Source organism: Balaenoptera ricei, chromosome 3, assembly GCF_028023285.1.
Source record: "Balaenoptera ricei isolate mBalRic1 chromosome 3, mBalRic1.hap2, whole genome shotgun sequence".
In the NCBI taxonomy this organism is placed as follows: Eukaryota; Metazoa; Chordata; class Mammalia; order Artiodactyla; family Balaenopteridae; genus Balaenoptera; species Balaenoptera ricei.
In genome coordinates this window covers 4,988,708-5,052,764 of record NC_082641.1, presented here as the reverse complement: position 1 = coordinate 5,052,764, position 64,057 = coordinate 4,988,708, and the positions used below count along the sequence as shown (strand labels likewise).

The 64,057-nt window shown below is 46.0% G+C and overlaps 2 protein-coding genes across 3 annotated transcripts; one reads left to right on the top strand and one right to left on the bottom strand.

Moving 5' to 3' along the window:
* Nucleotides 1–4,377: 4,377 nt before the first annotated feature.
* On the bottom strand, nt 4,378–31,470 carry SRD5A1 (steroid 5 alpha-reductase 1). Of its 2 annotated transcripts, none has more exons than XR_009502206.1 (5): nt 30,989–31,470; nt 18,517–18,683; nt 15,112–15,213; nt 12,848–13,062; nt 4,378–6,303 (listed from the first exon to the last, which is right to left on the bottom strand). XR_009502206.1 is itself a non-coding variant. In XM_059916080.1 (5 exons), the coding sequence occupies exons 1-5, from the start codon at nt 31,267–31,269 to the stop codon at nt 6,237–6,239; spliced, it is 768 nt and encodes a 255-aa protein (XP_059772063.1). In that variant the 5' UTR covers nt 31,270–31,469; the 3' UTR covers nt 4,378–6,236. The 2 variants fall into 2 exon arrangements, 1 of the variants encoding a protein (XP_059772063.1); XM_059916080.1 differs by having other exon boundaries at nt 12,912–13,062; nt 30,989–31,469.
* Nucleotides 31,471–31,676: 206 nt separating this feature from the next.
* NSUN2 (NOP2/Sun RNA methyltransferase 2) lies at nt 31,677–60,256 on the top strand. The gene is made up of 19 exons (XM_059916079.1): nt 31,677–32,003; nt 32,106–32,263; nt 33,428–33,532; nt 38,781–38,886; nt 41,175–41,246; nt 42,030–42,114; nt 43,050–43,242; nt 45,344–45,418; nt 46,556–46,686; nt 49,378–49,451; nt 50,019–50,149; nt 50,472–50,568; nt 53,301–53,485; nt 53,800–53,892; nt 54,627–54,762; nt 55,552–55,632; nt 55,939–56,077; nt 57,293–57,332; nt 59,327–60,256. Exons 1-19 carry the CDS (start codon nt 31,878–31,880, stop codon nt 59,547–59,549), a joined length of 2,250 nt encoding a protein of 749 aa, XP_059772062.1. The 5' UTR covers nt 31,677–31,877; the 3' UTR covers nt 59,550–60,256.
* The last annotated feature ends 3,801 nt before the right edge of the window (nt 60,257–64,057 follow it).

Below are 64,057 nucleotides of genomic sequence, written 5' to 3'. Positions count from 1 at the left end.
ATAAGGATCAAAGTAGTGAAGGTCTTGCATTCTTCCTTTCCTTTGCATTATTTCAAAACAGTCATAGCTGGCGTCAGGCCGCCCCGTAATTGGGGTCCGGCAGTCTGGTAATTGCATCCGTTTGCCTCTGGTTTATCGACCCGGTGACCTTGTTTCTGAAATGCAAAACCTATAGGGGGTGATTTGTTACAAGGGGCGTATAGAATGTAAGTGCCCCGGGATGTAACTCACACAGAGTTAGGGGTGATAGGTACCCAGTGTAAATTACATAGTGTCAGGGAGTGAGGTTAGCTTTGTAAAGTACAAATCTAGTTACTCCAAATCAGTGACAGTTAAAGTAAACCAAGGCGTGATTAACTCTTTCAGGCCAGGTTATGTTTCTTCTCTAGCCTGTTCGCTGCCCCTTTGTTTTCCTTGCTCTCAGGGGAGGGAAGACTTCATTTCTATTTTTGCTGAAACACCCTCTTCAAAGACAACCACGATCAAGGACTTCTGTGTATCCAATCCCTGTTTTTATACTTTTACTACATGTGCACGCACATTCTCCACAGATACAGTGTTTTGTTTCCCTCTCAACTCGCAAACACTGTATCATTCTCCAGTGATTGTTCTGCCACTTGCTTCCTTCCTTCACCTGAAGGCCACCCAGGGCTTCCGGTCTAGTCTGAGTCCGCCTTGTTTCACAGGTCACCTTGAAGCCATCCTCAGATTAGCTTATGTGGACAGAGGTTCTTGACATCATCCCAGTTAGGGAAGAATTGGGGAGAAGGCTTTCCTGTTATGCCTATGAGTCAAATGTGGGACCGTCTACATGGTGCTGTGTTTCCTTGTTCTTGGTCTTTTGTTATATTTTCTAGGACAGCCTTGATTTTGCCTTCTACCTCTTCTATCAAATTCTCATTTTCTAAGTTCCTAGATTCATTGTTCTTAGATAATTTCGTTTTCATAGCATCCTATTGTTTTGCAAGTGTAATAACATGATTTTTTTTAAAAAAAGCTTGAGATGTAAGGGACATACAATAAACTGCATATATTTAAAGTGTATAATTTGATGCACACAGCTTCACATAACCAAGATAACAAACATCAACCCCAAAGGTTTCCTCATGCCCTTTCGTAAGACCCCTGCCCCTTGCCCTCATTCCCAGGCAAATGCTTATCTCCACACAAAGCAGCAGGCACTCTTTTTTTATCTGGCTTCTTTCAGCCAGCATAATGATTTTGAGACACATTCATGTTGTTGCTGAGATCCATAGTTTATTCCTTTTTATGCAGGGTAGTATTCCATTGCACGGATACACAACAATATATTTAAGTCATTCCCCCCTTGGTGGACAACTGGATTGTTTCCAGTTTTTGGCTATTATAAATAAAACTGCTATGAACATTCGTGTAAAAGTTTTTGTATAGATATGTGCTTTTATTTCTCTTGGGTAAATACATAGGAGTGAAATGTTTGGGTCATATATTAAATGTATGTTTAAGTTTTTAAGAAACTGTTAAAGTGTTTTCCAAAGTGGTTAGATCATTCCCCATTTCCTCTAGCAGTATGTGAGGGTTCCAGGGTCTCCACATCCTTGCCAAACCTTGGTTGGTCATTCTTTTTAATTTTAGATATTCGAAGAGATGGGCAGTGGTGTCTCGTTGTGGTTTGATGGGTGTTTCCCTAGTGACTCAAGATGGTAAGCACCTTTGCATGCGCTTACTTGCCATTCGAATGTATTCTTTGATGAGTGTCTGTTCAAATCTTCTGCCCATTAAAATATATTTAAAATATCTATTACTGAAGTTTGAGAGGTCTTGACATATTTGGATACAAAATCTCTGTCAGGTGTGGTCTGTAAGCCTCTGTCAGCAGGCCACCCCTTCACATCGCTGGTTCGTATTCCAGCGCACGAAGTCCCACAGCTGTCCACTCGTCTGTGGATGCCGAATCGCCCAGATGTTACAATTTTTAAAAAACATTTCCTTTTTGCTCCTGGAATGATGTTTTCTCCAGAGGCATCTGTTTTAATTTTCACGACAGAGACTTCTCTAAGTATCCGGTGATTCTTGGTCATCAGTTCACATTTTTAAAAAGCACCAGAAGAGCAGAGTAGGAGCTTATCGCGAAGGGGACGATGCCTCCCCACGCTCCCGGGCAGCCCCAGGCAGAAGGTGACCAACTACCACGCTACACTGGAGGGTCCCTAAAGACCAAAACGTGGACACATTTTGTCCTGGGATGCCAACATCTAGTTGCTCGGGCTCTCCCCAGAGAGCTAATTTTTATTCACGGCAGGCCTCCCACCCCTGTTCCCACCACGCTTGTCCCTGCGAATGAGTGTACAGCTGACTTCTGGGCTTTGCGTGCTGTTTGTGGGGAGCAGGAACGGGGTGGGGGAGGGGGCACCGCCGCCTGCTCTGGGCAGTCGGCCCTTATATTAAGGTGCATGTTTCCCTCCCACCCTCCCATCAGCCCTGGCGTCTAGGAAGGACCATCTCGGCAGGCACACTGCGGGCTCCGTGCGTCCTCACGTCACCTCTGCCCAGCTTTACCTGTCTCCACTCCCACACGTGCTGTGGGTACGCTGCCGTGACCCGCTCTCATTCTCCTCATGGGGCCATCCCTCCTTAACCCTTAAATCCTTTCACAGCGATTGTAATGGGGTCAAGGATGGGGAGGAGGAAGTCAAAGCATACGTTCAGCTCATCGTATTTAACTGGGAGCTTCTAAGTGAACTCCTAAAAACATAAAATCATTCCTAAGGTGCTAAAAAAAAAAAAAAAAGGGAATTTTAACAATATAACTAATATGTTTGAACTAACTATAGAACAAACAGCACCAACTTTAAAAATGGTGTTGTTATTTTATAAAAAAGGTTTGAGGCTGCAAAGGAAAACTCAAAATCCACAAAGGAGAAATCTCACAGAAAATGGTCTCTCCTATACCCACACATGTGAAAAGAACAAAAAAGGTTTAAATAAAATCCCCCCAAATGGTTGAAAAGTAAAAAGCACCATTTCAAACAAAAAACTAGTTTCCTAAAAATATTTGGATCAAAGCAAATCTAAGAAGTATAGCTGGGACTATTCAGGATCATAATGATAGGAACTTGGTTAAACTTAAGGAAATGTGGTCAGTGTTACTTAGCAGAAACATAGAGCCTTAATAAAAGCCAAAAATACACATGCTCAGAAGAAAAGAAATGAAGCACTCCTTCTCAGCAGTTACGAACACAATGGAAAAATCTCCCCCAAATTAGAATAGTGAAAATAAGATCAAAGTGAATATTAACAAATGAGGCAATACAGAGGAAATTACCATAAAAAACATAGAGTAAAACAGAAAAAGATAAACTTCGAGAATATCTAATGAATAATCTACAAGATCAGAATGTCCAAGTGAGCCTGTTCTTAGTTTGCCATCTCCTCTACGCCTGCTGGCCAACCCTTGCCTTCATTTCTGATCTGTATGAAGTGCATTTGAAATTCTCAATAAAAAGAAGACTAACAAAAAAAGCAAAGACAAGATCCCAACGGCTAAAACTTAAACAGAACGATAACTCACAAGAAAATGAATGCTCAAAATAATAATTCTAAATTAGGCATTCCTGTTAAAATTATGCAAGAATTCTACCAATCACCTCTATTATTTAGTATTGCTTTTGAATTTTTTGCTAATATAAGCAGCAAACGACAATAGCAACAGCTTCAAATACTGCAAAATAGGAACTACTTATTGAGAATGGTATGACTGTAAAGCTAGAGAACCTAAGAATAACAGCAACAAAAGGCTGGAATTCATAAAATAATCTTAGTAGCATGGCTGGATGTGACAAATATACAAACATCAGTAGGTTTGATTTATCCTGGTTATAAAATGTATTTGGGGACATATTCTCATTCACATATATCTAAAAATAACCTTAAGCTGGGACGAAGTGAGAGAGTGGCATGGACATATATACACTACCAAATGTAAAATAGATAGCTAGTGGGAAGCAGCCGCATGGCACAGGGAGATCAGCTCGGTGCTTTGTGACCACCTAGAGGGGGGGATAGGGAGGGTGGGAGGGAGACGCAAGAGGGAGGGGATATGGGGATATATGTACACGTATAGCTGATTCACTTTGTTATACAGCAGAAACTAACACAATACTGTAAAGCAATTATACTCCAATAAAGATGTTAAAAAAATAAAATAAATAAAAATAAAAATAACCTTAGCAGAAATGCACAAGATTTATACGAAGAATGTCACACAGCTCTACCGAGAGATAGAAGAGAATATTTAGCACTATGAAATATTAATATGGGTGGGAAAGAGATTTCAGGGCTGTCTGAACTTCTAGCGTGAAGAATTGTCCACACAGAAGGGTAACAAAACAACCAAACTTTTACCAGTAATTTTATTAATCTCCTTAATTATTGTTAACTAACACAATAACAAATTGTCATAATTTGCCAGTTACGGTTTTTAGCAAAGGGAAGACAGGCAGACAAGATAGAACAAGATTTTGTGCTGTCAATCATCCACCCAGCACATGACAGTGAAGTAGCACCATGCCTCAAATCCCCACTTAACCCAAACTTTTGGTCACTCAAATAAAAAAGAAGCACCAACAGAAGTAAAAATCACAGTGAGCATCTCTAGCTCTCAGACAGGCATCTTTCTGGCCAGGTACACCTTCCAGAGCCCAGAGGCCCAAATCAGTCAAGACTCGCTCAGATTTTTGAGTTTTCTGGAGGAGATCCTAAATATTTATTGTTTTATGGTTTCAAGTAATTATTCAGTCAGAAAAAGGGCCAAAGCTTATTTGATCATAAAATTTCCCCACAAAAGCATTCAATTTTTAGTTAAAAATGAAGCCCAACCACATCAGGAAAAGTTTTCCGTGTAATTCTAAAACCCTAAGGGACTCTAAAAACCACTAACACCAAGAACACAGTTTCTACATGAAACCTCATGGGGAGGGAGCCCCTGGTTGGGAAGGTGAGCCAGGAGAAGCGGGAGGGAGCCGATGGGGTGCCCAGGGGCCCGGGGTGCAGGGGCAGGAGGGCCTGCTCCCTGCCCAAAGGTGGCAGTCGGTCGGAGAACATACAGGACGCAACGTCAGGCGTGTCCCGGAGGCCTCTGCCACCCAGCATCGTTAGCGAGCATAAGTGCACACGGACTCTCTCCACTTACACCTTGCTCGGTTCCCACCCCTACAAATGTGGGAACAATAGAGGTAGTGCTGTCCCAGGTGAGGAGGGGTCTGTACCATGTGTTCGTTGGATTTTCACAGAGGGACCAAGAGACTCAGTAGGTAGCCTTCCAGTGGGGAGACTTCTTTTACATATCTGGCAATAAGTAGTACATTTTATTACTGTCATTCATCTCCGTGGAGGTTTTGAGTGCATCTAAAATAAGAAATTCTGCTTCAAATTATAGTTTTGCAATATTGAGAGGTACTTAAAAAGAAAAAGTGCCTTTAAAAACTTCTACCTAGAAGGAGGAAGAAAAATCATCCCAAGCCAGAGACTCCTAATGGCTCATGGCGAGTGACCCGAGATGGGAAGGCTGTCCCACAGCACCTTCGTGCTCCCAGCTCAGGGCCTCCAGGAAGTAAGTCCCTTTCATGGGGGACACAGCAGCTTGCTCCTTAAGAATGCCCCCAGTGCCCTGTCCTGCCAGTGAAGTCACCTGGTGGTCCAGGCTGGAGCAGGTGCCAGAGGCCTTTTGCACCGGCCTCCGCTGGGCCTCTCCTCTCCCTACGCCCAACTTCTCCGCCTGCCCAGCACCCAACAGTGAGAGGCTGTGGTGGGTACTCTGTGGGGACCCAGGCCTCTCCGACCTAGGGGGATGAGAGGGACATGAAGACAGAACACGCCTCCATAGGGGGAGGGGACAACATCACCTTTGACCTTAAACCCATTGCTGTAGGGAGTTGTGCAAGGGGTAGAGAATGTTTTGGTCCATAGAGGCAAACAAATCAGAGGAGGGTCAAGCTGCAATTACAGAGTTCCAGATCCGTGACCTGGTATGCAGCGTCATACTTCCACCTGCCATTTCAGTTTGATTAGACTGTGATTAGGTAGCTTACACATTTGCTACTGTTATTAGATAGTTTACTCATTTACACAATCCTAGAGCAAATCTTGAAAAAGGTGAAGTAGCAGAAAAATTACAGAGACATAAATTCATTTATATCATCCTGAGAGAAACATGATCGAAAAGCTTCAAGCTTAAGGTAACCCCATTGACAACAAACTTAAAACAAAAATGGAATCATAATTTTTCTGAATTTTGGATAGTCTTCAAATTTCTCATGGTACCACCTGAAATAAGACAAAAAAATACATTAAAAAAAAGTTAATTTTCTCGTTGAAACATTTAACAGTTGCTAACAAAATGGACAATATTTCTCATCATAAAGGGATACTGAGCTTTTTAAAAGTAGTAATAAAAATTCTGGCATCTCAGACATATAGCTTGACTTGGTCTGTATCATGAATAAACATATCAGACTGTACAGCACGATTCACGAAGATGTGACTCATATAATTCACCTTTATATTGGCAGGGAAAATTACAGGCATGTGATAAACACGCACATCAGGATACTGGGGCGCTATCTTTGCAGATCCTGGGAAGCAGGCTGACTGGGGGAGGGGAGAGGAACCGAGTAGGTGTATCCTGAGTATCTCTTAGTTACCCCAAGAGTTTTCTCTGCTCCAGCCCCAGGGTCTGTGGCAGGGGCACGCAGCTACGTGCCAGGTGACTCTCAAACAAACCTAGGAACACGTGACACGGGTCATTCATAATTCGGCCCTGCACTCAAACAGGTATTTTCAGTTTTGATATAAATTAAATCAACAAAGGCACACTCATTCGTTGTGGGGTAATAGCCCGTTGGGAAGGGTGGCAGCTAAGTGGAAGGAGTAAAAGATTAAAAATAATTTGACAAAATGGAGAAATAGGCAGAAAAAGACTTTCCATAAGTACAAAAGAGTGCTAAACAGACTGAAAACAATGATGGAAAATAATTAGCTATTGTAGAGAACAAACGCATGGACACCAAGGGGGTAAAATGGCGGGGGTGTGGGGGTGGTATGAATTGGCAGATTGGGATCAACATATATACGCTAATATGTATAAAATGGATAACTAATAAGAACCTGCTGTATAAAAAAATAAATAAAATAAAATTCAAAAATTAAAAAAAATAAATTAGCTTATTTGTTAAGATGGCAGAAACATATGAAAACAACCACCTGAAAGTGAGTCCACAAAATCCTGTCGATTTTAGATCAACTCAACACTGCCATCCACAAATACAGAATTACAACCTAGCAGATGCCATGGTGCTCTCATGCGCTGTTCTGTATTCCCCAAAAGACACGTGACGAGAATCACCCACAGAAGCTGGTCACTGGACCTCAGATCAAGCAGCACCTCCCCTGACATGAGGCCACGGTAACAACGGACTTTTCCAGATCAGTGATGTGTGTGGAGACAAGAAGGGCTACAGGCAGCAGAGGCGCCAAGAATGTGCACAGGCCGCATATTTACCCACGTCAGCCTGTGCTATGGTCTGAATGTGACCCCCGCAGAAGTCATGTGAAAGACCTAACGCCCGAGGCGATGATAGTATTAGGAGGTGAGGCCTTTGGGGGGCGATGAGGTCATGAGGGTGGAGCCTCCAGGATGGAATTAGTGCCCTGATTCAAGAGGTCCCCCGGCTCTTTCTGTCCTTGAGGTTACAGCGAGAAAGCAACCCAGAAAAGGGCCTTTCCCAGAACTGCCAGTACTGGCACCCAGGTCTCCGATTTCCAGCCTCCAGAACCATGAGAAATAAACGTTTGTTGTTTATAAGGCCCTGGGTTATGGCATGTTTGTGACAGCAGCCTGAACAGACTAAGACAGCCCGCGCGGGATCCAGGACACGGACCAGCAGCCAGTTCCTAAGAGCCTCCCACGGGGCAGCAGTGTGGACAGCACGCTAGGAGGGCAGGAGGTGAGCCCCCGTCCTGAAACTGCCCGGGGACCCGGGACACCGGCCTCCGATGGGCGACAGCGAAGGCGGCGGCCGGAAGACAGCGAGAACAGGACAGGCGCTCCCGCCCACGCCCTCGGGACGGCTCCAGGCGCTGTGCCACCACCCAGGAAACTTCTCATTTGTGTGATCACTGAGACCACAAACCCACCTCAAGAATATATACTCTAAAGGACTTCCCCGGTGGTCCAGTGGTTAGGACTCTGTGCTTCCACTGCAGGGGGCACGGGTTTGATCCCTGGTCAAGGAACTAATAAGATCCCACATGCCACGCGGCCAAAAAGCAAAAAGTACTTTAAGATTTATAAGTATGTGTGTATGTATAGATACTTTTAAAAGGACAAGCAGCATATTTCTATTACTTTTCTCATTCATTTTTCTACCCCTAGAATCAAAGCTTATGTGACACTGACCAGGGCTGGATACCAATTTTTTGTCTTGATTTTATTACTGTGGAGACTGAACTAACATCTCATTGCCTTTCTGTTGAATGCAAAATAACCCCTAACCGTTTGTGTGTTTCTGGCTCAGAAACAGCTTTGTGTTTGTGAACACAGGGATGGGTCACTGAGAGTTGAGTAAACACTTTCCAAGCATTCACAAATCACGGTTATGCACCCAAGTCTCATGAAATAGGCTGTGACAAGATGGCAGCATGTCATATTCGTGTGGGTCTTTTTAAAAAAATCATTGTGTCATCAACCAGTGCCTTGAAGACACATTGAGTTCATTTTTAAAAATGACATTAAAGTTAACAAATAGATAAGCATGCAATAATTTATTTCCACGGAGTCTGCCCTCAAAGACTGCCCTTGAGGCCGGCCCCAACCTCCAGTGCCCGAGTGTGAACAAGCACACGTCTGAGTTCATTCTCGCACAGCTGTGAAATCATGTGCCGCCACGCTCTGGCTCCATCCAACAAGCATGGCGGCTGGAGGCTGGCAGGGAAGAAAACGGTGAGAAAATGTGCCCCCCTTAACCATTCCTTGAAATTTGGCCCTCAGACCTGAATATCTGTTAGCTACTCGGAACAGGTGACCCTAAGCTTCTGATCTACAGATCTAATTATCAATATAACAATCATTTATGGATTTAAATACTTCACGTCTAGTTGTTACAGAAAGCAGTTCATTGTAATAAAATATTGCTTTAAGAACATTGTCAGTAAGTCAAATATAGTGCAAGGACTAGTCCTAGGGATTGTTTCCCTTTGGAAGCAATTTATCTGATGGTTTCATTAGTTGGGTTGACTGGATTTAAAAAAAAAAAAAAAAAAAAAAAGATAGGCTTTATTTTGTCCTCAGCTTGTAAATCTAACATTTCTGAACATACTTCCACTAAACCGAATTAATTGTTCAGCAATTAAAGTTGCTTTCACACTGACATCAATTTAAACAGCAAATGAATGAAAAAGAGCCCTTTCAACCCGTGAATCTGCAAAGAACACCTTTGGGTTTTCTTTACAGAGACTTTCATTTGGAAAATAGGATTACTGTCTATTTCTATCTGTGTCACACTGCAGAGTTGAGAGGGATTTTCCTGTGCCCTGTTTTCATTTAAGAAAACATCTTTATGACTGACCTAGTGTGCTCTTGTTCAATCTTCCTCTGTTCCACGCTCTTAAAATGTCAGGATTATCTCTTTCGGTTTTATTATTAGAAACCAACCAATATTCACTTTTTAATATCTAATATAACAAATGGACAGGAATAGCATCTCCCCCATGGCCATGAGAAAGTGGTCTTAGGCCCCTGCACTGGGCTGTGTGGGGTAGGTGCTGGTGCTGAGGTGGGGGAGGAGGAGGAGGGGGAGGGGAAGGGGGAAGGGGAGGGGAAGAGGGAGGGGGAGGGGAGGGGAAGAGGGAGGGGGACGAGGAGGAGGGGGAGGGGAAGGGGGAAGGGAGGAGGGGGAGGGGAAGAGGGAGGGGGAGGAGGAGGAGGGGGAGGAGAAAAGGGAGGGGGAGGGGAAGAGGGAGGGGGAGGAGAAAGGGGGAGGGAGAGAGGGAAGGGGGGAGGGAAGGAGAGAGGGAAGGGGGGAGGGAAGGAGAGAGGGAAGGGGGGAGGGAAGGAGAGCGGGAGAGGAGAAGGGGAGAAGGGGGAGGGGAGGGAGATGGGGACACGAAGGGGAGGGGGAGGGGAAGGAAGAAGGGGAGGGGGAGGGGAAGGAAGAGGCGGAGGAGAGGAAGGTGGAGGAGGGGGAGGGAGGGAAGGAGGGGGAGGGGAAGGGATGCGGGGGAGGAGAAGGGATGGGGGGGGGGCGGGGGGGAAGATAGCTGGCAGTTGTTGTCACTGCTGTTACATGAATCTAGTTTTGCTTTATTCACTTTCTAGGACGTTGTTAGATACTTTTAGTCTAAAGTGATAATAACATATTATTTCAGCCAGGCCTGGTGAGAGTATGACTCTTTCTGGTTCTAAGAAAAGTGCTTCATAGGCATGAGATCTGGGGAAATCATCTAGCAGAGGAGAAAACTGAGGAGCTCAGACTCACTGCCTTTGCTTACGGCCCCATGGACTGTAAATCCCGGAAGGGCTGGGGTGTTGGTTTCTCAGGGCTGCTATAACAAAGAGCCACAAACCCGGGGCTTGAAACAACAGCATTTATGCCTGGCGGCCAGAAGCCTGCCGTCCGGGTGAGGTAGGGCCGCTGCTCCCTGCCAGGCTCCAGGGGAGGGTCCTTCTGAAACAGGAGGGAAGGGGACAGGGCACAGCCCTTGAAAGAATGACACAGCCCGAGGACATGACATAAACTGATTAGAACCAAATGGATCCAAGCTGGCGGACAAGTCGACTTTTTCCACTAGACCTTGAGCCTCAGTATCAGCAAGCTCACGTTAGCACGCTAAATGACACACCCACAGGCGCCATGACAGTTCCAAGACCGACCAGAAGGATCAAAAAGTGGGCGGTGGCCCAATTCCTGGAAATCCCCACCCCTTCCTAAAATAGCTGGAATACTCCTCCCACTCATTAGCCTATGAAATTACCCGCTCCTATAAAAACTGACAACCCCCATACCCTGGTGCCTTTCTCACCTTCTGAGATGGCCCACACTGTCTCTACGGAGTGTGTTTCTCTCTAAATAAATCCACTTCTTACCTATCACTTTGTCTCTCACTGAATTCTTTCTGCGATGAGACATCAAGAATCTGAGCTTCATTTAAGTCCTGAAAGCAGGTGTGTGACCTCAGTTGGAAGACTGTGGGCTTTGGCCGGGTTCAAGTCCTAATCTGGGTTTCGGCTGGGTTTGAGTCCCGGCACGTGGGTTTAAGTCCCAGTCTGGGGTGCACGGTTTCACTTCCAGCCTTTCCCAGCTTCCGGCAGCCTCTGGGGTTCCTTGGTTTGTGGCTCCATCACTGCCACACTCTCGGCCTTCAGCCCTCTGTGTCTGCCTGAACGCAGCCGTCGCTTCTTTTGCGTGCATGTCTGTGTCCAAGTGTCTCCTCTTCATAAGGACACCAGTCCTACTGGACTAGGGCCTGACTCCAGGGCGACCTCATCTGAACTAAGCCCGTCTACACGGACTCTGTTCCTGGGGTTAGGACTCAATCCAACCCTAGACGGAGAATCATTCCTGAACGTTTGTGCCACTTTTGACGCTGTAACCCCTTTCCTGAGCCCTCGCTGGTATGGGCTTCCTTCCCACCCCTGTCTTCGCAGCAGCTCCGGGATATACACGGGTCCTGGCCCTGGGGCCCTGCTCCCCTCACTGGCAGGAGGGAAGATCACCAGCTCACCAGCGCAGGGGGCACTTCAAAGAACAGAGGTGCTGCTCTCAGGAACTCAATAACTCTCACACTTTTGCTGTAATGTCCTTAACTATTAGCTACACAGATATTTTTAGCTCTTCCTCATTACCTCCAATAATAATCCTCTGTGTCTTTAAATACATGGTGAGCCTGGGAGATACACCCAGGACTTCTGACTCTAAGAGGTCTGTGTTTCCCACTGCACCGTGATACCATCTATTCTTCTGCTGGCCTTCCAGCTCTGTCCTGTTCCCCAAAGAGATGGCAAAGTCCGTGAAGCAGGACAATGACATACATTTTTGGATGCCTCTGTGTCAGCAGCCCTGGAGATTAGGGTGGACTGTTTCCGAGTGAATGAGGCCAGGGAAGCGGAGCAGCGTCCTCTCGAGCTCAGAGGACACGGGCTGTCCACGTGGGCACTGGGGAACCAGCCACGCCAAACTTCCAGCACTGCTGCGGTGTCAGGGCACTGTCCCCATGCTCAGATGGTCTGCGAGCTCTCCAGTCTCAGCGAGACGTGACTTCCACCCTGTCTGAGCCTGAGTCTCAGTTTCCCCACCTGTTAGATGGGGAAGATGCCCCCCGAGCTCGCTTCAGCGTTAACATACTTTGTTTTCTACGTTGTTGGTCAAGTGGATCACAGACCCTTTTGGGGATCCGATAAAGGCCCCACACTCTGGAAAACAATGTGACTTCGGGGTGCGGTATCCCAGAAGTCCATCGGGGACCCTGCACAGTGGGGTGCCCTCGTGGGAAGGGGCTCTGCAAGGGCCAGACGCTGATGCCTCCAACTGCAGCCGCCCGAGGGCCTGCTGCCCAGCCAGCGTCCCCTGCGGTCATCGGCGAGTCCACGTCAGACCCTGAATCCCCCTGCCTGACATTCCACTTGACCACCGAGCCCAGCAGCAGACATTCAAAGAGGCTCAGCGCAGGGCGGAGCAAATGACGTGGCCGACGCGTATCTGACGATTACAGCTGGGCTATTCTTCAGACGTCTGCGTGGTTCTGTGCTCGTTTAGCTAAAGCCTGGTCTAAACTGGGGTTTGGCAAATTGATATGAACATTTGAAAAATCTAACCTGCAGGTTGCTCTACCAAGGTCGGAGGACAAATTAGAAACGCCAAAAGTGTTTTCAAACGTACTGGTGGTGCTGCTGAGCCCTGGTGAGCAGGACACAGAAGGTGAACACAGCAAAAGCCCAGCCTTGGATGGACCAGCTGGCGAGGGCGTAGCCGCACCACTCGACGACCTCTCCGAAGTAGTTGGCTGCAGTGATGTATTCAAACAAGCCCCCTAGAAGAAAACAGAGACCCAGCAGTGGGTTCACTATGAAACAGTGCCTAATGAAATCCGGACTTGAGAGATACCAGTGGATACTTCCTCGGAGAACATACAAATCAACTCTGGGGAAATACAACCTTTACAGAATTTTCATCAGTGAGACGCATGTAACATGACCAGTTTTACTGTTTCATATCACAGCTTCTGGTAGTAAGTACATGCCTGTATCAATACCTATCTGTTTGTCTGACTATAAAATGCTACGGTTTTAACGCACTTCAATATATCACTTCACTGGTTAATGAATCAAGCTGACAAAACTTAAACAAGGATGGGGAACACAGACTAACAGTTAATGAACCAACTTGATAAAATGGACCTATAGGGACCCCTAGACAAAGGGTTGAAGAAAATACAAATTTTCAAGGACAGACTCATTCATTCACTCCTCAAATCTTCACAGATTCATCAAGTCTACATGACAGGCCAGACATTTCTCGAAGCACATGGGGTGTTGTGTGGACCAGACCCCTCCCCCAACATCTGGGCCACTACACCCCAGGGAGGTGGGGGGGAACCCAAGGGGCAGAGCAGAGCGAGGGGGCCTGGGAGTCATCGGGCCGGAGAGCAGAGCGGCACACTCCAAGGGTAACCCCAGGGCCACAGTTTAAGTCATTTGAGGTTTACAGGGTTTTTTGGTCATTTGTTCTGCTGTTATTCCTATATGGTTTCCAGGAAGATAAGGTGAAGGACACCAAACTAAGTGCTGCTGTGTGCTTCTCACTTTCGCTATAGTTTTAGTTTTACCTACTGATTTTATTTATTTTTAAAAATTTTTTATTTTATTTTATTTATTTATTTATTTATGGCTGTGCTGGGTCCTCGTTTCTGTGCGAGGGCCTTCTCTAGTTGCGGCAAGTGGGGGCCACTCTTCATCGCGGTGCACGGGCCTCCCACTATCGCGGCCTCTCTTGTTGCGGAGCACAGGCTCCAGACGTGCAGGCTCAGCAATTGTGGCTCAGCAATTGTGGCTCACGGGCCCAGTCGCTCCGCGGCATGTGGGATCTTCCCAGACCAGGGCTCGAACCCGTGTCCCCTGCATTGGCAGGCAGACTCTCAACCACTGCGCCACCAGGGAAGCCCTACCTACTGATTTTTAAAGAAAAGTTTCAGAAGCTCTATTGTTTTCCAGCTTGTATCCGTTTTGTCCTTTTTAGAGTATATTGCTCCTTTGCTCATAATTTCAATCCCTTTTTTATTTTTTAAATATTTAAATATTCACTTTACAACTTGTGTCTATGAATTCTAAGATCTGAGATCGCTCACGTTCATGAAGCTCTTGTTTGTGGTGCCCTATTCCTCATGGGCTCTGCAACTTTTGACTGTGGCCCTTATTCTGTGGTGTGTGGTCTGCTGGGCTCTCAGAGGCCTGAGTTGAAGGCAGGTTCCTTGGGGATCTGGGCTTGCGTTGGCCACAGGCATGAGCGCACCATCCCCAGGAATACATGGACCCTAATTCACAGCTGGACGTTTCTCAGACCAGGCAAGTGGCACGAATTTGCGCCACAAAACCAGCATGAGGGTCAGCTAGTGGTCACAGATTAAAACAAGATGCACTCTGGACTCTAGCACTCACTTAGATTTTGCCCTCTGATGATTACTTGCTTTCTTGATACCACACTGATGCATTTAAATTTTTCACCCAACATTTTAAATTGTTTTCGGAGGGAGGGTCAATCAAGGTATCGATTCTATTCTGTGGCTAGAAATGAAGTATTGGACACCCCTTGTAGACCACAAATTCCTACTAATCTCTCTTTCCAAACACAGATATAACTAGAGCTTCCTTTTTGCTTAATAAGCGTTCAGTTAGTCAGAATTGCTTCCTCTATCATTTTAACAAAACAGTAATCAGTCACTGTTACGAACAATAATGGTGACTCACACTGAAAACCTGCAGCTAACAAATACTGCACTTTAGTTACGAGATCTGGCAAAACTAAAACAGCAAAGCATCATTCAATAAAATTTTAGAATAAATTCCCCATTTTTGGTACATACCCTTTGGTATTTTATATCCAGTCTCCCCTGGTCTCCTGAGGTTCCTTAGGACATGATCTGAGTGGATGTTTATCAGCATGCCTAACAACCACAAGACAAAACCTAAAGAAAATAAGATATAAAGAAAATAAAATATTCAAGAGTATTATGGTTAATAAACTACAAAGTTTACAAACCCAAGCCTGAATGAAGGGTATTACTGTAGTCCTTCATATTATCATTATTGGTATAACATATTAGCCATGACTGATAGCAAAAATCATTGTTATAATAAATATTGTGCTTTATTTAGAAAGATGACTTATAAGCACTGCTCTAGGCCTGCTAGATAAGGGCTTTGCTTTTCTAATAATACTATTCAATTATCTAATCTATTTAAAATAGCTTGACCTGATGGCCACAATCTATGTTTTTAGGATGACGGGTATGATTAGAAATTTGACTTATCACTAAGGCACAAGGCTCTTTCCTAGGAAGAGGTATTATCATCGTCAGTGGGTCAGCCCACAAAGTTTATTTGTCCTCTCAAACACTGTCTGATGCACGACGCCCCCTCTGGCCCCTCTGTTTGGCAGAAGAGGAGACGGGAAATCCCAGCGCGGGCTTTACCATGACTGGCTGCGTTCAGGCCCCTTGAGGGGGCGGTTCCAAGGAGCTAATTGCTGGTCCTCTTCTCTTCTTTCTCTATAACCTCATCTGAACAATTTAATGCACATCCATGGCCTCTCCCACCCCTGATTTCCTGCTCATTCATCAGTCAGTGTTCCTGGGTCTGTTCGTCCACCGCATCTCCCAACTAAATCTTCAACTGCCAGCCGCCCGGCTCTGAGTAGATATTCCACAGCATGTGAACATTTTCTCTCCAATTCTTCAAAGCCTTCGGAGGTTTCTTGTCACTTAAAGGAGACTTATCAGTATCGTATCAATCAATTCCAACAAGAAAAGGCAAAATGTCAAAATAATGTTTGATAAAAGGAATAACTTGATTTCACAAAAAGAGTTAATTTGATTATTCTGAGATATTTTAAAAAATGTGAAAGGCAGATGGTGCTTAATGGTGGCATTCAAGTCAATTTCAAAGAAACGTACACTTGGAGTAACATTATGAGTTATTCATCAGTTATCCCAGTGGCATTAGATAGCTTTCCACAGTTAGAACAGGGACATACAAACCATGTTCAGGTCTACAGCAAGGCTTTCAAGATTTCTTCCTATTGACTTCACTAGGCAGCTTCCTTTCTAAACAGTTTGTACCAAATTGTCTAATACGTTTTGTAAGTCACTTATTGGATCCATCAATTTATGGCTGACTCGCTACCTTCTTTGAATTTCAGTATGTCACTTCTAGATGATTTGGCCCCCAATTTGATGTTCCAGAAAGCATCACGTTCTCAAAATTCCATGCTTCCTTTATTTGTCTTCTAAGAGACAAGCTCCCTCTATTGCCTAGATTCGTAGGAAAACTAATATTTGTGCTTATCTGAACTAAACATTTAATTTCATCGTTAGGGATCTTAAAATCTTTGTATAAATTCTTTTAGCTTAACCACTCTGGGAAACTTTTTGTTAGGATTTTATTACTATTGATACTTGCTTAACCTTTTCATAATAACTATTGTAAGTATAATTAATTATGTGATTTCTAAAATTATCCATGTAATTACAAAAGCTATAAACTTTATGAAATGAATATACTAGCAAAAAAGTAACCCAGTTTGTTTCTCAGTTGGCATATTTCCTCATTTTCAATTACTTCTGTTCAATCATAGAGAAGTCAAGAAGTCTGTATACAATTTATTGATGTCTTAAATTTTAGACCAATTTCAAAGGCACCTGCAGGTAACGTGGTCTATCTATAGAGCTCCTTTAAATGACATTGAAATTCACAGACCAAAGAATTCTTTTGTTTTGTTGTTCATCAAAAGTTCAAACAATTCATCATAAAAAATGATTCCCATGAGAATCTCAAATAAACATTTAAAACCTTTATCTTTGAGTTTAAAAAACAATCCCCTTTCTCTGTCCCTCATTGCCTTTTGTGGGCCAGGGTGATGTCTGGTTTAAACCACCACTCTGCTATTACTCGATTTAGATCTGAGGCCAGCTGCTTAACCATATGACGTTTCTTTCTCCCGTGAAAAGGACCTAACTTTTGCCCTTTTCTGAACCTCGGAGAGGCAGAGGCGTGGGTACAGCTCCTGGCAGATGGCCAAGCCTGTTCTGTCTCCTTCTGAGAGTTGGGGCAGAAGAAAATCAGACAGTCAGGGAGCAGATAAATCAAGACGACATTTGGGGGCAGGGTGCGAACAAAACAATTTAGTCTGGTGTTTCATGGAGGCACAGACTTGTGGAGCTAGAAAAGGCTCTTGAAAATTTTCGCATTCGTCCCCGCTTTGATAGATGAGGAAGCAGATCCCTTGCTGTCACAGTTCTCAGGTTTGATGAGGACTCTGCCCTGGGAGCAAAATTTTAATTCACAGAAAAAAATATGACCAAGAAATGTGAAACTGCTTCGTCGACAACAAAGTACTACTCAAATGTTCGTTTTCTCTATTATGACAAATTCATACACATGGAGAAAAAGCCAGATGAAACGTAAGGTCACTTTATTTACTTTAGGGTGAAGGGCTCTGGGGCAGTTTGAGAATTTGATGGACCAACTCAAGATTCTTAACATGCTACCTTGGGGGTAAGCTATACCTGAATGTGCTAGAATGTCTAAACGTTAGGAGGGTAAACATATAGAAGAAACTTCCTTACAGACAAGAGCTCCCCAATTATGTAGTTTTAACATCCTTGCAAATATTTCTGATGGCTAATGTTCTATCATCATTTTTGTTCAGAACTTGTAAGGTTATAATTAGAACTTGAAAATGTACATTACATTCATTGATAAAAATTTAAAAAATTTCAAAAACTTCACAAACCTCAAAGTTTAAAGTCAGTATAACCATAAAAGTCTAATTGCCTTGTTGGAAGATGACCCAGTCTGACTTTCTCTCGCTTTCCGGAAGAAACCGTAGGAGGTTTAACGACTGTTTAACGACTATTTAACGACTGTCTTGGATTACACAGTCAATTAGTGCCCAAATGAACTCACTCCCATCCACTGCTCACTCTGCCGGAGCTGGTTGCTATTTTTAGGCTCACCTTGAGAACAGGTATTTGTGCTTTCAGTGCTTGAGTGGGCAAGGGTGACGGGCACCTGCGTCATCTGCAGCTACTGATGCGGCGCTGGGACAGCCTGACCCTCCCTTCCGCCAGTGCTTGGCCCCCTGCTAGGCCATGGACCTACGCAGACTCTCTGTTCTCTCAAGAAGTGTGCGCTTTCTAACTGGACACTGCTGGAAGGTGAGCACTGAAGTTATGATTAGGAGGATGGAGCGCATCACTAAGGACACTCACCTGTTAGAAATCGGGGGTCAGTGAGCCAGCTGTCAGCATATACCGCATACTGGCTCAGGTATCTGCTCTGCAAGTAGCCATTATAGGTGCAGAACATGAATGCCAGCATAAAGGTGTACAATGGCATGGGCTTTCCTCCTCGGATGAGAAATGGGAAAATCAAGGCCCTTCGGAAAAAAGAAACATATACATATATTTTTTTTTTTTAAAAAAAGCAACAACGATAAAGAATCTAATTTCTGCAATTCTACTTTAAGTGTCTTGGGTTTTTAATCCTGCTTTTTGTACAAAAGTCATTCTTAGTAATACTTGCCCAGAGTACTACATCTGTTAAAAGCAGCATTTCTAGTTAAAGAATGAACTGTGTTTCAATAATGGACACCACTGTGCACAAACTCAGGATTCCAACTGTACAGAATGTGAAACAGACACACTGAATGAGAGAGACTGAAGGCTTCAAGAGGCTCTCAAAATTCCCACCATCCTAAAACCAGTAACTCGTTCTAGTCTGAGCACTACGAGTTGGGGACCACCATCACGTTGTCCATCACCATCACAATGGCTCTCGTTCCCTGAGTGCCCATCACAGCAAGGTCTCCCAGCTACCTGCACAGGAGATAGTGTTACGCACATTTGACAGAGGACAAGATTAAGACTCAGAGTGGTTAAGTAACCTGCTCAAGGCCACAGGGCTAGAGAGTGGCTGAGTTTCAGTGTAAACCTGGGCAATTTGAAGATCACGTTCTTCGGTTATATCACGCTGGTGTAGGGGCACATTACTAAAAATTTAAAGAGGGAAAATACAAGGACAGGAAACTTGAAACGTATGAAGAAAACAGGATGCAAAATTTTATTCTGTTTGAATTTTTTCTTTAAAATCAGTGTGCAATACATTTAAAGAAGGGGCATCACTACGTAACCTACAGCCCTTAAGAGGATAATAAGAAACTATTTGCAACAACTTTATGTCAATACATTTGACAACGTGGATGAAACAGACAAAATTCTTAAAAGACAAAGGTGACCAAAACTGACCCAAGAAGAAAGTGACAACTTGAATCCCTCTGTCAGTGAAAGGAATTGTTGTACAACAGTTCTGTATCCAGATTGTGGCGACGACTACACAACTTAATCCAATCACCACAACTGATCAAACTATAGACTTAAAATGAGTGAATTTTATTTATGCAAATTATAGCTTAAAACAAGGAAAAATGTAAACACTTATTGTTTCCATTTTGGCCATCTACTCCAGAGTAAAAACGTAATTGATTGTTAATAGTAATAGTAATAGCATGAGAATAGTACTATAATGTTGGCTATGCATCCTCAAGGGATTCTCTCCCCAGCAGTCTCACTCAGCATCTTGGGAGAACTTTCACATGAATCACAAGCAGCCTTCATGGTTCTCATCTTGTTCACGCCACTTCCCCCAAAGAAGACCTTATTCAAATTTAGGGCAAAGCATCCATTTGGTTATGACATCATCAATGAAGTAGAGATTTGCCTGGAAACTACAGTGTTGACATCCCCTCAAAAAGAACAGGGAATCTCAGCCATTTCTCTCCGCCTCGGGAAAACATGATTCCTATCTGGCAGACAGTTGGTACAGTGGGCTGGCACTGGGGATGCAGGTTAACTGCAAACACTCACACTGCAAGACCAGGACTTGGTCTTGATTGGGGGTAAGTGTGCGTGTCTTGGACCAGCATAGCCTCCCTTAAAAACAGGCGGGGAATCTGACATGTTGTGATTGGGCACTGTTGTCAAGGTGCCTTTCTGCCTCTCCCTGTTTCTCAGCCAGGGTAGGGGCCCTTGTGTGAGACCCAGAGGAAACGGTCGATGGCAGAATACAAAATGCTTCTCACCCTGTCCCTGAGTGCCCAGACTTCAGAAGTACCAGGAGCGAGCAGCCTCATTTCCACAGTCAGCGTAGGGGATTCTCTAGCCGTGGGAAAGTAGAAAGGGGACAGTATGGTGAGAAAGTTAGGAGAAAACTTCTCGGGGAGTTATGGTCTCAAGGAAATTTCCAGGAGGCAAATTGCAGGACTGAACTGAGAAAGTGTTAGAATTCCAAGTTTGGAGAAATAGTGAAAAAAAAGAAGAGAGAGCAGGATATAAGACTTGTGGGGGACACAGGGGTTGGACTTGGTTTAGAAAGATGCCTGTTAAAATGTACAACTTGAAAATGTACATTACATTCATTGATAAAAAAGACTGAAAGATGGACCGTTGACCTGAATGGAACATGCTGAGTTCAACACAGGCTAATAGCAACGCAGGGTCAGAGAGTGGAGGGAAAAACAGTAAGCTTGGAATAGGAAAAACAGGTACTAAAAAATGGTGGGAAGCAAACTTCTAGGCTAGATGTCACAAACTTCTAGATTATAGATGTACGAAGTGTTGAAGAAGCAACTCTGAGGAAACATTCTGCAAAGGTGGTAGACGTTTCTGTACAGCAAACTTTTGATGGATTTCTCCCAATCCGGTTTCAAGTTCAGGGCTGAATTCTGAGCTGGCAAACATTGGCTGGCACACTGTAAAGGTGAAACCCCAACCTCTCTTTTGTTTTGCCTTCACACATGTTCCTCATCTGTCACTAATGCTCTATGCCTGTGATATCAACGTGAGTCTGGATCAGGTGTCAGCAAACACAGCCCCTGGGACAAATCCTGTCTACCACCTGTGTTTTACAGCCTGTGAGCTAAGAATTCATTTTACATTTTTAAATATCGGGGATGGGGGAATCAAAAGAATATTTCATGACGCGTGAAAATTATATGAAATTCAAATCTCAGGGTCCATAAATAAAGCAGTACTGGAACGTGACCATGGCCCTCTGTTTACACGTTGTCTGCGCAGAGTTCAGTAGCTGTGACAGAACCTGTACGTGGCCATCTCATCACTTTGCACCGCTGTTTGGTGTGCTCGCTGCCCATCACCGTGATGCAGTGACCCAAGTACCAAGCACACCACTGGGCTGTGTATGACCAGTGCATACCCATCCTGTCAGAACAAGAAAAGCTGATGGCCTCTTCGTGCTTTGAAGGTACAGTGGAGTGTGGGCTATTTTGTTACTGCATCAGATGGCAAAGCATTCTTTGGGATGCAATGCCACTATAGCTGTGCCAGGAGAATATAACAGAGGTCCCCACTACCAGGCTGAGCCGTCATCACAATGTCCCCAACTCCCAGGAAAGCAACGATCAAAAAAATCAGAGAATTTAAAACAGCACCCCATGACAGAATGTCTTTACAAAAGAAATGAAAATGAGGCTACGGCCCCCCCAGGAAGCTACCAAGCAGTTCATTTTGTTAGCCAAGCAAGGGAAACCATACGCCAATGGTGAGGCAGTTAATTGCAGCAGCCACAGAAACATGTCCGGGGAATATAAACTTGCTGTACATTATTATTAGCCTTTTCGGGAGAACAGCGCTGGAGGAGTTAGGACACCAGGAGCGACGTCAGTAGTTAAAAAGCGAGGCAGAAGATGCAGCCTGTGAGCATCCGTGGCTCTTGGTGTGTCCACGGAAGCGGCTGCTATTGCTTAGCTGTTTATTCTAGGGCTCACTGCCGAGGCTGGAGTGACTGCAGGCCCAGGCTCTCTAAACAGTCTGCGTGGAACAACTAAAGGTGAGGATACTTCCAAAGAGGTTGAGGAAACACTAGTTCAGTACAGCCTAACATGGAATCAGCTAGGATGTTATTTCTCATGGTGGTAAAAATGTGTGGGACAGACACACAGATGAATTACAAATTTACAAAGCTTGTGAAAATGTAAGGTGTTTAGGGCTTCCCTGGTGGTGCAGTAGTTGAGAATCCGCCTGCCAATGCAGGGGACACGGGTTCGAGCCCTGGTCTGGGAAGATCCCACATGCCGCGGAGCAACTAGGCCTGTGAGCCACAACTACTGAGCCTGTGCATCTGGAGCCTGTGCTCCGCAACAAGAGAGGCCGCGACAGCGAGAGGCCCGCGCACCGCGATGAAGAGTGGCCCCCGCTTGCCGCAACTAGAGAAAGCCCTCTCACAGAAACGAAGACCCAACACAGCCAAAAATAAATAAATAAATAAATAAATTTTAAAAAAAAAAAGTAAGGTGTTTAAAGCTATCTCCTATACCATCAGGTACTCAACAAAACAAACAAACAAAATCTATTGTGTGTGACTGAATCAATAGTGTCAACAGTGCATGTGACAGTCCCTCCATGGACTTGACCACTATTTTGAGCTCAAGACAAATTTTCTCATTGAGAAAAATTGCTCTCAACCACTACTATTGAGGTTTTTTTTTTTTTTAGTAAATTTATTTATGTATTTATTTTTGGCTGCGTTGGGTCTTTGTTGCTGCGCACGGGCTTCTCATTGCGGTGGCATCTCTTGTTGCAGAGCGCGGGCTCTGGAGCGCAGGCTCAGTAGTTGTGGCGCAGGGGCTTATTTGCTCCATGGCACGTGGGATCCTCCCGGACCAGGGCTCAAACCCGTGTCCCCTGCATTGGCAGGTAGATTCTTAACCACTGTGCCACAGGGGAAGCCCACTCTTACTGAGTTTTAAAGGGTTTGGAAATTAGCTTTTGCTACAGGCTCGATTCACCTTCTTAGTGAATCCACCTAAAACTGTAGGACAAAAATCACTTAGGTGCAAAATTTACACTGTGTTAGTTATTTCAACGACAACTGACACTGTTTGAATAACATGTCATGTCAGACTGCTTTATATATTAATACTTTCCATGCTGTTAAAAATTAAAAGCAGCAGCAAGATCTACTTTCTCACATCAATGTGCAGTGGACACAATTTCTAAGCCCAGACTAGTTCTACCAGTGTTTCTAGAACCTTGGTTTCCATACTTCAAAATCCACTTAGCTGTGTAATCGAGGAGCTGCCACCTGATACTCAATCAGAAGATATTAATCTACAATGTCATGACCCACTAAAAGGCAGATATCAAGAGAGAAGAATGCAATAGAGTTTCGTGGGACTTCCTTGGTGGCTCAGTGGTTAAGAATCCGCCTGCCAATGCAGGGGACACGGGTTCGAGCCCTGGTCCGGGAGGATCCCACATGCCGCGGAGCAACTAAGCCCGTGCGCCACAACTATTGAGCCTGCGCTCTAGAGCCCACGAGCCACAACTACTGAGCCTGCGTGCCACAACTACTGAAGCCCATATGCCTAGAGCCTGTGCTCCACAACAAGATAAGCCACCGCAATGAGAAGCCCGTGCACCACAACGAAGAGTAGCCCCCGCTCGCCGCAACTAGCGAAAGCCACACACAGCAATGAAGACCCAACGCAGCCATAAATAAATAAATAAATAAATAAATAAATAAATAAATTTATAGAATAAAGTTTAAAAAAAATTTCATAAAAGGCTTTCAAGCTAGGGTTGTGCTAAATTAAAATCATAAACTTGTGGACTGATATGAATATTTGGCAGGACATACATGCACGAAAGGACATTTTCAAAGATAAAATGTCATCGCGGTAGGAGGTAGACACTTACGAGAGATTTTGATAAGACGGTGCCCTAACCCTGATGTCCAATTAAGTTAAATGTTATTCCCCAACAAAAAAAAAAAGAACCCCATTCTTCTCATTACACCTGTATTACCAAAATTGCACTAAGGTATCATATTTCAAATTTTGTCAATACAACTTTTGTGAAATCTTGTTTTCTCTTTTGTTACAAATTCCTACACCACGTACCTTATTTTGGCCTTTGGCCCAGCAAGTGTAACATATGCACTACCTGGCCCTTTCCCAAAAAGTTCACAGCCCTTGGTCTAGATTAAAACAGGAGATCTAACCTAGAACCATCACTTTGATTTTCTTAGAAAACGCTCCTGCCTGTGGCCCCGGCATTTGGATTCCGGGCAGCTGCTGCGTTCCGGGGCTCACTGTGGCTTGGTGGCCGGCGGGGCCTGCACACCTGTGTCCTGTTACCTGACCAGGCAGGAGAGGTGCACTGACTTCTGCTCCTTTGCATGCCCTGGGGGGAACGTGGGGAAGACAGTCATAAAGGACCTGGGGAGAGGATTTACCTCTCTTTGGTCTCCGGTGAATGCCAGTAAAGGGGCAAGGACTGGAAACAGGGCCTTATAATAGGTTGACACAGGCCTCTTCTGTTGCTCTCTGCTCTCTGCTCTTGGAGGGGACAGCAGTGACCCTGATGACCACGGGCCTGGCCATAAAACCATCGAAGTCAGAACAAGCTATCCTGAGCAATGCCACCTATGCCTGCAGACCTCCAGGACTGGCTCTGAGGACATGCCGGCTAGGGTCTCCAGGAGCCAGATGTCCAAGTGCAACAGGCCTTCCAGAGGGGAGTGCTCTGCTCCCTCTGGGCACCTTTTCGATTATTGTTCTCTGTTTTGGGTTATTCCCTTTAGCTTTACATCTTTTCCTTGGAAATCCATGCAGCTGTTGTCACCAGTGTTTTCCTTTGACTTGGGCCAATTAGGAACCAGAACGGGACCGAGGAGCGGTGGCTTTTGGGCACGGCTTTCATGTGAGCCTTCATCTAGACTTTGGAGGGACAACAGCATATCAAGGATGGCGGTGGACCCCAGCCGTTTATCAGGGTGAAGGATCCAGGCTCAGACAGTAAGAAAGGCAGGCACACCTGCTGGATGGACACAGCACCAGTCACGCGTCAGGGTCTGGGACCCAGGCCACCTTGGTTACAACAAACACTCGTCTTCCAAAGCTCTTCTCAGACATTGCCTCACCCTCACAATCACCTATGGGAAATGAATACCACCCCTCTTTAAAATAATGGTATTAAGTCAGAGGTTGAAAATTCCTTAAAATAGAAATAATCTTTTGAGAAACTATGAAGCACTTGGACTTAAAAGCATTTTATTTAGGTACTGGGTTATAAAGCCATTTCCTCTTCTGGATACACAGTAGCCAGGTCCCAAGGAGCTAGGAAGGAATTCTGTTTCCTACATCATCAGAAGTGGATGTGGGATTGAATTTGACACTTTGTTCTTCATTGTGTTACAGTTTCCTTATTTTATTTTCTTTCTGTTCCATGTAAAGAAAGAATATGTACTTTCCATCAAATTGTTTTTATTACCCAGGGAAACTTACAAAAGTTTGTGTTTGTAGGACAATCAGGAATGGAGGGAATGTTTGATGACTGCTTGAACCAAAAGCCCTGAGATGCCGGAAACTCCGCGGGGCTTTGATGCTCAGGGCAGTCTGCCATCTGTTTATACTTTTTGGGTGAGTTTACATGCTTAGAAAGCATAAAAGTGCTTCTCGTAGTTCCTGATAAAAATGTTCCCAATAATTCCTAATCCTATACAACATTTTTTTTTTTTATACTTCAGAACTATTTACCCTGTTTAACAGATCAGGACCCAGAGGCTCAGAGGAATATGGTGCCCTGGGTGATGGAGAGAGACAGTAGGCTAGGAAGAGGCAGGCTCCAAGGCAACGTCCCAGGTGTGCCATCCAACACATCGCAAGGTGGCGGCAAGAAGCAGGACCAGGCAGGGCTGGCTCTGTCTATTCACTCTGTGGCACATTAGTGTTTAGAAGTCGTCTTTAGTAAGCATGTCTACTAAGCCAGTATAATACTTATGTGAAGTGACAAAAGTGGGATATAAGGTTTTATGCGTGTTTATATGTGTTATCTTTACTGCTTAGAAAAAAAAGTATCAAAAACTTATTAAAGACAGTGAAGGAGATGGGAAAGAGATATGCCAAAATATCGTCAGTGTTATCTCTGGGTGATGGAACTATAGGTGGTTTTTATTTTCTTCCTTGAATTCCTCCACATTTTCTAAGTTTTCTACAGGAGCACGCACCTCAGTTGTAGGTTTGCATGCAATACGCACACATGTATTTTAAATCCTGGAAGCTAATACATTCAGAACAGACCTGATGAGTGAGAGGGAGAAATCTGATTTCTTGGGCTGAAGACCTGCAATTGCTTATTGGAAAAGGCTCAGAGAGAATCAGGCAAAATTAATAAAGCAAACCACAAATTTTTCCTTAAGTTTTGTCCTGAATTTTAAGGAAGGAAGAAAGTGTCCTATTAGCACCCATGAAGGAAAATGGATTACAGAAAAGAACAAAGTCCCCAGAGCTAGCCCACATTTCTACTCTCACTGCAAAGTAGCGCCCAGAGACCCAAGCTTCTCATCCTCCCAAGCAGCTCTCATGTGGTTTCCTGAACCACTCAAGCCAGTAGGGTTAATGCCTACACGAAACCCAAGTAACTGGCAAATAACCACTGCGCCCATCTGCTGGAAAGACTCAAGTGAAAGCATTCCTTTCAAAGGTCGACATGCCGGCAACCACGTGGAATGACAATTCTTTAATCGTTGAAAGTTAAGATTTCAATTTTGGGGCTCCCAGACACAAGCTCCACGACTGCTTAATTCACATAGTGAAGCATAAGAATTCTCTCTTAAAATGTTTTCCCAATAAACTGCAATAACAACACTGCAGTTTTCTTGCAACGAGAAATAACGCAATCATTCAGCAAATGATTTGACTCTGGAAATGGAAGCAGTTGGCCATCATCTCCTAGGACAGCCTATAATGTCGCCCACCCAAGTTTGGGAACAGTAAGTAACCAACTTGGTGATCTGGCAGTAATTTAGGTAATGGTAGATTTAACCATTTTTAAATGTTTAAAACTGAGAGTGGTTATTGATTTTAATATTTGACTGTATTACTTTTTTCTCAACAATTTGACATCATTGAAATCTATAGCACTTCCTAGATTTGGATCAGTTCCCTTTGCTTTTCTTTCCTTCTGTAAAAGACTCTTTCCCTGTAGTGATTAAACTGCAGTAAAGCTACATACTTAAATAAGCACTTTGCTCTTTCAAGGCAAGGTTACAGACACAATGAATACTTTACTTTCTGTCATTCTATACTTTGACATAAAAGTTTTCCTTCTCAAATTATTTGAATCCACAAGGCAAGGGCCAAGGATTTGGTGTGCCCTTCACCCTCTCCAGTCCTCTGCTGTGTTTTAATCTTATACATGCTTTATGACACAGTTAAAAGAGAGGCTGGGCCAGGCTCTCCCCAGACCATTAACAGGCCCCAGCAGGAGGAACGATGAACCTGAAGTAGGTGAGGTGCTTTGAGGCCTTGCAATCAAGGATGACAACAGAATCAAGATCCCACAAGGTCACAGAGCTGGCTGAGCACAGACCTCGGGGTGGGTGTTTCAAAGTCTGCACACTTGGGAGGGGGGTGTTTGGCACCCTTCCTCTGTGGCCTCGGGGTGACTGGGGCCCCAGTGGTAAATAAACATCTCAGCGCTCAAGTGGGACTTTGGTTTGTAACTATTGTTAAACAGAGGAGCCGGTGAAGAAATAATCAGTGACTCACTCACTCCCTGCTGAATGGAAAGGGAAAATCTGTGACACAGGTACCCTGGGTTCGGGTCATACTGAATCCCCGCTTGTCTAGACAGAAAGCAGCAGAACACGAGGTGAGACGGGGTTGAGGGAGCCACACCTGGGCTTCTGACAAATGCACAGCAGCTCTGAGCGGACGTGAGAATAGGCAACTGCCCATCTCCGGCATACACTTGCCTCAGGTGAGCGGGCGAGAGGTCGGACATGCTCCACACACACGAAACCAAGGGCGGTGTGAGAAGATGCGGTGGTGCCCTTGGCAACTCAGAAGCCCGTGACCAACAGGAGGCGACCTCAGTGCAGACAGGATGCAAAGGCCGCCGGCTGGACAACCATGTGGTTTGCCATAGATTAAAAAAACCTTCCTACGGGGACTTCCCTGGTGGTCCAGCGGTTAAGACTCTGTGCTTCCACTGCAGGGTGCATGGGTTCGATCCCTGGTCAGGGAACTAAGATCCCACATGCCACGCGGTGCAGCCAAAAAGTTAAAAAAAAAAAAAGTTACTACAAACATGCTTCACCATCCTTGGGGGAGCTGGTCAGGGCCCTGGTGTGTTCTGGCCCACAGTTGTCCCCTCTTGCCCTCCTAGGCAGGCCTTCCCTCCCATCCCTGGCTCTTGGGCCCCAAAGATCCTGTTGATTCTCCAGAGTTTGTCCGGTACTCACTGACTCAAGAGAACCTCTCAACTCTGTACGCCCAACGATGAGTAGAATGCCAAATACGTCAAACAATCCGTAGTCAACGTGTGCCGAATGAAGACCTAAGAACACACAGGGAAACAGCCCTTCCCACAGACCACGCGAAGCCCCCTTCTGGCTTCAGTCCTCAAGAGGCTCAAGCTCCCCTAGGGCGGGGCCCCGCCTCCCTCCTGTGTCAGCCCACGTCCTAGCACAGGGCCTCGGCACACATCCGCCAAGTTCTGGAAGTCGCTGCCCACTCGGTCTCGTGTCTCCCACGCATGTCCCGTGGTTCGTGTTTCTCCCGCCACCAGCCTGACTCAGGCTTGGATTCACCTGTCTCCCTTCTTACTGTCTGGTCTGGTCTACAGAGCCCTGACAAATGAGGGGCTGAGGAAACAGCTTCTGGGTCAAGGAGTTCAGTGGTTTGGAACAAGCGCTCAATGTGGTTTGCGCTTCTGTTCTCGTCCAAGGGCTCACCGACTTAGGTCAAATGACCGTTGAATAAATTAGTTGCTTGGGTAGAATGGAAGATGTTTATCTTTTCTATTTGGAAAAACTTAAATGCCCCCAAACCACATGGGCTACGTATATAGTAACATGAACGACTTGGGGGAAAAAAAAATAGCCCAGCAGTTTAAAAAACTACACGTGACCCGGCAAATCCTTTGGAGCCGAGTTTTTGAAGCCACTGGTCTAGAAACCGAGGAGGGGAGCGGGGTGTTAGTCCCGGCAATCGCTCATCCAACAACCTTGGGTAAAACACCTGAACTCTGTGGCTCCGTGGCCTCATCTGCACGAAAGGATCTATTCCAGTTCTATCTGTAGAAGCGACTTCGGCCCTCTGGGAGGCTGCATCCAGTCTCCCACTAGAGAGAGCCCCGATCCAATTACACATGACACCTTACATCAAAAAACTTCAACTCCAGGCTTTCAGACAAAGCTCTGTAAAGTGCTCCCTTCACATCTTTCCAATGCCTTCAATGTCTTCAGAAGATTTTTTACTTGGCACTTGAAGCCGGCAGCAGCATGCACAAATGTCACGCAGAGTGTGTATGTGGATACGCCCATTTGCATGGTGATATAAAGTGGTGTTATTTGTCACCATTGAGCATTCAGATTTCCCAGAACCTCACAAGCATTTTATGGAGTTGCCTTTAGTATTTAACGCATGCCAATCCCACTGGTGGGTAGCTGGTACCATGGCTGCGCCAGTTTCATTGATGGGGCAATCTGCTGCAGAGCATCTTAATAACTTACCTCACCAGTCACCAGGGACGTGGCTGGGGTAACACCTAGCAGTCTGACTCCAGAGCTTGCTTTTAGTTGTGACAAAAACAGACACAGATTCTGGCATATTTATGGAGAAATGTATGTAGTCATGAGAATTCTATTGATATGCAAATTGCAGTAATGCTCAATCACATTACAGAACCTCCATGGATCTGGTAACAACTTTGCTTACTGGAATTCTCTAGGAGTGTCAGAAACAGGGCACCCAGAAAGCCTTGTGGAACACTGACTCTGCCCACTTCCAGTGCCTGCTTAAAAGCAGATGGGGACACAGCTGTGCCAGGGACTCAAGAGAGGCTTAGAGACACCCACACTTCCTTCCCGTCCCACTTTATGAAGTGGGCGTAGTGGGGTGGGACCCAAGATTACAGAGGTCAAGTAACCTGCCCACGTTCACAGAGCAGGTCAGCCCAGGTCTCTAGCATGCAGGGAACGCCCTTTTTAACTCGGCAGCCTTTTGAAGTCGGAATACACATTTTCAAATTCTGATTTTAAACTTTTGTCCAGCCATTTGGTTTAGCTGTGTAAAAGCCAAAACCTAAGAGCTGGAGAAAGTCCCAACTTATTACGAGACCTGAACAGTTCAGACACAGCCACTGAGCATTCTTCACAAAAACGAAACATTTGGAAGTCAGTGTAAAGACCTTATGTGTGTTTAAGGTTATTTCTTGGAAAGCCACTTCCACAGTCGCGGGGGCCCTTGCGTAATGTGGAGGTGAAAGTCTCTGAACGTGATCCATTCAAGCCCATACAGTCCGTGCATTGTAAAGGGGAAGTCACAAGGAGTTTGAGAAAACCAGGCTCCCAAGTTGCAGGTGACCATTTGGCTGGGGGAAAAGAGCTCCTCCACCCACAGCAAAGAGCCCGAAGTGGAACTAGAAAAGTAGAAAGAGGATGCTGGGAGAGGGAGCAGAGGCGCAAGGAGAGGGCACCAGGCCCTGCTGCACAGGCGGAGGGAGCCAGCCTGGGGTGGCAGGGAGGGGACAGGGCACCGGGGGTGGCAGGGAGGGGGCAGCGCACCAGGGGCGGCAGGGGGAGGGCAGGGCACCAGGGGTGGCAGGGAGAAGGGAGCGAACCAGGGGTGGCAGGGAGAGGCGCGGGGCCGCCCGCCCTCACCTTTGCGCGTAGTGGACGAGGAACATGGTCAGGAGGATGCAGTTGGGCCAGCGGTTGAGGCGCTCGGCGGGCGCGCCTGCGCATGCGAGGAGCGGCACCGCCAGCGAGGGCAGCTCCTGCACCGCCCAGGCGGCCCGCGCCGGCAGCCGAAATGCGGAGCGCGGCGACGCGTAGCGCCCGTAGGGCGAGCCCACCAGCTTCAGCAGCACGTAGCACAGGAAGCCCAGGGCGCACTCCAGGTACGCGAGCGCGTCCAGCAGGAACCGCTCGGCCAGCTCCATTGTGGGGGACGGCAGGCGTGCTCCATGGCCCGGCAGCCGCGACGCGCCACATATAGGGCGGCGGCGGGGGCGGCGGGAGGCGCGGTTACCTGAGGTCGGGGCCCGCTGTCAAAACCCGGGGCCGGGATCCACGCCGCCCTGGCGGCCAGGAAGCAGTGGATACGCTAACCCCGCCTGTTTCACCAGTCCAGGGGGCGCGCCGCGGACTGGGCGGGAGGCGGGTCTGCCGCCCGCCCCGCCCACAAGCTAGAGCCCCGCCCACTCCGGGCCCGCTCCGCCCCCCCCCGTCGCCGTGGTGCGCACGCGTGACCTCGGGCTGTCCGCATCGCCGCCTGAGCCCGCGCGGAAACCCAGGCCCTCGGCCAGCAGGCGTCTCTCGGCCTGCTCTCTAGAGCCACTCTCCCACTCAGGGCTGTCCCCGGCTCCTCCTGCTCGTCGTTTTCCTGGAACACGGGTCGCGGCGCTCTGGCTTGTTTCCTGAAGGGTCCTGCAGGTCCGGGAGAGGCGCAGGCGCGGACCCGCGGGGTCCTCGAGCTGCAGCCCGGAAGTGCTCGCGGTTGAGGGTGGCGGCTCGTTGTGTGCGGGCGGCGTGCGCTGCCGCGTGGGCCATGGGGCGGCGGTCGCGGGTCCGGCGGCTCCAGCAGCAGCAGCAGCAGCAGCAGCAGCAGCAGCAGCAGCAGCGACCCGGGAGCGCGGAGGACGGCGCCGAGGACGGCGGGAAGCGCAGTGGGGCGGTAGGAGCCGGGGCCCCGCGGGGGCCTCCCCGATCCCAAGGCCTGCGAGGCGGCGAAGGGGGGGCTCCCCGGCCCCGGGCATACGTCCTTCTTATTTCTCAGGGCTGGGAAGGCGGCTACCCCGAGATCGTCAAGGAGAACAAGCTGTTCGAGCACTACTATCAGGAGCTCAAGATCGTGCCCGAAGGCGAGTGGGACCAGTTCATGGACGCGCTCAGGGAGCCTCTCCCGGCCACGTTAAGAATTACGGGTTACAAAAGGTAGGGGGTCAGGCTTTTCGTATTTCCTGGAAAGTTGGGGTTAGCATGCCCAAGGTTGAAAACGCGGGTGTTATTTTTTTCCCCCAAGAAGCGCACGTCAACGGAGCGGATTCGAGACCCCGGAGGCCTTAAGAGGAGGGAGCCTAAGTGTCCTACGTCATAGGGAAAGGAGGGATTGCAAGTTGGGAGGCCAGAATGAGAAAGGAAAATGCAGCCTGACAAAGGGCTGACTCCTGGGAATTCGTGAGTTGAGGATGCCCACCCTTTGGAACACATGAGAATTGGTGACATTACCGAGTTTTAAGTGAAACGTACAGTGTTCTCTTTCTTAAAAAAAAAAATTTTTGTTTGTAGTCGTGTAGGTGAACGAGTGCGCGCCCATTGCCCGCTGCACAGAGACCAAATATCGAGGCAAGGGGCTTTTGCAGAAAGTGAAAAGGCTTTATTGCAGGGCAGCAAAGCAAGGAGACAGGAGGCAGTGCTCGGCTCTCCCCGTCAGCTGCTGAGTGGGGTATTTATCTTGGAGGTGGGCAGTAAGAGGAGGAGGGCGCTCGGAAATGATGGGTGGAAAGTTGGGGTGAGTTTCAAGAGTTCCCTACAGGTTCTGTGTCCTTCCTGCCTGTTTACGGGTCACATGTGCAAATTCAGGGTGGGGCGTTCCGTCTGTTACATGTGGTGGATTTTCAGCCTGTGATGTCTAAAGTTTACCGTGGGTTATTTCAGTCCCTAAACGCGCCTGTGCCACGTGAAGGGGCCTTTAGCACGTTGTTTCCATGTCTGCACATCCCTGGTGTTTTGCAAAACAAGCTTAGAGGTCTCAGTTAATCACTGTGTTTTGCCTTATGGACCTTGAGTGTGTAAGTTACAGGGTATGGTTTCAGTTATACCTTTTGAAGATGACCTGCAAGTGAAAATGGAACTCGAGGAATATTTAGGAGGGAAGGAGTGCAGTAGTATTGTGTTTAGTTTATCATCTTTTAGTGGTCAGACAATGAGGATTGTTTAAGCTTTGAAAGAATAGAGTAAAAAGGCAGTAATTAAAGAATGTGTTCTCTCCACACAGCGATAGTTTTAGCTTTAAAACATAATCTTGAATTTGCAAAGAGATAAAATTTATAAAATTAGCTTTCCAGATGGATTTGAAACTTGCTTACTTTTTAATAGCCACGCAAAAGAGATTCTCCATTGCTTAAAGAACAAGTATTTCAAGGAACTGGAGGACCTGGAGGTGGACGGGCAGAAAGTTGAAGTTCCACAGCCCCTGAGTTGGTAGGTATAATGAGGCTTCATCCTGTTGGGTATTTCTCTGGGGTTTTAATCTTTCTCACTTGAATGTATTTCTTGGTAGTGCGTTTGCTGTTGGCGTGAAAGAACCTGAATATACTTTCCGGGCATTCTCCAGTTCTTCTTCCCAGTGCTTTTTTTTATCGCTGTTACTTCACACTGGTGTGCAAGTTTTCCTATGTGATTTGCAGCGTAGTGTATTGACGTCTTGATTTCAGTTAATTTTTCCAAGTCAGTCCAGCCTTTTTCCTTCCTTGACGTTACCATTTCCACCATTTCCATTTACACCCCTTGTCTTCATGTCAGAAGCGTTGCAGACTTAATGTTTTGTTGCAGGGCCCAGCGGTTAGGCCAGGTAAGAATCACGGCGTGGGAGATAACACGGAGGGTAGCCGATATTCAGTTTGTGAATCACTCGGTTTATTGTACACACCACACTACGCAAGAGAAGGTAGTCATGCACCTGAGGGAAGGAAGGGGGTGACGAAGGAGGCGTCTCAGCATGGGTGTTGGTCCCCTTTCCTGGGGTGTGAGCGAGCGGGAAGTCCCCGTCTGCTGTGATGGCGCCTCCAGCAGCGTCTCTGTCCTTCTGAAGCAGCTCCTCGGCCTCGGAGCATCAGGGCCCGGGACGATGAGCCTTCCAGCCACTATCTCAGTGTTTTAAAGAGTTACGTACCCGGGGTTCTCTTCTCTATCTGTCGCCCCTTCTGTTCCCATGCCGTCTTTCTGAGGACGTTACCAAACACCGGACGTTTCTGAACAGTCACCACGGAGATTCACACTGGTCCCTGTGACTTCATTTCGGACTACTCAACGCTGCCAAAAGTCATACAAGAGAGTAGGAATCGGGGCTTCCCTGGTGGCGCAGTGGTTAAGAATCTGCCTGCCAGCGCAGGGGACACGGGTTCGAGCCCTGGTCCGGGAAGATCCCACATGCCGTGGAGCAGCTAAGCCCGTGTGCACAACTACTGAGCCTGCGCTCTAGAGCCCGCGAGCCACAACTGCTGAGCCCACGTGCCACAACTACTGAGCCTATGCTCTAGAGCCAGTGAGCCACAGCTACTGAGCCCGTGAGCCACAACTACTGAAGTCCGCGTGCCTAGAGCCCGTGCTCCGCAACAAGAGAAGCCACCGCAAGGAGAAACCTGCACACCGCATCGAAGAGTAGCCCCTGCTCGCCACAACTAGAGAAAGCCCGCGCGCAGCAACGAAGACCCAACGCAGCCAAAAATAAAATAAATAAAATAAATAAATTTATTTTAAAAAAATGAAAGAGTAGGAATCACATGACTAGAAATCACATCATAGCCCTTCACCTGGCAAGGGCTCAGAAAGACCGCTTCAGCCGTCCTGTGTGTCTGCTGTCTCCAGGGCCCAAGCACACTCCTGCCCTCTCTGCTCACCGCCCTTTTATCTTACTGTCCTGTAGGTGTCCTGTGGCTTACTTGTTTCTCAGGGTCCAGTTCAGGGCTCAGATGTGTGAAGGCAGACCCTTCTGTCTCGTAAAATGTCTGGAGTACTTGAGCACAAACCATAGGAATGCCAAGCCCTGGACTAATTTATAAACAGAAAAGTCGTTAAATTGCTGTAGTTCCACATTTCAGATGATCAACTTTGAGGTATTGAGAGTTCTCACAAAACAACAACACCACATTTTAAATGATTGCCATAAAAAGCTGAATTTAACCAGCATTTCCTGGCAACTTTTGAAACTTTGACTCTTCAAGTATTTGATGTTATCTTTCGTTTTTGCCCTTGTGATATCCTTTAGTGATCACAAACCAAGGTCAGGTTCTCAATCCTGGGCTGTGGATTTGCTTGCTTTCCATTCTTTTGTTGGCCGTTTGGATTTTCAGTGTCTGTATCACAGATGTGCGCATCATCCACCTTTAGAATGAATGCTGCATGGCCAGATGCTAAAATCAGATCAAAACCAGATGTCACCATTATAGAATGCATTTCTGGGACACAGGACTAAACCTTCAGTATTAAGCCAGAAAATTTCATGATGGTTTTTTTGTTAAACGATATTAGTCAGAGTTTAAAAGCTTGACTGTTAGAGGACAGGGAAAGGACTCAGGTGCTAGGTGGCTGTTGGTGGTCACTCACTGCACGTCTGCTGTCCTGAGGCCAGCGGACAAGGAAGATGTTTTCCAGTTGCTGTGCCTGCAGCGTTGCCGAGTGAGGCAGCCTTCACGCGGTGAGCCGCTGCTCCTCTCAGAGGCCCTGGGTTACAGACTTAACCTTTCCTTGCCGAGGTTTGGAGATGTGACTGATGTCCTGGCACTTAAGTAGGGGTCATCTGATGTTTCCAGAAGCAGGTTTAAGGTTGTCTTTGTGCACGTTTCTATTTCTAGTAATCTTGCCTGCGTTTGCTGCCTCTCGCAATCACCTGAAAACATTTATTCCTTCAACCTTATGTTCAGAGGTGCGGCTTTTCAGATGCGGCGGTCTCTGACCGTCCTCTGTGTCTGGGCAGTAAGAGGAGCTGAAAATTCAGTATGCTCCTGTGGGAAAGAGGTGCCTTTTATCTGGGCCTGTCCTTGTGGAATTTTCCTCCACAGTTCCAACAAATACGGGAATTAGTCTCGCTATTTTTATTGTTCTCTGCAGACTGTGGTCATACTTTTGTTTAATCAGCTCATTGAACATTTAACAGCTATTTTTCGCTCTCGATTTTTGAATTTTGGGTATGGGTACAGGACCAGTGAGTTCCCAGACTTGTAGGAAAGGCTCTGCAGGTGCTCTGTGGCTGAAGAAGACAGTGAGTCACCCCAGTAGCGGCCAGGCTTTCTCCACACGTTACTGTTTGCTTTGATTTTCTGAACGTGGCTGAAGGGTGGGAGCAGCATGTTGTAAGATTTGGGTTCCTGATATTCAACCTTTTCCCATTATCAGTGACAGTTGTGTGATAGTTTTATTGTATAAACATTTAATCAATCAAATTCACTTGTCAAGTGTGGGAAATCCATAAATCAGTAAGCAAGTCAAGCAGAAACTTAAAATACTTGTGGTGGTTTTCTGTATTGTTCAAAATGCAGAAATAGATCATGTATTCTTTTAACCTTTTGGTACATAGTGGGATATAATATAGGAGAAATGTTTTTGGGAACCAGGTTTTCTAGAAGGAATGTTATGTATAGGACTTATAGTTTGGGCAGATTTCATTTTTATCCTTACTTTTCATAGACTAGGAGCTGTAAGGAATTATCCTAAAGCATTTTTTAAGAGACCTTGTTTTGATAGTTGTTGAGAACACACCTTATTGTCATGCTGTTTGTGTTCTTTTTAAATGTCTGGGTTGAAGATGATTTATCATAGGTGTTGTATATATTTAGAGACTGTTTCTCTTAAGAATTTTTTAGGGACAAAGGGGACAGTGGTGCTTTTAATTTATCCTTAAAAGATACAACAAGTTTGCAAATAGGACTTTAAAGACTCAGGAGCTAAATCTGGATTACATAACTATAAATTAAATACAGTTTTTTAAGATTGATGTTGAAATCTGTGAAGATTTTCATAAACATTTGTTAGCTCAAAAGAGTTGTTCCTAAAGCTATATAAGAAACATACTTTTTCATTTTAATTGTTTGTCTTTGTATTTAATTGTCTAAAAGTTCTTAAATATTTTTCTCATAAGAGTAAGAGCTTTCACAATCATAATAACTTACAATCGAATTTTATTCTTATAATAATAAATTTACATTTTAACTACTAGAAATTCAACCTGTAAGGCACATAAGGAAATGTTCCCTCAAGTTATATCTAGAGACTGCTGTCTCTATTTGAAAATGAAACTTCAGCAATGTACAATAAATAGTGGCAGGCAGCATTCAAATTAGTGGTGTTTGGTGGCTTGGTAAAGTAGTAACTGGCATGTGTGCCGTCATCAGTCACAGACAATTTAGGGTTGCCAGTAGACGTTTGGGTATCAGCAAAGGTAGCAGTGGGGCAGCAGGTTTTCTTCAGTTCTACAGCTGGGGCCAACCTGAGTGAATCGCTGCCATTCACCTCTAGTGAGGCCAAAGGGAGTATTTAAAGCTAAACTTTTTGAAATTATCCGATAAGTATGATTGCATTTTGGTTCTGTGTATTTGAAACAGGTTAAATATTGAAGAGAGAAACAGGCATATGAGATAGAAACAAAGCACCGGGACATTTGGAGGGTGGCTGTGAACAGATTCAGCCAGTTTAATCTTCATTATTTGGTGGAAAGTATTTTTCAGATGTATCTCATGATAACATGACAGTTGAGCAGTGTCTTCAGATCTTAAGCCTGAGTTTGCGTCTGTCAAATAATCAGTTTCAAAGCAGTCAGATGTGTTGTTTTACAGGTGTCCCGGCTTCATTTTCATGGCTGTCACCTTAGCTGCAGTTTGACACGTGGAAACATTGTGACCCTGCATTGTTAAGTTGAGCTCATTATTGCACCTGAGAGTTAACAGTGAGTTCGGTTTGATTTGTCACCGAGTGCCACGTTATGCTGAGCGTGGCCCCATGTGTCCTATCCGTGTACTGACCTGTGCAGCTGGAGCTCAGTGGGTGGGCAGGTGCAAGCTGCGATGAGAAAGCACACACTTCCTAATCAGTGATGGCGTGATTTGTAGACGGTTTAAATATATTCCCAGAAATGGCAGGAGAAGCTTCATTCTTAGGTCTGTATAAGTAGCAGCCTAGGAGCTCAAGTTAATGCTTTGGTGATGTCCAAGGGTTTTTGGTATGTAAAACATTTCAGTACGTTATTGGACTGGTTTGTTTTGGAAATAGTGAAAAATATAGTTAAAAAGATGGTAATCAAACGTTTGTCAAACATTCTAATACCTGCCCTACGGCATTACTTTGATTCTGTGTGATCTGCACTTTATAAGTAATTCGTCACCTTATGTCCTCTGCTGGCCTCCGTGCCGTTACGTTAGCTCACCACAGTGGAGAGCAGTGGGGTGGGAGTCTCCCATTTCATCAGATCGTGGACGTGCGTCACCATAACTTCTCAGTGGCGTCGTGTGCGTGTGTCTCTCAGAGCACCCAGGCCACCTGTGCCGGGGCCACGGGGCAGCGAGAGTGCGCCCTGTGTCCCAGAGCTGTCACGGTGCTGCCGGCCGTCACGCGAGCACGGGCCTGAGCGGCCGGAACACAGCTGGGTGTCTCATTTGGCTTATGACCTGTATAAGCAAGAAGTGTGAAGAGGCTGCTTTAACATAACCCATAAATGTTTTGCTTTCTTTTCGGTCAGGTATCCTGAAGAACTTGCCTGGCACACAAACTTAAGTCGAAAAATCTTGAGAAAGTCTCCACAATTGGAAAAGTTTCACCAGTTTCTGGTTAGCGAAACTGAATCTGTGAGTAGATACCTCTACGTTTGCTGGTTCCCTTGAAACTTTAAATGGGCCTCAGTATCAGTCCCGTAGTTTTATTTTAACCATACGTGCCACTGGGAGTGGTGAGGTGGCCGAGGCCCGGAGAAGACCCGCTGAAGTGTGTGTCGCCCCCTGAATTTCTGGTAACTTACGCAGCTGCTCTCTTGTGTGGCTCCTCTGACCGGGAAACGTCCGGCGGGCACCGCCACAGATGCCGGCGCGGCTCCTTGTTTCTGGCCACTCCGGGTTGGGGCGGCCGCAGCCCCGGGGTGGGCACAGCGCCCTGCTCCATGGGCCCCGCTCCGGAGCAGCTGCCCTGTCTGCTCTCACGTCCTTCCGAGGTGCGCGTGCCACGTGTCTTTCCCGCGGAGAAAGTCATATGTTCTCACGGCCGTGTGTATTTTATTAAAGTGTTTTTACCCCACCTTTGCCGGACGGACAAACAAGACCTAAATACGACAGCTTTGGTTCTCGTAAGGCGACCTCGCCTTCGCCCTCTCGGTTCCGCAGCCATCCCAGGTTCCCTGATTGCGGTTCCGTCACTGAACTTCTAACCTTTAGCATCACGTCTTCCCCAACAAAATAGCTGTTCCCGCGTGTAACGCTTGATTGAGTGAATGCCCATAAAATTTGGATGTTGTAAGCTTTGCAGTTTACTTTCAGTTTTTTTGACATTCTTAATAGTCTCACAATTAAAATCAGAAGCTGCCCCTTCCTATTTTCCAATCTCCTTTTTCTAGCCAAGGAAACCTCTGTGTGTCACCTCTGAGCTTCTGTATCCAGCTGACAGGACTATCGTGCTTCCCATGTTTCTTGCCTTGAAGCCATAACCAATTTAGAAACCTTTCACCTCGCTCCGTTCTAGTAGCTACTCAGTCCAGGGTAGAGCTGTCCCCCCTTGGGGCTCTGTGTCCAGCTTGGTAACCTGGCAACCTGGGCTCCGCTTGTGGTTTCCCACCCCCATCCCCACCCTGGTAAGAAGTAAACAGAGCTGAGCACCACCACGGGCCCGGCTCTGTGCTCGGGCTCATACAAGGAGGGGTTCTCTGGCTCGGCTTTTAATCTGCGTGGATGTGTTAGAGAGCAATCTAGGCTCGAACTTCAACAGAGCAGAGGGTTTGTGGGGAATGGAGGGATACACAGTCCGGTAGGTCATGAAGAGCTGGGTTTGGGCAGCTTTGAAAGGTAGAGGACACTGGAGTTTAGTGTTGGTGGCGTGTATTGTCGGGAACCAGTCCAGATTTTTGATCAGGAGTCAGCAGGGTGCAATACTCCCTGGGTTGTTCGAAGTTGGCTGCAAAGAGTGTCCGTGAATCCAGGGACCACCTGCTGGGGTGTCCAGCCAAGGGCCTGACATCCTCGTCCTACGTCGTCCTACGTGAATGCTCTGACAGCTTGGGTGAAAACAGAAGGCCGCCTCATCAGAATCACAGGTGTAACGCAGAACTTGGGGTCCGTGCCCCTGGCGCGGCAGTCCTGGTTCAGTCCTCTCAGGTGCAGTGCTTGCCGGAAACCCATGAGGTGAAAGGAACAGGTGTGAGTGGAGGCCTGTGTTTAGGTTCTGACAGTCAGGGGCGCAGGTGTAAGATGAGTGATGGCTGCTTGGGCGACCTTTCCAGGGCAGGGTCCCCAGGTTGTAAAGAAGCAGAAGCCTCCTGGCAGCTGATGCTCTTTTGGCTTTTTGTTAAGTGTTTAGTCCTAAGCTGTTAAAATAGAGTTGTGATTGACACAAGTGCTGGATTTCACTGAGAAACTTTGTCCGAATCTGAACAGCTGCACATTTTAACAGATGTCCTGACCCACGAGTGAAGATCTGGAGGATGGTTGGTTTAGTGAGGAGTTTTAATTATTCTCTCTCTTCCACAGGAAACATGGGGGCAGTGGTTGATGGGGACAGTTCTCAGGAATACAAAGCAGGCGTGGGCTGTTCTGGAAACAGGAGAACTAAGAAATAGAACTTACAGTTTCAGCTATGAAACTTCTGACGGGGACTTTCTGTCCTGTCCTGTGCTCGTGTTATACTTGAATTTCTAATATTCTAATGTTGTTTTGACACTAACGGTCATCCTTACTTAGTCTTTTGGTATCAACCATTTATCCACTAGTGTAAAAATCTGTCTTACTTACTGTCTATGTGATAGTACTAACTTTTGTGTTCTGTGTATAATTATATGGTATTTTCCTGTTGCATTGGAAATAACGCCCAACATTAATTTTTTTCTGCCTTTCTTAGCGCCATTGCTGATTTTTAAAAAATTTTATTTTCTAAGGGAAACATCAGTCGTCAAGAAGCCGTTAGCATGATTCCACCACTGTTGCTTAATGCTCACCCTCACCATAAGGTATCGTGCATTGAATAGAAAATTCGGGTGGGTAGGCTACTATCAGTGTTTGTGTCTCTCTGTTTTGTTGAGACCTTTTTTTCTTTATATAGTCAGTCATTTCTGTTTTCCTTTTCACTTTGGGTAAAGTGGAGAATGACATATATTTTATTTTAGGCTCTTTTTGCGATTTTTACAACTCGGTTTCTTTACTCACTACTCAGATGATCTTCAGTGTTCCTGATTGCCTGAATCGGTTGAAAGTCACAGTGAACGTGTATTGAGGACTTGTTGAATGCTGAGCATTGCTCTAATTCTTTTTGTGGATCGATTCACTTTATTATCCACATATCCCTGTGAGGGTAGATGCTATCGCTGTCCCCATCTTTCCAGATGAGGGGAAGGAGGCAAAGAAAAGTGGAGCCTGAAGTCACAAACTAGTCACCAGTGACTGAGCTGAGGCTTGAACCCCGCTAGCCCTGCCTCGTAGCATCTTGTTATACTGCTTCTCGCACTTAGCATCTTTACTCAGCATCCCTAAATGTATTGCTTTCGCTGGTGTCTAGTGCCATTTTGTTCCTATCCCCTGTGGAGTAAGTATCTTTATCCTTCTTGGTTTGGGGACATTATAGAATATTAGACTCCTGGAAGTTCAATATAATATGCTACAGATTCATTCTATAAATATATGTGTTTGGGTTGTGAAATAGAAATGAAAAACTAATTTTAAGTCATTCTAAATTAAATGTAGGATGATTGATTTATCAAAAGAAGAACATCAGACACTTTCTTGCTTTTCAGTAGATTTTAGATATGTGCGCAGCACCTGGATCAAAGACCACACAGCTCATCGAGATGCTGCATGCCGACATAAGCGTGCCTTTCCCAGGTATGCACTGGGCTGGTGTTTGAAGGGTAGGGGTGCTACTTTGGTGGGTTGTAGCCAAGGAAAAGAGCATAACACAGGAGGCATCAGGCAGATGGGTTTTGTGTCTCTGAAAGTAGAGCTGGACGCTGTGCACACCTGTCACGTGTCCTCAGACCCACACGGGCACTGTGGGGAGGGCCTTTACTTTAGGATTCCGTGTATTTTCTATAAAAGCAAGTGGTGTTTTTTTTTAAAGCCACAGTAGGTAGATTGCCCTCTGAGTTTTCAGTAGTAACAGTCTCACATTGGGGTTTTTGTTTCCTTTTGACTGTTTACTACCTATGTGAGAGGCAGGAGAGTGTAGTTGTTCAGAGCTGCTGTCAGACTCCCCAGGTTCAAATCCCACCGCCATTTAATAGGTAAGTTCTGTGACATTACCAGACATCACATACGAAATGGGACATCTGTCTTGAACTTGGAGGACATTATGTAAGATTGCAAAGGTCAGAGCCTCCCAGGGAGCGGGTTGACCCTCAGGAGCCTCGGCCCCTCCCCAGGAAGTGGATTCGCAGAGTCTAGAATGGAGGCCCAGCACATGTGCACTATTTTAAACACTTGTTGGGGGATTTCGTTGTTTTCTACATCTTTCTCCCCTCACCCTCCTTTTTAGTTAATAGTTAATAATGGAAACGTTACTTTTGCCACAGTAATTGGTACAAAGTGAATAATTGTTGAACAGATGAATTTTGAAGTTTTGACATTTTAAGTGACTGTAAAATCCATGCCGAGCCACCTGGTTCCTTTTTCTGGACCACGTCCCTAGTTCTAGCAAATCTGAAGCTCGGTCTTAAGTTTGCTCAGTTGCCCGTCTCACCTGCCCACCTAGAGGTTGCGCATTTCAGGAAACTGCTCCACTTAGGTCACCCTTCACCTGACGCAGAGCTTTGCGTTCCCAGAGGGGTTTGTCATCGCGAACGACGTGGACAACAGGCGCTGTTACCTGCTCGTGCACCAGGCCAAGCGGCTGGGCAGCCCCTGTGTCATGGTGGTCAACCACGACGCCTCCTGCCTCCCTCGGCTCCAGGTGGACGTGAACGGGAAGAAGGAGGCGCTCTTCTACGACCGCATCTTATGTGACGTCCCTTGCAGGTACGATTCAGAGGCCAGAAAGCCCAGCGTCCACTCGAAACCAGATCACATATAGTCTAAAGTGAATCTGCACACGGCGCGCATGCAGTTGCAGGTATGAAGCTTGTGGCATCTGGTTTGAAGAGAGAGACACTGTGAGCGTAAATCAGAAGACAGAAACTCAATTTTAGTGATAAACAGAATGAAGAGATCAGACGGGGTGGTTTTTTTTGTTTTTTGTTTTTTTAAATTTTATTTATTTATTTATTTATTTTTGGCTGTGTTGGGTCTTCGTTTCTGTGCGAGGGCCTTCTCTAGTTGTGGCAGGCGGGGGCCACTCTTCATCGCGGTGCGCGGGCCTCTCACTATCGCGGCGTCTCTTGTTGCGGAGCACAGGCTCCAGACGCGCAGGCTCAGTAGTTGTGGCTCACGGGCCTAGTTGCTCCGTGGCATGTGGGATCTTCCCAGACCAGGCCTCGAACCCGTGTCACCTGCATTAGCAGGCAGATTCTCAACCACTGCACCACCAGGGAAGCCCAAGGGGGTGGTTTTGATCGTATTAAAAAGGGACACGAAGAAGATACCTGAGAGGCAAGCAGCGTCATCATAAAGCCTCGTTAACAGGCATTTCAGGATGTTAGTGCCGGGAGCGATTTGCTTGTGCTTACTTCCGGTGAGTATGTAGGATACTTGTCATAGGATAATACGTGATCACATTGGGCTTCTATGGTGAATCTTATGTAGCACAGAGCAACTCAGGGGTTCCAACCTTTGGGAAACTCATCTGTATTTGTACACATAGCTTTCTTGAAATTTTACAAATAAATTGTAGATTTTTTGGGTTTACCTATAAAAGAATTTCATGGCATAGCTGAATAACTGAGTTTTTCCAAAAAGAAGAGAATAAAACTTAAAATGTCTGTTAATTTCCTGGAGGCAGTGACATAGGCACTGGTGTCACACATGTTTAATACCTTCTGAACACATGACTTTGTTGAGACCATAGTACAAATGCTGCCACAGAACTTTGTTAGCACTAAACACAGTGTTTAAATATGACACATCGGAATTAAATCCTGTCTTATTTAAACAAGGGGCAGATTACTGCTGGTGGCAGAACTCATTAGCACTGAGTGTGACTGCCTGTCAAATACGGAAAGAATTCTCCTTCAAAAAATTGAAATAGGTCATGAGCTACATTCCTTTCTTTTTAGATGGCAGCTTTTTAGTTTTCCTTTGGGTCAGAAAAACTGATTTTTCCCACCCCTGTGTTCTTTCGATCACAGATGTCATACTGTGAGAAAGACGTGACCTCATGAGCTCTAAGTTGTAAGTTGAGGGAATTAGAATTTAAGCCACCACCATACAAGCAAGGGATGTTATTTGAAAGCAATTATATCGTATAGGACGTTTCCATCCTGCAGACCCTTCACCTCAAGGACATGTGACTAGACCATCAAGGAAAATTAAATTTTACAGAGAAAGCCAGCAGACACAGGAATTACTCAAATTCTGAGTAGATAAAATTAGATGTGGACAGAAAGATTAATTGATCAACTCTGTATTATGGAATTTACATGTAAATGATTTCCATTAAGTAAAAGCAGAAATTAAAAAATGTTTAAGTGTGATATATAGAAAAATCTTGGTAAAGAAATTAAATTGGCTTAATTGAATTTGCTGTGGGAATCCTTTATGAGTGTAAGTTTATCATTATTCTTGTAATTCTGATTAAAATGTTACTGTTGATTAGCCAAGTTTCTTTTCTAAGTAGCAGGATCAAAAGGTTCTGTGTCCTAGGTCTGAAGATTAGTTTTGCTAGTATTTTTTCTCAAATGGAAACAAATTACTATCTCTTTGTTGAGAGAGGTGTTCTTTTCAAATCTTTATTTCCTTATTGCATTGAAATTGAAGTGCAATTAGTTTATTGTACTAGAGTGTCCCCAAAACAAAAATAGAAAGTTTATTGTAGCTTGTGAGAATTTAGATTGTTTGCTAATTGGTGTTTATAATAATAATAATGATACCTGTTTTGTAATTTAACTGGAATATGACATATTTGTTAAGCTGTGATCATCTTACCGGTTCAGAGTTTTAAGTTCTTAAATATCTTTCTTTGCAGTGGAGATGGCACTATGAGAAAAAACATTGACGTCTGGAAAAAGTGGAGCACCTTAAACAGCTTGCAGCTGCATGGGTAAATAAACTGTGTAATTGGTAGCCGTGCGTGACTAAGAGGTTAGTGAAGGTTTGTGGTTGAATTACCTGGGCATCCAGAGCTTCAGCTGATGGGCTGTAAGCCTCAGAATGTTAATGGCCCCCTTCATGCCAGTTTGCTTATTTGTCAGAAGTAGTTGTTTTTAAAACCTCTCAAGAGTAGGGAACCGAAGATTGTATACATTTCAGGTACACGTTTATTGAGAATGCCTTTTATAAAAGTTTCCTGTAACATTTCAAACACGTGTTTTCCATGAAATGACCATTTCTTACTAATATTTCTCCTCTCTGTTTTCAGTTCTTTTGTGTTGAATTATTTTGCTTAACATTTTGACCTCTCAGAAATATGTTTTGGTTGTCTTTAAAGAAAATTTGGGAAGTTCTTAGAAGTGAAAGGAAAAAGAAACTCTTATAACTCAGAGATAATTTCTGTCATGCCTGGTGTATTACAGTGTTTTTCCGTGCAGAGGGATTTTTAAAATAGCTGTTTTGATTGTACTGTCTACAGAGCTTTGCTTTCTTTTTTTCACTTAACATTAAAATTATACAAATATAGAACTATGGGTGATCTAGTGGGTACTAATGAATATTTACCATAAATAACTTCAGGAAATTTTGTTTCTCTGTTAAAAACTTACTACTGTTTTTGTGAAACAGGCAATTGGGATTATAATGTACTAAGAGATGCAAACTGCTCATGGAAAGAAAAAGCAAATATTTCTATAAGTATGGAGACTTTTTAATAGTGAAATTTAGCTACTGTATTGAATTCAGTTGTTAATCAGCTTTATGCTTTGCTTGTTGGCATGTTGGGAAAGGTTAACAGAACAGTAACAACAACATATAGTAACAACATCTATAAATAGGTGCTTTTTAGATAAACAGGGAACATCTTATATAGGGTTACTCTAACTTCGCTTAAAATCTTAAAATTTTTGTTGTTATTTTTTTCTTTATATGGGAGTTGTTCACCTTGCATAGAGTATTTTATATTTTATTATGTCTGTCATAAAATTTGTAATGAATATGTGCTATAGTCAGTGCCTATGACGTATGTGCCGTGCGGATGTGCTCGGCACATAGGGTAACCTAGGGTAACCTAGTCTCCGGCCCTTAGTTTACAGCTGCGGATTGCAACTCGGGGCGCTGAACAGCTAGTGGAAGGCGGCAGGATGGTGTATTCTACGTGTTCACTAAACCCCATTGAAGATGAAGCAGTCATAGCATCTTTACTGGAAAAGAGTGAAGGTAAGTGCATGATGATCTTTCAATAAGAGTATGTATGTACTTTTCAAAACCTTTATTGCTATAGTGTATTTTTCTGTATTTCTACGTTCGTTTGTGTGATTAGCCCATAAACCCTAAAATGAGGTATCCCTGATTAAAAACATGCTTATATAATGGGTTTGTTGTATTTCGTGAATTATGCAGTTTGCCCATTTTGTTTCTCTAAGTTTGAAAGGTTATGTCAGATCCTTACCACACTGTTGCAGTTTTTAAAAAATTGTGGTAAAACTTACATAACTTAAAAATGTACCATCTTAACTATTTAAAAATATATAGTTCGATGGTGTTAACTACATTCACATTGTTGTGTAGCCAATTTCCAGAGCTCTTCACCTTGAAATTCTGGACCCATTAAACGACTCCCCAGTATCCCCTCTGCCCACCCCCCTATTATTTTTCTGTCTCTGTGACTTTGACCACTCTAGGTATCTCCTTTGAGTGAAATCATTACAGTATTGTTGTTTTGTGACTGACTGGCTTACTTCTTTTCGGATAATGTGCTCAAAGTTTACCCATGTTATATAGTATATCAGAATTTCCTTCCTTTTTAAGGCTGAAAATATTCCATTGTATGTTTAGACCATATTTTGTTTATCCATTAATCTGTTGATGGACACTTGGTTTTGCTTCTGCATTTTAGCTGTTGTGAATAAACGCTGCTTTGAACATGGCTGTACCAATAACTCTTTTAGACCCTGCCTTCAGTTCTTTTGTGCGTGCACACAAGTGGAATTGCTGCACCAGATGGTAATTCTGTGTTTATTTTTAAGGACCCACCATACTGTTTTCCACAGCAGCTGCACCATTTTATATTCCCACCAACAGTGCACGAGGGTTCCAATTGCTCCACATCCTCGCCAGCACTTTTTATTTTCTGGGTTTTTTTTGTTGTTGTGGTTGTTTTTTTGTTTTGTTTTTTGATAGTAACCATCCTAATGGGTGTGAGGTCTTATCACACTGTTTTATACTGAGGGGCCAGACAGGTTGTAAGAACATTTCATAATGTTTTCATGTTTTTGCTGAAATGTTAACCTTTCCGTCAGTTTCTCCTTAACAGAAATAATTGGAAATTTCAAACTAACTACATTTCCAGAATAGAATGCTACCGAGTTTTCTACTTATGTATGAAGCAAGTTGAAATGCAGATGTTGAAACAGGTGTGCATTTCCTGAGGCGGTATCCGAGACCGTCTAGGTTTCTGTTCCATTCTTAGTGGCCTAGTGATCTCTGTGCTGTGTGGTCAGCCCTCTGATTGTTCGCACCTTTGGGGTCCTTTCGACCTGAATTTACTATGTTGTGTTTACTTTGTTTTGCTATCCTTACATAAAGACGTGATTTCTGAACAGTGTTCCTTGCATGGTTATGAGCTCTACATTTTTGATGGTACTTTATTTCTAAAGGCATGTGAAGAGGACGGCTGTGGGTGATGTAATTTGACAGTACATTTAACTCTTAGTGTCCTATTCTGTAATTACTTTCTTACCAGGCAGGTGGGTTTCCAGTCTCGGGTTTGCTCTCACAGCCATCTCTGCACGTGGTTGCTCCAGACCACATTGTAGATGTCTCATCTCCGTCCTCCGTCATGTGTAGATGTCATGTAGAGGCGTCATGTGTGGACGTGGCTCCATCAGACAGTAGGCCTTGGCTGGGCCTTGTGCTCTGCAGTTGCTGGGGATTTCGACTGGAGAGGCTGTGGTCCCCACCTGGAAGTCCTCAGACTCAGCTGGGGGAAGGGTGGCTGATAGGCTTTCAGTCTACACGCGCTGGGCCGGCGTTGGCAGCTTCTGACCCAAATGCTGGCAGGAAGTCACTGCTGAGCCCAGGGCAGTGTTTGATTGAGAAAACCAGTTTTCGTACACTTGCACTATTATCTAGTGTTTGCTTTTAAAAGCCAGAATATTTGGATGTACTAGTGGAGGTCAGTGTGATGCTTTTGTCAAAGGTTTCTTACTGTTGGGCCTCCACCTTGGGGATTCTTTCGCTCTGTTTTCATGATTGCCTGCATTTTTCATAGCTTCCATGGAGCTTATGTTGGAATATCCTCTTCCTGAGACTGTCTGATCTGTCTGTGGTCTGTGGATGGTAGTTGATTTGAGAGGTTTCCTGTAATGGCCCCAACTTACAGCTTCTTTTAGTAGTGCTACTGTAGACACAGTGTTTTGTTTTGTTTTTTTCTTTTTATAAATTTATTTATTTATTTTTGGCTGCATTGGGTCTTTGTTGCTGCGCGCGGGCTTTCTCTAGTTGTGGCGAATGGGGGCTACTCTCTGTTGTGGTGTGCAGGCTTCTCATTGCGGTGGCTTCTCTTGTTGCTGTGGAGTTTGTCTCGGACGCGGTGTGGACTCTGCAGCTCCCTATTGCAGCAGCTTTACTGTGTTGTCATTTATGCACGTAACATTCACTTGTTCTAAGTGTGCAGTTCGGTGATCTGTAGTGACTTCACTGCATTTTTGAGAAGAGCTCATTTGCAGTCACTCCCTGTTCCCACCCCCGCCCGCCCCAGGAACCACTAATCTGCTCTCTGCCTGTGTGGATCTGCCCTCCCTGGGCATTTCCTGTAAATGGGATCATACAATATGTGATCTTTTATAATTAGTCTCTTTCACTGGGCATAATGTGAATTTTTGTGTTTGTTTTTTGTTTGATACCTAGGTGCCTTGGAGCTTGCTGATGTGTCTTCTGAGCTGCCAGGACTGAAGTGGATGCCTGGACTCACGCAGTGGAAGGTAGTCTGTCTGCACGGCCTCCGGCTCAGACGGGCAGACGGGCTCGGTAGACCCGTGAGACCTGCGGGCGTTGTAAAGCACCCACGGTTGGGTAACTTGAAGAAATAGTACATTTGGTTATGCAGCTTAGAATCGATTTCAAAATTATGTGTAATGACAAATGGTATGATTACACAAATATTTCTCTCTGGCCCTGGAAAAGTTTTCCTGTCTTTATTCTGCAATTAGAAGTCAGCCTTGTTTATTCTCATCCCCATAAGTATAGTTTTGCTTTTTTTCTTTTAACTGGCTGGAATTCAAGCCTTGTTTCCAATATGAAACAATTCACTTTTCAGTTTTAAACGAGGAACAATCTGAGGCTTGTTTTAAAAAAGAAATAAAAACCCACATGGAAAATGAAAATGCTGCTTTATAGGACGATTCTCCTGTTTCATGGAATAAAAGGTTGTCTCATTTTTATCTTTGCAAACAGTCCTCGCTTTGGAGAGAAATGAGAATCGCCCACTCTGACTTTTCCTATTATTAGGTGGGGCGGGTAATCTAGAATCCCACCCTCTCGTCCTGCAGGTGATGACGAAGGATGGGCAGTGGTTTGCAACGTGGGATGATGTTCCCCACAGCAGACACACCCAAATTCGGCCTACCATGTTCCCCCCAAAGGACCCCGAGAAGTCACAGGCGATGCACCTAGAGCGGTGGTGAGCTCGTGGGGAGGTGGGACCTCTGGCGTGTCCTGCGTGGTCTGGGCTGCGCCTGTGGCCGACCCCTCGTGTGTGAGCTTTTCAGCAAGTAAGGTTCCCAGGGCCTGAGCTGCAGGCGTTGAGCATTTATAAATAACAAAAATAAATGGCTTGAACTTAATTAGGTAATAGTTTGGCCAGTACGTTAACTTTTTACACATTACACATCGACGATTCTGTCAGTGAGGGCTGGGTGAATATTTACAGCAAAAGAGTGTACTTAGGATCAGTTAAAAACGGTAAATTGTATGGGGTGTTTTTTTTTGTTTGTTTGTTTCAGTCTTAGGATATTACCACATCATCAAAACACTGGAGGGTTCTTCGTGGCAGTATTAGTGAAAAAGTCTTCAATGCCATGGAATAAACGTCCCCCAAAGGTAAACACCTTCCAAAACAACGTAACATACCGTGCGGTCTTTTTGTGCAGTTGAGGCAGAAGCTGGCTGAGGTCAGTGGAGCGTTTTTGTGTGTGAGGCGGTGCTGGTGGTGTTCTTAAATTTAAATTTTGAGTTTTCCAGAAAGCAGCAGTGTCTTACAAGGGAGGTGGAAAAGGCAGAGTTGGGAAATGCATTTCTTCTATATCTTAAATCCAGTTCTTTAATAAAAATTGGAAAGTCGTAAAGACGACTGCTCTGTGGTCTAGGATCAGGAAGAACCCCTGCAGGCCGGTGTCTGTGTCTGCCTTCCTGTGGGTAGTTTTCAGTCGGAACAACTCTGCCAACCTCAGGCCAGCCCGTCTTTGCCTTGGCCATGAGAGGTCATGACAAGCTGTCCAGGCCTGGCTGACGTGGACATAGATAGGGCCTGACCTGTTGAGCGAACCTCAGCCGCCCCCTGGGTTATGTAAGGGAGGCCATGAAGCCGAGGGGTTCGGAGAGGGCAGCCTTGAGTCTTGACACAGGGTTGCCATGTGATGCGCTCTCCTCCCCTTTATCAGTGTATCAACGTGGGGAACTTTGTTAGCGTGTCCGTCAGCCTTCCTTCCGTGACCGTGGAACATGGCCTGGGGTCACAGTGCGTGCTGGAAAACGAGGACAAGTAATGCTTGGCCTTTGGAGAAACAGAAAGGAAACCGTTCTCTGGGGTATGGCTAATCCCGACGAATGCTTGGGGCACAGCCTCACACTGAAGCGACGTGGCATTTGCGGGCCGTCAGCACGGTGCTTGTGAGTTGGAGAGGTTTTCCAGAGGCGGAGCCCCTGACTCTCACAGCCCTTCACTCCCGGTCAGGAATGGGGCCACGGAGCTCGGAGCAGTGCTCCCTAACACATGAACGCTGGCCACACGGTAACTTAAATTTTCTTGCAGCCACGTTTTAAAAAGTAAACGGAAAAGTGAGATTAATGACATTTTATTTATCGCAGTATAATAAAATGTGATTTTCATGCAGTTAAAGTAAGTTATTAGTGAAATATTTTTCATGCTTTCGTTCCGAGATTTAAAAACAGTGTGAACTTTCACTCGAAGAAGCATCTTACGTGGCACCGGTCACATCTGACATGGTCAAAGCGCACGACTGGTGCTGTACTACATGGTTACTGGCCAGAGCCTGTCGCATACGTGTACTTCAGATTCCCTTGCACTTGGGGCTGTGCTGACATTTTTGTCACATAAGTGGTTTTGAGTTTTTTCTTCAGTGTGCCACCTCTGATGTGGCATCTTACTTTTTAGAACAACTTGGTATCATTTGCTCATTTAAATCTTACTACTTCTTCTGTCTCCTTTGAGTGTGTCAGTTCCTCATTCATTTAGCTGAGAAAACCTGTTTTGGCGGCCTGCCCCGTGAGCTCGCCCAGCGTGACTCTGCTGGGGCCACATTGATAACTCAGATTCTCAGTCTTCAGGACGCCGTTGTCTAGTTGAAGTGATGGAGCTTGTAAATACAGTCAGGATTGGAGCCAGGGAGAGCCAAGCTGACGAAGTGCTGTTGGTATCCTTGTGAGGGGGCAGGATTAGATCTGGGCCATTGCGATGGAACAGAAAAAGCCTCCTGCACAGAGGGGCGTGGGAGACGGGCTCCGAACGGCAGGCACAGGTGGGCATAGGAAGGATGCGTACCATCGCTAGCCTTGTCAAAGGGTTTGGGGGTTTGTTCTGTTTTGCCTTTTTTTTTTTTTTTTCAACAATTAAGTAGAGTACATTTTCTGGGAGGTGGTGTTGCCTAGTGTTAATAGCTTTAGGACCTTAGCAACTTGTCCACTTAATAGCTTTGTGAACTGAGGGACACGTTGAACTTTTCTGTGTTCAAGTGTCCTAATTCGTAAACTCACTTCATAGGGATTGAGAATTATCACTTTTACCAATCTCGTGACCTGTTAGAAAGGACGTGTAGCTTTAAAGAATTTTATTAAGTTGAGGTGTAATTGACATACAACATTATATTAGTTCAGGTGGACGACATAATGATTCTGTTTGTATATACATAGTTACAGAATGTTTTTCCTCATGGTGAGAACTTTTGAGATCTGCTCTCTTAGGAAGTTTGAGATATGCAACAGTGTTATTACCTGTAGTCGCTGTGCTGTGTGTCATGTAATAGTTTTTTTATGTAAGATCGTATATAAAACATACATAAAAAATTAATGTAAGTGAAACGTTTTGCACATTCTTAAAGCCGAATTTATACTGTTACCCCGGATCAGAAGTTCGTTTTTCTACAGGTAGTTTCTCGGTCCCTGGAGGTGCACTTTATCTTTCTACTATCTTTCTTCTAATCTCCACAGCGGTTTATCCAGGGGTCCTGGGAGAGTTTCCACTGTCCTTTATGTATGTCCTTGTCTTCTCGGCCCCGGCTAGTGTGTCTGGGGCAGCGTGCGACTCGTCTCGCAGAGCAGACGCACGGCAGCATTTCTGAGTGAGGACAAGCTGGCGTTGTTGGCCTTTGCCAGGAAACGGGAAGTTAAAACTAGAATCGGTGCCCATGAATTCTGCTTATAATAGCAGATAGATTTAAAACACTTGTTTTAAAAAAATTCTGTTGTCTCTCTTTTGTACATGAGATGCTGTGTTCATTTGGATGGATTTTGCGACGTTTTGAGTTCCGTCTTTTCCTGTGTCAGGGCAGAGGAGGTTGTTGGCTGAGTTTAAACAAGCTTACCCCCTGTTGCAGCTGCAGGGTGAGTCTGCAGAGCCACGGGGGCCTGTGCAGCCGGGCCCAGCAGACCCCATGGGAGAGAGCGTCTCCCACCCCTTGGAGCTGGAGAGTAAACCGGCCGCTGGGATTAGCGGCACAGAAGCAACTGAAAGAGCTGAGAATTTAGAGAATAATGGAAATAAGAAAGATGGTGTGTGTGGGTAAGAAACGGTGTGTCTTGTTGCTCACGTTCTCGTGTCTCCCCAGCCCTCGTAGATTAAACAGGAACCCAGAGCTGTCTCGGGGGTGGTTTGGCAGGGGTGAGAAGGTCCTTGCTGTATAGGACACGGTTCAGTGCTGAGGAACCCCCAGGGTGGATGCCGCGGGCTGTCCTCTGGAGGGAAGAGACCTACTTCCCCACGCAGCCCGCGCTGCACGGAGCTGGGATGCGGGCTGGGCGGGCGGAGGCGTGTGCTATTGGGATTTAGCGGCATTTCTCAGATGCCAGATCGTCTCGTCTCCATTCCCTTCTCAGTCCTCCTCCATCTAAGAAAATGAAGTTATTTGGATTTAAAGAAGATCCGTTTGTATTTATTCCTGAAGACGACCCATTATTTCCACCTATCCAGTAAGGATGAATTCAACGTTTTAAATTCTTCTTTTAAATTTACCGTAGGGTTAAATGCACACGTAGTCACATTTAACTGTAGTTTTTCATTTAGCCCCTTTTTAACGCATGTCGGAGCTGGATGAAAGTTTAGAGGGTGTTTACTGAACCCTTCAATTTAAGGTGAGCAGTAATCAGAGAACCTAAACCGCCCAAAGGTATAGATGATAGAGAGATGGAAAACTCTGGGCTGCGGCCAGGGCTCCCCGCCTTGTTCCCTGTTAGGAAGTGAAGAGTAGTGGGTCTGGGTGGGATTTCCAGGTAGAACAGAGGGGAGAGGTGCTCAGGATAACAGTCTTGGGTTCATCTCTTCCTTGTTTGTTGAACTTGGTATCTTTAAACCAGAGTGGTCACTTACATTCATTGTCTTGTAGATAGCGGGTCCTTTGCCTGTGTTTGTAAAAATCCCTCCTCAAATGCCCACGCAGCAGGTGGGTGCCCTCAGGTGTGGTGTTGGAGCAGCAGCTGAGGGGGGAGGTCGCACCTGTTAACGCAGGTCCCAGATCTAGCTGCGCTCGGGCGAAGCTCCCGGAGGCCCAGGTGACGCGGGTGAAGGTGGGCGTCCACGGCAGAGTGCCGGCACCCTCACCCACAGCAGCTCTGAGGGGCGGGACCTGTCGGGGCGAGCAGGCTGCCAAGAGACATTCGTCACGCCCTGAACGGAGCCCTTGTCAGCCGCCCTTTCTTCTTCGCAGGAGGTTTTATGCTTTGGGCCCTGCCTTCCCAAAGATGAATCTGTTAACTCGAACCGTGGAGGGGAAGAGAAGGCAGCTCTACATGGTGTCCAAGGAGCTGAGAAACGTGCTGCTGAACAACAGCGAGAGGGTGAAGGTACCGCTCACGCAGCCCCGGGCCCGCGTGCGCTCGGCGCTGTGCTTTCGCGTCTGCTGGGACTCGGGCGGGAGGGGCCGGTCCTGACGCGGCCCTGCCAGTCTGCGCGTCGTGGGCAGAGGGGAGCCGAGCTGCCCGGGGGCCTCAGCCGCTGCCACGCACAGGCTGCTCGGCCGCGTCCTGTCGGCCCCGCTGGGCTCACGCTGTCTGTGTCGCGGGGGGCGACGTCTGCCTGCTGCTCCTGTGGGCGCTTGGCTCTGTTTGTTTCCGTTTTCCTTAGGAGTTTTCCACTGCTGGGCCCTCTTCTCATTTGCTTTTCAGTTTTCCCAGCTCGTCTCCCTCTCGCCTGCGTGTTTAACGCTGCTCACCTCTGTGTGGTCTGGAGGCCCCCGAGGTCAGAGTGTTCTCAGGACAGGGCTGGGCCATTAGGTGCCGTCTTTCCTTCCTCTCCTGGGTGTCCGCTGGGGTTTCCAGGCTGACGGCATCCTTGCTCCTGACGGCCCGCGGAACGTGTGCTGACCTATTCTTGTGTTCTCGGAGTTTCTTGGTTTTAACGTCTGTTGTAATTATCAGTCCGTATAAGCCACAGAAACCGAAGCCGCGTGAGAGTATCGGTTGGGCCAAGAGAACGTCTATTTTAGTCAGATGACTCTTGAAGTATTTTCCACTCCGTTTTTCCTTCCTTCAGCAGCTACTTAGAGCTCTGTCTCCTTGTGGTAGAAAGGAGTATTTTAGTCGATTATCCTGACTTTCACTTACGTGCGTTTCATCTGATATTTTCCATCCCAGGTTATTAACACTGGGGTTAAAGTCTGGTGTCGAAACAACAGCGGTGAAGAGTTCGACTGTGCTTTCCGGTTGGCGCAGGAGGTAAGCGCGGCCGGTGGGGGCCGCGGAGGCGTGGATGGGTGTTTCTGAGCCGGCCGGGCGGGTCAGGACCACTGAGCGCCGGGCTGGCTTCTGCCAGGGGGGCTCTCGAGGACACTGAGCTCTCCCGGGGCGCTAGGGTGGGGCTGTGCTTGCTGGCGTGTGTCCCGCGTGTCACTGGCGTCCCGCCTGCCAGGGGCTGCCGTGAGGGGAGGGCCGGCCAGACCCCGCGGACGCCGGCGGCTCACCTCACGTGCCTGGGTGGTGATTGCTGCCATTCGTAATGGCCACCTCTCTTTATTCCCACAGGGAATATATACGTTGTATCCATTTATTAATTCAAGAATTATCATCGTCTCCATGGAAGATGTTAAAATTCTGTTAACCCAGGAAAATCCGTTTTTTAGAAAACTCAGCAGTGAGGCATACAGCCAAGTCAAGGACATGGGTAAGCAGTATTGGCTGGTGTAGAGACGCAGCTTGTCCTCGTACACATAGTGAAGATGTAGGTGTTCCCGCCTGATGGAGCTTTTTCACTTCTATGTTTCAGGACGTTGTGACTTGGTTCTTAGTGCTTGCGTCGATTTTCGGAGGGATTTCTGGAGACATACCTGATAATCCCTTTCATTGAGGGTCAAGGGCATTGCTGGGGTTGCTCTCCTTCCCCGAGCCAGCCTTCCACGGTTACCTGTGCAGGTGTCGGGGCCCGGCCAGCCCGCCTGCCAGAGCCCCAGGCTGCCCACTGTCACTCGGGCAGCCAGGGCCGGGCCCCGCGTGGACGCAGAGGGCAGGTCCCAGCGCTCGGGTGTGTCTGCGTCTCGAGGCCCAGGGGACCGACAAGCACAGGCTGTCGGCTTGGTTTGGCACCTTGACCAGCGCCCTGCGGTAGAATGTGCGTCCTTGCCCAAGGTTCCTGCTGCTCTGCGGGTGGCGGTCACATCCGTGCTTTTCTGTTTCGTAAACTTCCACCTCGAATCACTGAGTGACGTTTCCTCCTAAGAATACAAATAATCCCATTTGGACTCTAGTTCTGTTTTTCTTTTCTTTCTTGCTTACTTTTTTATAACTTATTCTTTATTTCCGGCTCCATTGGCTGAAAAGGGCACAAATCAGTCATTGAAGTTAACGTGGTCTCATGCCTGGCGTTCAGGCCTGAAGCCTGAGGAGTAAGAGCTTGCCGGGCCGAGGCCTCCTCGTCTCCCCAGGCAGGGCTGCGTTCAAAGTAGGGATTGTTTTAAAGGAGGAGGGGACGTGTGCTCTCTTTCTCTTTTAATCCTACATTTGGACGACTGCAGCATAATTTCTGGCATTTTTTAATGTGTTGTTCCATGCTCTTTCGGGGAGTGGGAGCAGTTATTTATTCAGTCTTGAATTTTGAGAATCAAGCAGTAGTTAATCCCCACCTCCCTGCTCCTGAGAGAGGCTTGCTGAGTGTTTCAGTCTCTCAGTGGTCTGATGTGAGCCTCTTCCCCACTGTCCCCGTGACCCCACTTGGTGCCTGGCTTGCAGATGGCATTGTGAAGTTAGACGGAAAGGCCTCTTTTCTGCCTCCAGACCCCTGAGACCAAGAGTCTAGATTACTGTTCTCTGGGCACACAAACGTGCACAGCAGAGGTGTCCCTGCTGGCAGAGCTCGACCAGTGTGTGTCTGTTTCTCTTCCAGCCAAGGGCAGCGTCGTCCTGAAGTACGAACCGGACCCCGCGTAAGTGAGACGCTCCTGCCCTCGGAGCCTCCGTGTTCTTGTCCGTGGGGGGGTGGTGGGTGGTCTTAGAAGCCTTTTATGATGTTCCTCTCAAATAGTACTGTGCAAATTTTAGAACTGGAATATTCTCGTATGTCATGAAGATACTCTTGATAAAACATTCCTTTCAAGCCACGTGTATTTTTATTTAGAAGATAAAATGCAGAGTCCTATTCTCTGTGCCCTAGAAATCTAATTCTGATTTTTACCTTAAACAGAGAAAGTGTACAGATAGGACAGTCAAGAGAGGTTGAGTTCTTCCACCTCGGCTGTTGGTTCGGCTGGTGTTTGTGGATCACCTGTTAGGTACCAGGCAGTGTTGCTCTGGGCCGGGGCATGGGGGGCCGGCCCCCGTAGCTAGACTGACAGCCACCTCGGGACCACGGAACCACTGCTCTGCGACACCCCTCGCAGGGGGAGCAGGTCCCACGTGGTCAGCGCTTGTCAGAAACAAGACAGAGGACTTGGGTGTCGGGCCCAGGGGTCCTCAGCAAGGGGGTGGCAGAGTCAGCATTCGCGTCCCCAGACTGGTTTACATTTAACAGCTGCCTCTGTCAAATAAAGCACCATTTCCAAAGGAGGAGATAGAGCAGAGTCTGGGCTGGAGAGGGGTTTGGGCAGCTTCTCTGGAAGGCAGGACCAGCTGGGCAGCAGCCTGGGTGGAGTTCGCACGGGAGGCCAGGTCCTGGCACCCAGTATGGTCTGTGGGGTGCAGCCTAGGGGGGGGCGGGACCAGGAGTAAGACGGCAGGTGGGTTGTAAGGTAACAGTGCTCGTGTGGCCCACGTAGAAAACTGTAGGCTGTTTTAAAGATGCGGGTCTGCTTTTCCACATATGCTGGTGTCTACTGGTTGAAGTACACAGGTGAAAAGACAGCTTCAGGAATTAGATTTTTTAAAGAGGAAGAAAATGGGAGTATGGGAATTTTCTGGTATTTTCCTGTCATCGATTTTTATCAACTCACTGTCCTAGAAAAATGGAAAGGTCCGATGTGTTTCCATCTCCTTTTCTTAGTGGTTTCTCTCTTCCTGGTTCAGGCCTTTCTCTTCTCTTTTTCTGTTTGTTTTTTGAGAAATATGACTGAAACGCTTGTTTGTTCCTTGCACAGCCTGTGTCACTGATGCCTGGCATCAGGTAGGCTTGGGACACATGTTTACTTAAATGAGGGCTTTAGGAGCCTAAAAACTAGACCAGAGTCACGTTTGAAAGAAAGTAAATAACAGTATGCATGGTACAGGCTGATACGCACAGTGCTTGGTCAGGGGCACATGCGTAATACAGACGGTGGCTGCCCTCCCAGTTAGGACAGGGGAGTTGATGCCGCCTGGGGAGCTGGTTGGGCAGGCAGGGTGTTTGGACCCGGATGGCACTGCTTGCTGGACACAGGCAGGCTCGGCGTGCCGGGCATCGTACCGTTACGGGGGTGGGTGACCAGACCCAGTTCCGGGAAGCATTGAGTACGGAAAGCATGGGGTCCTGGCTCCCGGTCCTGGTGCCCCGTCCGGCTGGCGCTGTTACCCTGGGCCCAGTTATCCGGCCTCTGCGGGGCCTCAGTTTGCTCATCTGTAGACGTGGGCCGCGAGCTGCGAGGAGCCACGAGGGACAGGACAAGTTCCTGGTGGTTGGTAGGGTGGGGCATACAGATGGGTCTTCACATTGGCGAAGGTGCAAGTATTTGGAAATTCTAACGCTGAAAGTGTTTGAAATCTGCAGAGTTGGGGGTTATTCCACTGTGAGTTTTTAGAAGGAAAACCTGGCCAACCTGAGGGCGTTGGTACTCTTCAGGACAGGAGGAAGGAAGCTGGTTTTCCTTTGAGAGAAGCCTCCGTAGAATCACAGACTACAGTGCCTTCCCCGTGGCTTCGGGGTACTTTAGGGGAGCGGTTGTGTGTTAGCACTGCCTACGGTGCAGTTAGGAGGATGCTTAATGCTTACCCGGAGCCGTTGTGTTCACAGGAAACCGGACACGCTCCAGTGCCCCATCGTGCTGTGTGGATGGCGGGGAAAGGCCTCAATTCGAACTTTTGTGCCAAAGAATGAACGGCTTCACTATCTCAGGATGATGGGGCTGGAGGTGTCGGCAGAGAAGAAGAAACAGAGGGCTGTTGCGACGAGCGAGAGTGCGGCCAGCCCTGGGGCCCCGGAGGACCAGCTGTCTGCCGAGCAAGGGGCAGGGTAGCCGGCCGGCCGGAGGCCGCCACAGGCAGTGACCCGGCGGCCGGCCCGCCCCGGTGCGCTGTCTGCAGGGGCCTGCGCCTCGGCGCCGCCGCGGAGGCGAAACCCAGGGCCGCTGGTGAGCGGCGAGGCGCACGCCTGTCAGGACTGGGAGGGGACGGCGGGCAGGCCTGTGAGGGACCCCGACGCCTGTCACGTGGAGCGCATCGAAGGTAGTTTTTCAGCTTGTTAGAATTTCCTCATTTCTTTGGCAAAGTTGGGTCCAGTGTGCCTGTTGCCGGTAATAGACTTTCATTGTTAAAGTCTTATTCTACCAAGAGTTATAACTGCCCTGGCAGAAAATTTCAGGTCCCTTTTGTTATGCCTGTATTGGTCTTAAGGCCTAGTGCTTCTTTTAGGCATTTTTTTTAGAGAGAATCTGTAACTACGTGTGGATTGTTGGAAAACTGTACTATCAGCTTTAATAATTGTATTAAGTGGCCCATTAGTGTGACATTAATACGCAGTGGGGTTAATATCTGAGGTCTCAGATGACTTCTGTGCCTTTGTAATAAAAGGTAAAATAAACTTTCTCACAGTAAGAGCTGTATCGTGAATTGTGATACTAGTCGTGAGGGTTTTATGTGCTTTTATTGGAGTACCCTGCAATTTTAATTTTTAAATGGGGTTTGGGATCCTTGGAAAGTTTAAATAAAGAGTCATTAATGAAAATGGGTATGTGTACGACTCTAGTGTTTACTCCAGTTCATGAGGCAGAAGGAACTAACTTATTTTGGGGTAAATGGAAACATTAGGATTAAAGCCTTCTTAGCTGGTGGAAGGAATTTTAATGTGAAGGCAGCTCTTGAATAAAGTCAGTAGTTAGGCCTGAAAGCGCTTGACGGACTTTCTTGTGGGTTAACCTTTTATCTTCCAGAGGGCGGTACTGACGCTGCAGCTACAGTGAGCCCGATGTGGGTGGGCAGAGGGTTGCTTAGCAGTTCGGGAACCGTCTCCAGCGCTGAACGGGCTCCCTCGGGCACTGTGCTGACCAGGCAGGAGCTGCGCGGCCGTTTCAGTCACTCGCTTACCAGGTCCCTGCTCTGTGTCAGGCGGGGTTCTGGGAGACACATCCTATCAAGACCCTCAGAATTTCAGGAAAGAAGAGTATGGTGTGGTGAACCTTCACGTCCCTGTCACCTGGCTTTCACAGTGAATACAGTCTCATTAATACCCACCTTTCTGTATTATTTTAAAGTAAATCGTGTCTAACATTTCAAAAGATAAGGACCCTTTTTCTTTTTAAAAAATAACCTCGGGACTTCCCTGGCGGTCCAGTGGTTAAGACTTCGCTTTCCAGTGCAGGGGGCGTGGGTTCAATCCCTGGTCTGGGAACTAAGATTCCACATGCCTCATGGACAAAAAAACAAAACATAAAACAGAAGCAACATTGTAACAAATTCAATAGAGACTTTAAAAATGGCCCACATCAAAAAAATCTTTTAAAAAATAAAAAATAACCTCAATAACTTCACACCAAAAGCAGTAACAATTCCTTAACGTCAGATAACTTACATGAAAATTCTGTACACCGAAAACTATTAAGACATGGATGAAAAAATTGAAGGCACAAATAAATGGTAAGATACTCCATGCTCATGGATTGGAAGAATTAATATTGTTGAAATGTCCATACTGCCCAAAGTGATCTTACGGATTTGATGCAAGCCCTAAAAAATTCCAACGGCATTCTTCACAGAAAAAAGAATCCTAAGATTTGTATGGAACTACAAGAGACCCTGAATAGCCAAGGCAATCTTGAGAAAAAGGATAAAGCTATAGGCATCATATTCCTGATTTCAAACTGTATTAAAAAGCTATAGCAAAACAGTATGCTATTGGTAGAAAAACAGGCATGTAGATCAGAATAGAAAGCCCAGGAATAAACTCATGCATATATGGTCAATTTTTGGCAAAGGAACTGAGACTATACAATGAGAACAGGACAGTCTCTTCAATAAATAGTGCTGGGAAAAGAGGATTGCCACATGCACAAAGCATGAAACTGGACCCCTATCTTACACATAGACAAAAGTCAGCTCAAAGTGGAGTAAAGACTTAAATGTAGACTGAAACTGTGAAATTCCTAGAAGAAAACATAAGGGGTAAGCTCCATGACATGGCTCCTGGCAATGATTCTTTTGGGTATGACAACAAAAGCAAAAATAAACAGGTGGGACTACAAAGGAAACCCACAAAACGAAAAGGTGATCTATGGGATGGAAGAAAACGTTTGCAAACCATATGTCTGATAAGGGGTTAATACTAAAATTTAACCTGTTAATACTAAAAATACAGGGAACCCATACAACTGAATTCAAAAAAAATCCAATTAGAAAACGGGGCAAAGGACTTAAGTAGGCATTTTCCCAAAGAAGACAAATGGCCACAGATAAATGAAAAAGTGCTCAACACCAGCAGTCATCAGGGAAATGCAAATCAAAACCACAATGAGATGTCACCTCACAATTTGTTAGGATGACTATTACCTAAAAGGAGAAAGGCTGGTGAGGACATGGGGAAGAGAGAACCCTGGTACACTGATGGTGGGAGTGGAAAACAGTCTGGAGGTTCTTCAAGAAATTAAAAATAGAGCTACCAGATGATTCAGCAGTCTTCTGGGTATTTATCCAAAGGGGATGAAACTTATCTCCAAGAGATATCTGCACCCCCATGTTAGTCATATGTTATTTACAATAGCCAAGGTACGGAAACGGGTAAACCTAAGTGTTTATCAACAGATGAATGGGTAAAGAAGATGTGGGGCATATATATACAACGGGATATTATTCAGCCGTAAAAAAGAAGGCAGTCGTGCCATTGTGACAACATGGATGGACCTCGGGTGTTGTGCTGAGTGAAATAAGGCAGACAGAAAGACAAATACGACATGGTGTCGTTTATGTGTGGAATCTAAAAAAGAAAAGTTGAACTCAGAAAAAAGCAGTAGAAAAGTGGTTGCTGGGAGATGGGGAAGAAATAAAGACCAAAAAACCCCACAAATAGCTTAGTTAATGTTCACATTTGCTTACTCTCAGTTTGTTTTTTAAATTGGTTTGGACAAATAGACCACACACTGTGTTTGGTTGATTTGTCTCCTAAGTCTCTTGATTTTGAAATACTTTCCAGCTCAGTAGTGTGAAGAGTTCCTATTTACCCTTCACCTAAATTCCTGTGTCTGTGTGTGTGTAACTAATTTTTCTTCTGAACCAGTTGAGTTAGTTGCAGACATGTTTCATTATCCCTTAATACTTCAGCATGTCTTTGCTAAAAACAAAGGCACCAGGAGCATATCAAGAGGCTCGTGATGTGGATTTGTCGCTTCCTAGTTAAGTTTTACTTGAGTAAAACTGCCTCCACATTTCTTCACTTAAAACCTTAACAGGTATTTTGCAGGGAGATACTTTGACTATGTACCTCTTTGTTCTCAAACTTTACCAGCTTTAGCATTTCTTGGTAATTTTTCCTGAACCAGTTTTTACCATGAGATCTGCAAAATGATAATTTGCAGTTTTATCACTCCTCTACATTATTAGTTTGCATTCTACACTAAACACTTTCCCCCTCTCCCCTACTTGATTCATTTATATCATGTGGACTCAAGGATTCCTGTTTTATTCAGTAAGGTATATGTTACTGTCATTGTCCCAGGATTTGCTGATGGGAGCTGCTTCTAGTTGGTTCTAACATCCTTCCACATGTCCCCATCATGCTTCTTTCTGGTACAATGATGGTCCAGTCCTGGAGCCACCCCGGATCCCCGGATCCTTTTAGTGGAACCTGGTAGGTAGAAACCAACATCTGGTATTAGGTGTGCTCACGGCTACTGAGGTGTTGTTTCTTACAGACCCTCTCAGCAGAGAGAGCTAGGAAATGAATGTGTGTGTGTGTGTGCACACCTTACATTTGTACATCTGTATGTGTTACTTATACATTGTTTCAAACCATGTCGCATCAATACCTCTGATTCCAACCCAACACCGGGTTCTATTGTAGTCCCCCTTCCCTATTTATCTTCCCTTTTTCCCCACGTAAGCAGCGTAGCCCTGATTTTCCTATTTCTATTTGTTCAACATTTGAAGGTACTAATCCCCTCTTTCACTGGAGCTGAAAGCCTCAGACTCTGGCCCTTCCAATGCCCACCGGCTGTGCCAGGGCCAACTTCACCAACCAAAGGGAAGGGGGAGCTCTTAGTTCTGTTCAAGTTTCTCCAGAGCTTCTTTAAAATGCAGATTTCTGGCCCTATTATTGGAGACTCTTATTTCTTATGACCGGAGTGGAGTCTAAACCCAATATGGCCTAACTTGTGGTCAGGTTGAGGACCGTTGGTTTATATAACCTTAGCTCATCTAAGACTGTGATACTGTAAAGGCAAATTAGAACGCTTGCTGTTTTCTTTGCAGTAAAGATGGCTAACATTTGTTCAGTTGAGGTACTTTACAAACATTTTGTATAGCTGTAGTCTATATAGGC

Bases quoted from the DNA above. Each gene is read 5' to 3' on its own strand.
- SRD5A1 (XM_059916080.1), bottom strand. From the start codon at position 31,269: ATGGAGCTGGCCGAGCGGTTCCTGCTGGACGCGCTCGCGTACCTGGAG. The intron at 13,063-15,111 runs GTATGTACCAAA...GTTTTCTTCTAG, and splicing joins TGGATATAAAATACCAAAGG to GGGGCTTGTTTGAATACATC. The intron at 6,304-12,911 runs GTACGTTTGAAA...GTCTTATTTCAG, and splicing joins AGGGCTCAGCAGCACCACCA to GTGGTACCATGAGAAATTTG.
- NSUN2 (XM_059916079.1), top strand. From the start codon at position 31,878: ATGGGGCGGCGGTCGCGGGTCCGGCGGCTCCAGCAGCAGCAGCAGCAG. The intron at 38,887-41,174 runs GTGAGTAGATAC...TTATTTTCTAAG, and splicing joins TGGTTAGCGAAACTGAATCT to GGAAACATCAGTCGTCAAGA. The intron at 57,333-59,326 runs GTAAGTGAGACG...TTGTGTTCACAG, and splicing joins AAGTACGAACCGGACCCCGC to GAAACCGGACACGCTCCAGT.